At 46.4% G+C, this 72,089-nt stretch overlaps 1 protein-coding gene and 2 long non-coding RNA genes across 3 annotated transcripts; all 3 read left to right on the top strand.

Moving 5' to 3' along the window:
• The first annotated feature begins 29,085 nt into the window (after window positions 1-29,085).
• LOC135919159 (neuropeptide-like protein 31) lies at window positions 29,086-32,298 on the top strand. The gene is made up of 2 exons (XM_065452879.2): window positions 29,086-29,116; window positions 31,947-32,298. Exon 2 carries the CDS (start codon window positions 31,955-31,957, stop codon window positions 32,183-32,185), a length of 231 nt encoding a protein of 76 aa, XP_065308951.2. The 5' UTR covers window positions 29,086-29,116; window positions 31,947-31,954; the 3' UTR covers window positions 32,186-32,298.
• Window positions 32,299-49,562: 17,264 nt separating this feature from the next.
• On the top strand, window positions 49,563-52,114 carry LOC135919143 (uncharacterized). Its single transcript, XR_011512532.1, has 2 exons — window positions 49,563-49,697; window positions 51,743-52,114. It is a non-coding gene; the product is annotated as an uncharacterized lncRNA (long non-coding RNA).
• A 14,606-nt stretch (window positions 52,115-66,720) lies between these two features.
• Window positions 66,721-68,532, top strand: LOC135919136 (uncharacterized). Its single transcript, XR_010569891.2, has 2 exons — window positions 66,721-66,931; window positions 68,169-68,532. It is a non-coding gene; the product is annotated as an uncharacterized lncRNA (long non-coding RNA).
• Window positions 68,533-72,089: the final 3,557 nt, after the last annotated feature.

Below are 72,089 nucleotides of genomic sequence, written 5' to 3'. Positions count from 1 at the left end.
CAGTAGTTAAGATAAGAACTAAACAGCGATTTGTATATCAATAAGCTCACCGAGTTGGGGATAAGGTACCGGATACGGCTTAATGTTCTAGTTATCCGGCTTAACTTCATTTGATTATTGACGTGGTCATCCCATTGCAAAGAACTGGAGAAATGTACCCCAAGTATTTTCACTGACTTCACGATTTCTATATATGAGCCTCTAAATACAAGGTTATTCTGGAAAGTCATTTGTTGACCTTTCGAATGAAAAACTAAGGCTTTTGTTTTAGTTGCATTTATTTTTAACTTATTGTTACTTGTCCAGTTGTCTAAATTCTGTAAGACGTCATTAGCTTTACTAGACAGAATAACATCTGATGCTGAGGTGACAAATATACTTGTGTCATCTCCGTAGATAATAAAATTAACTTCTGGGGAGATATGCACTATGTCATTATTATATAAAGCGAGCAATAAAAGGTCAAGAATGCTCCCTTGTGGTACACCTGAAATTATCTTCTTATCTGATAATAAATAATTTATAGAAACAAGTGGACATCTATGCGCCAGATAGCTTTTAAGTAACACGAGTGGGAGCCCACGGATGCGATAATGGTTTAGTTTTTCAAATGAAATGTCGGGGCGAGTGTAATCAAATTGCTTGCGTAAAATCCACAAAAATTCCGATAACATTACTTTAATGTTGAAACTGTTCTAGGTTTTTTTTTCTTTTTGATCCAGTAAGGCAAGTTCTGTAGACTAATGTTTTGGAAGCCATATTGCGATTTTGTTAGGAAATATTTGCTGCAAAAACAGGATAAGTGACTAAAAATTATTTTTTCTAAACCTTTAGAAAATACGAGGAGAACAAATATCGCTCGATAATTTGCAACGTTATGCTTGTTCCCCTTTTTGTAGAGAGCTATTACGCGTGCCGTTTGTATTTTCGAAGGAAAAACCCCTGTCGAAATACAGAGATTAAATATGTGCGTTAGTGCTGGGCTGATCTGATCAATAACATACTTCAGTGGTTTTATTTTCATGCGATAGGCGTTGCAGCTGCGAGTGTTCTTTAAGCCGAGGAATACTGTGCGGACTTCTGGTTCAATAGTACCTGCTAAGAAAAACGTGTTTGTAGTTTCTGGACCCGAGTTCGGCAACCAGCGGATGATCTGTCGTTAAAGTTTCTGTGAACGAAGTTATCATTAAGAAAATTGGCCATAGCCTTTCTACTGACCAAGTTTCCATCATGGAGCACCTCCCTAATTTGTTCTGTTCTCGAATTGCGGCCCGTCAAAGAGTTTATTTTATTCCATAAAACATCGCGATCTGCTACTTTTGAGCACAAAGTAAATGCTTGTATATGATACAGCTCCTTTGATTTCTTCATTTCTGTGCTTAAGGCATTTCAGTACTGCTTGAAAGCAATTATGTCCACCTCATCGCGCGTACGCATGAATTTCCGAAATAATCTATCTTTTTGTACATTTTACATATGAGTTGGCGCATCATCCAATGTTTCCGGCAATCTTTACGTTTATTCATTTGTTTATAAGGGAGGTGCTTTCTGTATATACAAATAAAGGATTCTAAAAAAGCGTCATGGCTGCATTCGCATCATTTGAGTGAAAAACATTGCCCCAATGCAACGTACCAATCTCTGAACGGAAGGCATCTACAGCAGCTGGCGAAACATGCTGATAGCTATAAGGAATGTCATTCTGAATAAACGTAGGTGCACCTGTTTTTACAGAACAACATAACGCCATGTGATCACTAATAGGATACGTAAGGACAGCGCAGGTCACACACGACAGATCACAGTTTGGCAAAAATCTCTATGGTGGTCTCCGAAGACAAAGTAATTCTAGTGCTTCTATATATCATGTTTTCTCAACCGTTTCATGCAATAATAATTTCAAAGTCACACGTTTTCGGGCCATCATGCCCCATGTCAGTATTGAAATAACCCACATTAAGAAAACATTTAGAAATGCAAAAAAGATCAAGTTACCATCAGGTGGCCGGTAACGCACAGCAACTATGATATCTTGAAACTCAACAAATAATACCTCGTAATTAGCTGTAAGTAAACTGAACTTTTCGAGCAATACGGCTTATTAAGAATGTTCAAGAAACATAGTGACACGACCCTCTCGACGACTTGGCCTAAAGACGAAGAACGTTTTCATATGAGTTAGCTCAAATATCCGATTGCCAGGTTTCTGTTAGCATAACTGCATCAAAGCAACCTTTCATTTGGTTAAACACACACCCGAGTTTGTTTACTTTGTTTCCAATTGATTGTACCCTTAAATGGAAGCATTGGAGAAATCCTCTTTGTACACTTTCAAACCGCTTCACTAACTCACGAAGGGCGATATATCTGAGATCCGCCATTTTATAGGGCTGTAAAATAACAAAAAACTAAAACAAACATATCAATTGCTCAACGCTTACAGGTCATCCTCACACCTGATGACCTGCGCACGTTCTCCACTCTTCCAGCATTTGACTGAATGGACACAATTTCCCGACTCTGCTAATGCCTGCACATGCGCATGGTACTCACTCAGCCCATTACTAAGGAGCTCCCAGTCATTCGAACGCTTTCGAAAAACGCAAGAACATAATGTTAAATATTCCTCTTCTGCTTGTAACGAAATGAATGGCTTGCTTTGTTGACATGCAGCACGTGTATAAGAACACATGCATGCCTACGCTATGCGTGCATAGCCATTAGGAGTAATTTCAATGCTGATTTCACGGAGAAACGACTGCTACAATATTGAGTGTTTTTTTAGTGTAATACGAATAGTTGATATTTGTTTACGAATTAGCTATTGTACAGACAGTTTCCTAGAAGAAGCAAAATCAAATACCACAGATTAGTGTTTAGCTTACGAAAAAAGAACAAAATAAGCATAACAGCAGCTTTGAAATCTTTCCTGAGTAAGCGTTTTCTATTCTTCTTTAGAATCACGCATGCAAGAACGGGGGTGACTCGGACTAAGTTGTCCTTGAATATAACTTGCCTTCGCTTATGCAACTTTTTCTTCAACGCAGAGCGTCTGCGAAAGGGCTTAAATGATTAGCCAGTCTTGTCTAACGGATTAAAATAAAGTCAATAAAAACAATTCGAAAATTGTCAGGCAACTGCAAACCCCAACAGCACGTGTCCCACAGTTTTCTTATAGAAGCTATTTCCACATTGGTACACACGACACTAGGAAGCTATGTGAGACGCCATTGTATATGGCAATTGTGTTGGCATGTGCCACATGGTGGTGCAAGGAGCATAAGGACGTCTTTGCGAGCATGAAAGCCAGGTTGACAAGCGGAAGTGCTAGGCACGCCAGAAACGCGCTGGCGTGCGTTGCGTAACTTTTCGTTCGTACGTTCGAACAACCGGATTGATACAGAGTCTCTTCACTTTTTATTTTTCGTTGAAAGATTACGTAACGACGTGCCTCTCGCTCTAAATAGAACACAAAGAGATGTTCCTGTTCTCCGCGACTGGAATAACAGGCGGCGCGCAATCTTTCGCAATAAAACTTCCGCGCACCTTGTCTTTTTCGACGCGCATCCGAAGGCGGAGGTGTCAACAAAGGCGCGGCTTCCATCCTGCGGACGCCCGCACCGCTTTCAAGAACGAGAATGGCAGCGAAACGGCAAGGAAAATAGTGTAACGGAAAGCCAGAACAACACCGCAGCAAGCAGGATGTGCGCAGAATAAGCGTCCTTGTGACGCGAGAGTAAGTCACCGTGAAGTGGCCGTCGGCAGCAATTACCACCCTTCGACTTCATCAGCCGAGGTGGCAGAACACGCCCCAAGACACACAAAAAAGAACAAGAACGGCACCCCCTCGACTCCTTCATCGTTCACGTTGTCGAGAACTGGCGGATTTATATTATGTCCTTCCTGTTGCGACCGCTAGTGTTATAGCATGTTATAGAACTCAGATCGTCTAAACCTTTCGAGCCTTTCACCGACATGTATGTTATAGCGGAGAGTCATTACTCGCTAATATGTGCAAAAGGGTAGAAATGGGACGTCCGCTCCTGTGTTCCGACTCAAGAAACGTAAGGAAAAAAAAAAGAAATGCTAGTAGGGGACCGTTCGGACCTGCGTCAGAGTGCCTTGCGCAAGTTGTTCGGGAAAGCGTGGCATTAAGTACAAGTTTGAAATATATTAAAGGCTATCTTGTGTTCCAAGAAGTTTTAGAAGTCGTTTCAGCACCTCCTCCAGTTCTTTCATGCTTAAACAGAAGGCGGGTTGCTCGCAATATAGGCGGCGTCGTAGGAATCGTAGCGATCTTAAGAAAGCTCACAGGGCCAGCAGCTTGTTCGGCTGGGAACGAAGGTGGTACACGTGGCACTATATTCCAGAGAACATTTTTGCACGTACAACGCCAATTGAGTATTCCGAGAAGTTTGATAACATTGTTACGATGGGGTGCGTTTATTTTAAAGATGAATTGGTGAAAAGGGGCCGCGCCGACACCGAGCCGCTGCAAAGACAAGCGCACTTCGTCCTCCTCTTCCGTTCTCCCTGCAGCTTTAATGTAACACTGCTCCCTTCACAGACGAAGCCCGCTGGGCGAGTAACTGCTACGTCCGCTCGGAGTCACGGGGATGACAGCGTTTAGGTGGGCTACGTAAACAAGCTTCGTCTTCTTAGACCGGTAGCCATCGAATAGGCCACATCACTTACGCGATTGGTGATGACGAAATTCCTGGTGTAATGAGGCAGAAACTTCTGGCACAGGTCGCGCTTGCGAAGTGGTGTCGAAAGCCATACCATGTCCCTTTTGTCGTACGACACATTCTTATGTCGTGAATCGTAGCTGATCTTGGAGTGGTCCCGGGATGCCAACGTACGGAGCTGAACTATGCGGCGTGCTTCCTCAGCGCGGTAGAAAGTCTGGGCAATATAAAAGTCCGCATGAAGATTAAAAGGCAGAATGGTGCCAAGAAAGCTCCGGGGTGGTGTGACATAAGAAGATAGAGAGGACTGTAGCCAGTAGTTTCTAGCTTTGGAGTGTTGTAGGCGTGCGTGATAAAAGTTAAGAATGTCATCCTAATTTTTATGCCTGGAATCGACGTACATCGAAAGCATGTTGGTCAAAGTTCTGTTAGTGCGCTCAATGAGGCCATTTGTCTGTGGGCGGTACGGGGTCGCCTGGCGTAAATGGCAAGCACAGAGACGCAACAGCACTTCGACGGTTGCATGAATACTTACGGTGGTATGATATAAATGTTATAAATACGTATAAGGTTCCTCACAAAGGCTGGCCAAAGTTTCGATAGGAGAACTCATCTTCGTCAAAGGCGATCTCGTCATCGATCGCGTAACGGAACGATAAGGTCGCCTTTGACGAAGATAGGTCCTACTATGGAAACGTTTGCCAGCCTTTACGGGGCACTTGATCCCTGTTCAGAGCCTTATACCACAGTGTGCTACTCATCTATGAGCCCCATTATTGATTACGGTGGTATGAGCCAATGATGATGATAGTTTTTTGTTTCACAGAGAACAAAAATGCATGGAACCCTGGTCATATGCAGCGTTGCGGTAAAAAAAAATCTAAGACGATTACGATGCAAATTTGAACGCAGCTCTATGCGTGCTTTCATTTCGCGACATATTGGCTGGCGCGGACAGTCTGCCTCATTGGGCGCGTTGCAAACGGAGCGAAGTGTGGTGCGATTGCCTCGCTAATCTGGAGATCGCGATAGGCAGTGCGCGGGTGCCACGTGGACTCGATTCACTGCAGCCGTTGCCAACAGACCTCCCAGACGACGCGCGCTGCTCGTGCGCCATCTCGTAGCCATCGGCACCGCATTACGCTTTTCTTCACATGCTTTCACCGTGTTCTCATCTTTTGTTTTTCGCCACATGGTTGAGTGAGTGAGTGAGTGAGGAAACTTTTATTGTAGGTCCGGCGAGGACGCGAACTCGTCATGCACCCGGCTAGTCCCACGTCGGGACCGGCAGGTCTACCCCACCGGCCCGGTCGCGGGCATGCCGGACAGCCAGGATTTGCTTTTCTAGAGCGGGGCTACGCAGAAGCGCGTCCCACTCCTCCTTGATGAACTTGGGGTATGTCGACCCGCACTCCCACAGCATGTGCGCTAGAGTGGAGGTCTGCCCGCAGGAGGGGCTTGCGTCGTCGCGATACACGTCCGGGTAAGCCTCGTGGAGAACGGACAGACACGGATACGGATACGGACTGGTCTGCAGATGCCTAAGAGAAACGGCTTGCGCCCTATTCAACCTGGGGTGAGGGGGTGGGAAGACCCTTCTAGACATGTAGAAGAATTTAATAATCTCGTTGTGAGTAGCGGGAGCATCTCCGTGGCCGTAGGGAGGAGGGGAGTCGGTGCTCCTTGCAGTGGAAGCGCGGTCGGTGAGGTCACGTGCAGCCTCGTGAGCAGACTCATTCAGGTTCAGGGTAGCACCCTCGACCAGCCCTACGTGAGCTGGAAACCAGTGGATTGAATGATGCGTGAGAGCATATCGACTCGAGTTGCTAAGAAGACGAGCAGCTTGCTTGGCGATGCAGCCCTTCTGAAAAGCCCTAACTGCCGTTTTGGAATCGCTATATATCTCGGACCCATGACCGTCTAGCAGGGCGAGGGCGATGGCGGCTTGCTCGGCGACTCCGGGGTCTGAAGTGCGAATGGAGGCGCAATTAGAAATCTTGCCGCTGGAGTCGACCACAGCGATGGCAAAGGTCTTCCCAACGCTGTACTCCGCGGCGTCGACGAATCTTGCTCTAATGTCTCGTTGCTTGATCTGTTTGAGGATGGCTGCTGCTCTGGCCTTGCGTCTGCCCTCGTTATGGACGGGATGGACGTTTCGGGGCACAGGGGCCACTTCGAACTTGTCTTGAATGCACCTAGGGATCGGGGTACTGACCATCGGGAATCCCGCAGGTTGGTAACCCAGCTCTTCGAGGATGTGTTTACCTGCCGCTGTGGTACTCAGGCGAGTGAGTTGCGCACGTTCTTGGGCTTCGGCAATCTCCTCGGCAGTGTTATGCACCCCCAGCTTGAGGAGATCCTCGGTATGGGTCCTGATGGGTAGCCCGAGAGCCCTCTTGACCACTTTGCGGATGAGAGCATTGAGCTTGTCTCGCTCCGCTCTGAGCCAGTTGTGCATAGAAATTGTGTACGTAAAGTGACATAGCACGAAGGCATTGATAAGCCTGAGGAGATTGTTTTCCTTCATTCCTCGGTGCCGGTTTGCTATTCTGCGAACGAGGCGGAAAGCGTTGTCTGTCTTTGCGATGATCTTGCGGAGAGCCGTTCCGTTCTCGCCGTTGAATTCTACAAACATGCCTAGGACCCGAATAACGTCGACCCTGGGTATCACCCCCCCCCCCCCCCCCCCGTCACAAGTACGAAAACTGATGCTGCTTTCGGAAACTGGCTTCCAATCTTTGGGTCTGCCTCCCTCCTCTTTTCTGTAAAGCAGAAGCTCTGACTTGGCATCGAAGTCCGGTGGGGCGGAGATACTCCTCGATCACGTCCATCGCCTCCTGCATGGATTCTTCGACTCTGCCCTCGCAGCCGCCGGAGCACCATAAGGTGATGTCGTCGGCGTATATGGTGTGCTTGACGCCCTCTACGCGTGCCAACCTCTCGGAAAGACCAATCATACAGATGTTGAACAGGGTGGGTGAGATGACGGCGCCCTGAGGAGTGCCCCGCCTTCGCGTCTTTCGTCCCCCGCGGCGCTCCCCGTTCGCTCCTTCATCCTTCGCTGCACTCGTTTGCTCGATTACTGCGACGCCGACATTCACCGCAGGAACGGGCACCTAAGAGCTGCGCTCTAAAATAGAAGGCCAACATGGGTGAGAAATAACTCTAATGAGAATTTCGGAACATGGATACGAACAAGTGCGGCAAAAAAAATTGAAAGTCATTTACCTCGGTGAAGTTGGATGATTAACGAAGCTGTATGACACATGACACATAGGTGACATAGGATTTTGAACAAAGGAACGAACATATTTATTGTCCTAATCAGTGGTCATTGTGACGATAGGTATGCGCACACATCCTCGCACCACCTCTCTCATTAAATGCGTCCGTCACATAAGACGATGAGTGGCTCATACTTCCTTAAGCACTGGTTCACACCACCGTAAATAAAAAAAAATGAACGCGGCCTCCCAATTACGACGACTGAAGGGAAATGAAATTCTACGCTGGAATTATGAGCGGCAATGGAGCCAGCTGTCGAAGAAGACGATGGAACGCGCGAGCATAAGCACGAGCGCGTTCGAGTGGTTGCGGCGAGAGGCGCCAACGAGCTAGTTCGCAGGTTGTTCGCGGACGACGGAAATGCCCTAGCCAGGTACAGCTGCGCTGTAAAAATTCCTGCAGAACCCACCTCGCAATGACTGTTAAGGATAACGCAGTGAGCATTCAAGCAATGTAGCCACAGACCGTATCGCTAAATATACGTTTATTTATAGGCTGTAGTAGTCATTCAGAGATTGCGCTGCTTGGGGTACATGCGCATCAACTGTTCTCAAGTATCGGCCCAGGTTACTATGATGTCCGCTTGCAAAGGTAGGTATGAAGGCATTACGACGATTATAAGATGATTACACAGTGAAGAGGATAAAATGACGATGAAGGAATGGCTTCCATGGAACGATGAAGACAATATGACGAAGATGGCTGGACAACGACTGTATCGCGAAGATTGTACGACGACCAACGCGTGACAATGGCGACATTGCTACAAAGGTATGATGACGACTCTGTGATGATGACGGCGGGACGACGACGGCATAAAAAGATTCGGATGACGAAGTTACAATAACGATGATGGAACGACTATGAACCCATAAAGAAGACGCCGTGGCGAAGACAGTATCACAACGACCATATAGCGACGATGGCGCGACGAAGGCGGCATAGCGAGAATCGCATGCCGAAGCTGGAGTGGCGACGATGGAACGATCTCGAGGACATCACAACGACAGTATGACAAGAAATGCATGACGACTGTGTGACGTGAAGGCATCACGAGCAACGAATGACAACGCTGCAGTGACAACGATGTAATGACCACGATGCCATCATACAATACGACAAAGAATGCATGATGGCTGTATGACGACGATGCTATGACGACGACGGAAGGACGAGAGTTGGATGACGAAGCTTAAATAACGACGATTCAAGGATCATGACAGCGTCAGAACCATAAGCACGCAAATTGTGGCCGAACTTTTGGACAACTTGCTTCACTGGGTCGGCGTGAAAAGCGGAATGCCGACGTGTGATGAAGATGAGATGAGGAAGCTGGAATGACAACGAAATAATCACCACGGCATCACGATGACTGCACGGCAACGAATGGACGTCGACTGTATGCTGCGGATGGCGTCATGATGACAGCATGATGAGAGTTCGATAACGTGGTAGAATGCTACGATGCAACGACCACCGCGACATCAGAAAGGTGAGCACGTACGTATAGTGGCCCAAGTTATTATACAACTTGATCGACTTTGTCGGCGTAAAAGGCATGATGATAGATCGGAGGGCTAATCAGGAAGTCTTCGTTTCAGTTTTCTTAGCCAGGTCACGGCTGTGGGGCTAGCATCAACAGAAAATCAACATATCCATTCCCAACGGTGGACGTTTCTCGAACCGGCCCTGCCTTATCTACTAGTGGTTCCGCAGCACGGTCCTGCTGCTGCTTGTTGAAGACGGCGACTATGCTTCACACGTCCAAGGCGTACGAGAAAGTGCGATTCCTTTTCTGTGGATCAAGCGACGTACGCCCATCGAAATCCACAGGGAAACGCAGCACACGTATGGGGAAAGGGGTCTCACTTTGAGAAATGCGAGGTCGTGGTGTTGTGAGTTCGCAGAAGGCCGTGAAGGCTTGCATGGCAATGAGCAATCAAGGAGGTCGCGTGCGTCGCTGACTGACAACCGCTCCGTCCATTTCAGTGGCGGGGTCCGGACCACCCACGATACACACCTGGCTTTGCCCTTGGTGATTTTCACGTTTTCGGTCCGCTGCAGAAGTTCCTGGTAGGACAGCGATTCACATGCAATAGTGGTTCCATAGTTAGCCGGACGAATTCTACTACACCGGCATCTCAAATTTAGTGCTGTGGTGGGAAAAATGTCTAAACCGGTGTGGGGACTACTTAATAATGATGTTTGGGGTTTTACGTGCCAAAACCACTTTCTGATTATGAGGCACGCCGTAGTGGAGGACTCCGGAAATTTTGACCACCTGGGGTTCTTTAACATGCACCTAAATCTAAGCACACGGGTATTTTCGCATTTCGCCCCTATCGAAATGCGGCCGCCGTGGCCGGGATTCGATCCCGCGACCTCGTGCTCAGCAGCCCAACACCATAGCCACTGAGCAACCATGACGGGCGTGGCGACTACTTAGAAAAATAGTGTAAGCTACGCAGTATGTACGTAGTGTAAGCCAGCGAATACACGCAAAGTGCCCAGAGCGGCCAGTTGCGCGACAATTTTGCGTGCATTTGCGGGCTTCTTTCACGCTCGTAAAAACACTCTTATGTAGCACGTATTGAGCAGCATAAGCTGTATGGGGAGTTTTCATGTCGCTCTTAAATATTCCATTGACACTTTTCATGTACTTATAATATTTGAGAAACTGATTAATTAACGAAGTATATTTATTATTATTAGGCGCAATGATTTTATTGGATCGGATTAGAGCCAACTTTACTTGTGCCTGCAGTTGGGCGCTCGCGCGCCCCGACGAGGGCTTACGTCATCTACGAAGTCGCCGTTACTCGGCGCGGGTCTCCGCTCGCCGTTGCCCGCGCACTGGGTCCCTGCCTTTCGAGCGCCCCAAGGACCTGCTGGACGGCCCAGAGCTGTTCGTCTTGGTCGTAGCTCTTCGCGGCTGCCTCGAGTCGCGGTGGGATCGTTCCTGAACTATCTTCTTCTGAATTTTTAATGCAGTCCAACAATATGTGCGTGTAATCTGCCGACTCCCTCCGGCAGACTCTGCACTTATCGGTTGGGTATGTCTCGCGGTACATGCGATGCATCAGTCCCGGGCTCCGTAGCAATCCGCTCTGGAGCTGTCTAAGTAGTACCGCCTCCGCTCGACTCAGGCTCGGGTGCGGGTGTGAGAGTGTCCTGCGAGCCAGGTGGTAGGCCTTCGTGATGTCGTTGTAGTCCGTCATGCAGTTCCAGGTTCCGAACCACGTCGGACGGTGTGTAGCCGGGGTGCGGTTGGTTAGCGCTAGCGCCGCTGCGTGTGCCATCTCATTGCGTTCCGACGCGTCGCCCGCGTGCGCCGGGAACCACTTGAGTCTTATGCCCCAACCACTGCCATGCGCCAGAAAGCTTCGGCGCGCGCCGAAGAGTCAACTGCGTCAAAGCGTCCGTCGGGAACACGGCGAAGCGGAACGTCGCGCAGCGATTATGTCTACTGCCGATGCTAAACGTTTCCCGACGCGGGCAAAGCTGCGCCGGCGTGCACCAGTGAGAGGCTGCGACTTGTCGCAGGCGTCAACCAATCGGAGGCTGCGGAGCCTCCGGCTGCTAGGCCTATGGTGGCCGCCCGTACGAAGGCGCCGGCACCAACGATCGTCCGAGTTCCTTGGGCGTACGACGCGCGCGACAGTGTTCCTGAAAGACAGTGTTGTAATAGTATGCCGACGACGACACGACCGACGACCGTAGGTTGTGGCAGTGCCACGTGGATCCGAAGCGACTTCGAGCGACGCCGACTAATCCAACCTGCCCACTGGGTTCCGCGGGCTCAAAGCGATGGTCTGCTAAAACAGCCAACCGAATCACGTTTACGGCAACGTCTGTGCTTGTTGTAAGTGTATTTTGTTGTGCTCAAAACGAATGGAAACATGTTTACGAGTTCCCAAGTCTGGATAATCAGCACTCGCCTTTTGCCGATGTTTACGTTACGCGTAGGCCTAGCTGGTCCATCGATTTCGTAACTGGCGAGTAAACGAGGCCAGCTGAAACTCTGTCGAAGGAAGTGAATTTCCAGGTCCGTTTGGTGCTGCAGTGATTTAAAATATGGCACTCCTGACTTCGTGTGATGTGTGATGTGGTGAAGGAACCATGTGGCAGTTGGGTTGGTCAACCGCGGCGTGTTTCGTCTGGTGTCGGTTGACTCAAGTTTTACGGGCAAGCTCTGCGCTGTTTCCAGTGGTAAAGATAACTTCCAAAAGCGAAATACACTAGTAGCCGAACCATTGGAAGTACTTACATAATCAGCCATGCCGCCTGTTTCAGCTGACACTGCGCTCTTCTATTCGGCATGTGAATCCAGTTCAGTACAAGTTCACTGTACTCATTCACTCACTTCTTTCAAGTGCCTCAGTCTTTTGGGCTAGTTGGAGTTAATTCGCTCGTGCAGCAAACAAGAACACTGACGCACTGAAGCATACGTGACAACGCAGTCATGCTTGAGTCATTGTGTCCTTATAGTTGAGCACTGCAAAAAGAAATAATCTGTTTGCAACGTGTGCCCTGTGCGCAGTGCATAGCAGGACCTGCATCATGCAAGACCTATGCATGTAGCAGCGTATACCACGATTGCTTCGATGCCCGCTTCAGAAGCAGCAAGTGCTGAGTCAATGAAACTGTAATTGATTTTTTATCCCACTTTTTGCTTATGGAAAGTGCAGATGGCGTGACTGCATTGTGGGGAAGGTGAAAAGGTGTCATCAGTGTTTTGTGCAGTCAGTATGCTTAAACTGCTGGAATCCCTTCAGCTTCTACTAAAATGTTTCTTGCTGCGATACTATAAATGGTAGTCAGGACAAAGATCTACTCAAAACCAAGTTACTAATGCATCTGCGCAGAATGAGTTTGATTAACAAGTTAACACTTCCACAGCAACAATATGCCGATGCACAGGATATGTGCTTACAATAAATACATTCTGTAAAGGTGAACGACTGGGCCTACAATATCAAACTTTGTAGTAGCACCGTAAAAAGTGCTGCCATGCGTATCAGCCACAACGAAACTGCTGCACATCCAACCTTCTTCCTTGGAGGCACCTCTATAAAGACTGTTCGGGCCCTTCCCATTGTGGATGGAACATTTAGCTCTTCTCTCAACTTTTCCGCATATGTCACCAGCACTGTATGTAAGCACCGGCCCATTCTTGGGTTTGTGTCCCGTGTCTCCCTTCCCTGATGACCAAAGGTTTTCCGAGCACTCTACACTTCTATCATTCTGTCACGACTTGAGTACTGCTCATCAGTTTAGTTCCCGTACCAAACTCGCGACGCTAACGAACTTAAGCTTGTTCAGCGCCGGACAATACGCACCCTTTACTCCCGTCTTTTCGGTTGTCACAAGCTCATGCCAGCCTTCGAGGATTGCCTCAAACCCCTCAAGTAGCACACCCTGCCATACCAGCGCTACATTGCACTAGTCTATACTGCAGGGTGCTTGACGACTCTCTGGACAACACTAATATTTCTTCAGTTCGTCTGAACAAGTGGTCAGCACAGCCTGAGCCCTCATCGCGCCTCTATGGCCCGACACCACAACTCCATGATTATATCTTGCATGCAGAGCTTTCTCTCCACCCCCCTGGCGATTTGGATTCTCCTACCTTGGAACCAGACTGAATTGGCACTCCTGTGTGTTGTGCACCTGTCGAATGTGTTCGTGTGTGCCCTGCTGTGTTATTGAGCAAGTGTGTGTGCACGTGGAGGGGAAGGAAGTATCTTGTGCATCCTGCAAATTCCTGCTCTAGATGGCTGGTTATCAGATGCTCTAACATACAGGCATCAGCCTTCTTTTTAGTCTAGCGTGCCAAGTTACCACTAAGATTATTATTATTATTATTATTATTATTATTATTATTATTATTATTATTATTATTATTATTATTATTAGAATCATCACTTTGACCACATTGATTGTGTTGAAGCGAGCGTGACACATAATTCAAAATATTTCTGAAGCTTTGCGGGCTCTCTCTTTTAAAAAAAGTGCCAAAGATGTACGTCTTCTTCATGAACGTAATGGTGTTGTCTCGAACACTGCTGATGCCTTTGCAGAACATTTCTGTTCGCTATATCGTGTGAAATATGCTTCAAGTAACCTTCCTTCTCAGTCTGGCACAGTGGGATGCTAACAGTCAATGAAAACCTTGTTTCCAAGTATATGAAATGCCTTAAACTTTGCCTTAAACATTCCCTTTCTTGTGGTGTTGATGGTATTTCCTCCACAGAGCTTAACCCTTTGAGACGCGGTCTACACAATTGGGCACAGCAGGAGCGTGCATCAATAGCAAAAGCACTGATGAAAGCAATGGTATTTAAAATGTGTTTAATACATGTTGAAACACTTATTATTGGAACTGTGCTGCAATTTTGAATAACGTGCAGAATGTTTTAACAAAATGAGTGGAAGGTAGACGTCTGGGTGTTGTTACTCTGTGTCAGTATTGTTGTAGCTTCGACGGGGCGGCCGGACGAAAGGTTTACGGCACGAGGCCTAAACGGCAGGGGCGCGCAGCGCCGCAAGAAAGAGCCGGACTGCTTCTGTAGGGGACCAGAAAAAGAATCTGCTTTATTTCTCCGAGGGGAAGCAGGAGACAACTTGCAGCGTTTGGCGCTGAGTGGCGCCCTGACGTAAACGACCCAAAACCGAAACCAGAAGCTAACGCAGGATACCACAAGTATGTTATATGTAGCGGGTTCACTTCCTTCATTGTTTTTTACAATGTCGTGCACCAGGCATAATTTTCAATTGGCTGGATAAGTGCTTTTCAAGCTTTTCAAAAGACGAAATAGTACATGTTCTCATATATTGTGTTCCTGTAATGAGTTTTCGCATGGAGCCGAAATTTTGTAAACTTGACAAAACTCGTTAAACAATTGAAAATTCTTAATATTTGCTGCAGCTGTACACTTTCTGCGATTCTGAGGATGCAGGAGATGTGGTGAAAGCAACTTTCAATCAACGGGATAAAGTGGTGTCTGAAAGGGTTAAGACGTATGGAAGCATACTTATTCCTCGTTCTCACAAGCATCTTCAATAGTTCCCTAAAGTCTAGTACCTTTTCTAGCACTCGGAAGGTAGCATGAACATTGCTAATGCACAAATCAGGTGCTAGGCGTGCAGTTACTAACTGCCGACCTATATCTATCCTCTTCTGTGCGTCAGGTGTTTGAATAGATATTTGATTCCTCGCTTTTTGTTAGTGCTAAGAGCATTTTAATAAATGAACAGCATGACTTTGTGTGCCGACAACTTAAAACTATTTCAGACAGTCAACAGTGTTCACCACTGCATCGACTTCAAAAAAGACATTTTTTCACTCTCAAACTGGTGCAGAAACTATAAGTACTCTTAAATGCTTCCAACACTATGGCATTAGGTTATATGCACAAAACGCACCATGTGAAATTTTGATACACCCTACGTGATGCTCTACTTCTTAGGGTCGATGAACTGAAAGATCTTGGTGTGTACTTCGACAAAATGCTAAGCTTTTCTTCACATAGATAATTACACAAGATGACCTTCACGCTCTTGGAATTGCATGATTTCCACTCACCTGTTGTGTTTCTGAAATTCTGCTGTGTGCCTCCAAATACTAGAGTATGCGCCTCTGTAAGAGGGGGGTGCAATGAGCAAATCTAATTCTGACCTCATTGAACGCATCCAGAATAAATTGATATCTATCTTAAAGCACCACTTTTGCCATTCTGGCGACCACAGTTGAGCCTTCTCAAATATACTTCAACTCGCACCTCTAGATTCAAGTCTTAATTAATCACACCTTTGTTCCTGTATAAGGTGGCCCATGACATTATATATTCCTTAAAGCTTCTTGATCATACGCATTTGTTTGTGCCGCAACAGTATACCATATCATGAGAAGCCAACAAACACTGACACCAAGGACAACATAGGGAAATCACTTGTGCTGAATAAATGAAATAAAAAATTAAATTATGGGGTTTTACGTGCCAAAACCACTTTCTGATTATGAGGCACGCCGTAGTGAAGGACTCCGGAAATTTCGACCACCTGGGGTTCTTTAACGTGCACCTAAATCTAAGTACACGGGTGTTTTCGCCCCCATCGAAATGCAGCCGCCGTGGCCGGGATTCGATCCCGCGACCTCGTGCTCAGCAGCCTAACACCATAGCCACTGAGCAAACGCGGCGGGTTGAATAAATGAAATAAAGAAACGATATATTATTGGAAATAAAGTGGATGAAAAAAACAACTTGCCGCAGGTGGGAGCCGAACCCACAACCTTCGCACTTCGCGTGCGATGCTTTACCAATTGAGCTACCGCAGCGGTGTTTCCCCATCCACTCTCTTGGGTATTTAAGTGTACTAGTAGAAACCTGTGAGTGTTAGCCAGCGCCACCACTCACAGACCTTCGCGGCGGACGTGGAACGGCGTTTTTGCCGCAGGCGTCACGAGAACGTGATCTTTTTATGGGTGAAGGCAACTGGTCAATAAACCCACATATGCTACCTGAAGGCATCAATGTTGCCGGATTCGAGACTGTTAGGCCGCTCATCTCTCGAACAGGCAGAATGGACGGTGTAGGGCTGCATGATTGTTTTGTATATACTTTTGCAGTGCCGCGAGTTGCCCATGCGTTTTGTGAATGGGGAAGCGTCCACCCCCCAGCGCGTCGGGCAGCAACCGTTTCTGTCCTTGAGGGGTCGGACGGCCCGCGTGGTGTCGGGTGACGCGCCGAGGCGCGCGCCGGGGGGGGGGGGCGCGGTTCGGAGGCGGAAAACGGATTCGGAGAACATGCTCTTACGCGCGCTGTGTTGACATTCCGCCGATGGTTATAATAGGGCCACGCGGACAAACCTCGAGTGGGACGGTGGTATATGCGACGTTGTGGCGCCAGCTCTTGAGTCCCCTGCTGGTTAAAGACGCAGCTGCTAGCAATGTTGACCACGTGTTGCGCGTACGGAGCGGGGGGTTCACGCCCCTACGCATTCGGGCGGCAGCCACGTGCATCTTGTTTTGAGCGCTGGGGAGAGCCCGCTTGGTGTCGTGTTACAACTTGCAGTGCGCGCCGTGGAGAGGGGCGCGGTGCGCATGCGGAGGCTGCGTTCGGATAACGTCGTTTTAAGAGCACCGATGTCCGGATGCCGCCAGTGGTCATTATTTTTCTACGAGGAAAACCTTGAGGGCGACTGCGGTACGCGGTGTTGGGACACCAGCGCCCGAGCCCCCTGCTGGCTAGAAACGCCGCTGAGGTGCGAGATGGCCTCAATAAATCGTGCGTGCCTGGCATGTTTGCCGACGCCGTCACTGACCACGTGTAAATAGGAGAGGGAAACGAAGCTGTGGGAAGAGGGAAAACAGGGTTGTTTTCCAATACATTTACTTTTGAGAGTAAGCCCATCCCTTTGGGTGGTGGCTTAAAAAACTGCCAACTCTCATTGGCAACTGCTTGCGTGGGATGGACTAACGACCCTACCGCCCTTTTTCTTTGTCTCTTTCGCCTATAACAATCGAGACGAGGTGCTTGTTCCTCAGTCTAGGCTGTAATCACTAAACCTTATAGAACAGTAAGACTCCGTACGATGCAACGCTAGTCTGGGCCGTAACCACTTAGTGGTAGAACAGTGAGACTCGGTTGGTCGTATGTAATGCAGTTGTCCTAGGCTCTAACTTAAGAAAAGTAGAAGAGTAAGGCGCTGTTTACTTGCGTGTTTTGTATCAGTGTTCTTTTGCTAACTCTGTATTTGACTGTGTAAATATTTCCGTTGCAATATATCTTCAAGTTTTGTTACCTCCAACCTGCCTCCTGCTTCATCAACGCCGATAATCACCTTGAAGAGACTTCGGTCGACTTCAAGGAAAAGAACACAAAACTTAACTGAGACCCTCGTTAAGTAATAAACGAGAAGAAAGGGGGTTAACCGAGGGGCCCGATTTTTATTAGTCATATCATGAGAAGCCAACCAACACTGACACCAAGGACAACATAGGGGAAATCACTTGTGCTGAATAAATGAAATAAAGAAACGATAGATTAGTGGAAATGGAAGTGGATGAAAAAACAACTTGCCGCAGGTGGGAGCTGGCTAACACTCCCAGGGTACTACTAGTACACATAAATACCCAAGAAAGTGAATGGGGAAACGCCGCCGCTGTAGCTGAATTGGTAGAACATCGCACGCGAAATGCGATGGTTGTGGGTTCGGCTCCCACCTGCGGCAAGTTGTTTTTTCATCTACTTCCATTTCCACTAATCTATCGTTTCTTTATTTCATTTATTCAGCACAAGTGATTTCCCCTATGTTGTCCTTGGTGTCAGTGTTGGTTGGCTTCTCATGATTTTTAAGTATGTACTAGTATACTATTTCAGTGCAGTAGCTTTTGTGCAATTAAAAAAAGGGCATGAGTTAAGAAGAGAGAGAGAAAATGATAAATGAAAGGAAGGGAGGTTAACCACGACGAGCGCGATTGGCTACCCTACAGTGGGGAAAGGGAAAGGGGGACGGAAAGATTAAAAGGAGAGAAAGTCCACTGGGGTATCAGTCGGTCACTCAGTTTGGATCACAGACGCTGACTCAATCCGATATCTTTCAAATATCGCAGCAGCGCTTTTGTGGCCTTTTGTAGCTGCGATCTGCGAGGCCGTGGTCCCAAGATCTTGTTCAAGGTGAACGGCTTTCCATCTAGCTGATTGAGAGCTGTGCAGAGGTCTTGCCTTTCATCTTCAAAAGATGGGCAGTAGCACAGTAGGTGTTCTATGGTTTCCTCGACACCGCAGGCATTGCACTCGGCGCTATCAGCCATTCCAATCAAAAATGCATATGCATTGGTGAATGCGACGTCCAAACGTAAGCGGCACATCACTGTTTCCTCATTTCGCGGAAGACCTGGTAACAGCCGCAGTTGCATAGAGGGATTGAGGGAATGCAATCGATGAATTCAGGTGTTTGCCACTTTTCCAATGTCAAAAAAGTGCGCTAGCTTGCCTAAGTGTTGGGCTGCGTCGGTCCACGATAAAGGTATAGAAACAAGGGTTGCTCCTTCGTGGGCTTTCCTAGCAGTTTCGTCAGTGAGGTCGGGCCCGGAGATACCGCAATGACCAGGCAGCCACTAAAACACGACGTAGTCTCCTTTCATGATCATGTGATGGTGCGTTTCTCGTATCTACGACACGAGTTGTTCACATGACCCGCGACGAAGAGATGACAGAAGACATTGTAAGGCCGCCTTTGAATCGCAGAATATTGCCCACCGATTAGCCGGTTGGTTATTAATGTAATCAACGGCACCTCGGAGGGCAACAACCTCCGAACCGATCGATGTTGTCAAGTGAGAAATCTAGTATTGGATGCTTAGTGATCGTGATGGTATAACCACTGCGCTGGTGGAGCTGGCCTGAGTAGAAGAGCCATCCGTATATATGAGGACTCGATCAAAGTAGAAAGTGCGCAAACAATCCAGAGCTGCTTGCTTCAAGGCCAAGGTAGACAGGTCGGTCTTCTTTCTTATCCCTGGAACCGTAAGACACACTTGAGGTTGTTTTATACACCAGAAAGCAGAGGTTGAACATGCTGAGGGTGTGAAGCCCGATGGCAAGGAGGCACGATGAATGCTGACCTTGTTGGAGAAGGACGCCTGTGGTCGTCATTCCGGCATGAATTAAGAAAGTGCGATAATATGGTATGTGCCTGATCATATGCATTGTGCTATTAATTTCTTCTGAGTTTTAATAATGGCTGGCTACTGTATGCAGTGTTGTGCAATAAAATAATATGCCACAGCAATTATTGCGTGCTTTGCAGAACAAATTCAATATATCTTTCTCAGTCAAAACATCATAGCAGGCTGAAAACAATAAACTGCAATTTTTCTTTTTGTGGTGACGAAGTGTGTAAATTGTGAAAATAACCTGTTTATATATTTCTTATGCTATGCAAATGAGCTGCTCCCATACATTCGAATAAGTGCTCCAATAGTACGACTTGGCAAAGGGCAACGAAAGACTCCTATTAAAACCCTCTAATTCTCAAGCTTGTATTATTTGACGGTATGTCATTTCATTAATGTAAAGAAAGGCAAACTTGATATGTGGAAACCAGTTACAATAGAACATGGCCCTTACACCGTGAAAATGTTTTGTAGCAATACACTCAATGTGAAGGCCTCCGGATGCGGTGTTGATGCATCAAAACAACCTAGAATAATAGAGGTGTTCCATAGGCTAGATTTGGCAGAATCAAGAATGGAGGGGGAGACAAGATACGAATTACATACATTTTAGCTATTCTAGTTTTTTTTTGTGAGTGCTACAGGTGTTTCAATTCTGTTGTGCTGATTTTCTCAGAACCCACTTTTTCACGTTTCTCTCATGTACCAACAAGCATAATTATATTGACACAGATGCTTTATCTGTATCCGGTTACCGTATTTCACCGGCTAAAAGATGTTAAACGTTATCGCTCGGTGCAGGATGCGCCTGAACGTATCGGAAGTTTCGCGAATGTTATCGATGGTTCTGTCTGTTGTCGACGAACCTTGCTAATCTGATTGCATACGCGACACGAATTGTGTTGTAGTTTCTGGAAGGCGCGCGGGCACCAGCGAATAGGCTGTAACTTTCGACGACTGACGTATGCTAACCGACGCGCTTGACCCGCCGATGAGATTTTCTGCGATTGCCGACATTGCTCGCCGCTATCGTTGCGATTGAGCCGGCACTATTTATTTACCGTCACTACTACGTGGCAATATTTCCAACACAGATTTTTTGCAGTTATACATTGCACGCCTAATTCTTACATAGTTGGCTGTGCAATAAGCTACCAGAAAATGAAATGGTACAACAGTTTTTGATATATGGCATCGTCGTGCAGGTGTTTGCAAAGCGATCTTGCAGACAGACGACGCGCGAGCGCTGATGTCGATATTTTGTACACTGTTGTTATTTCAAAAATAAAAACAAACTGTTGCGGCAGGTGTATATTCATTATTCAAACGTGTTTTTTATATCTAAAAGCACATACAGATCACTAACTTATTGTTTCAAGCTTAGTTTACAGCCGGCTATTTTAGACCAGACTTTGACGGATGAAGACAGAATAGTCCAGCAACAGTGAGCCGCAGCCGAGGAGCGAGCTTCGGCGCGCGTCGGATTTTGTCTCCAGTTGGTCTGCAGTGGTTGCGCGCCCTTTCCCTCTAGCCGAAGCGAAGCGACGCGTTCGCTTGCCAGCGCGCGCCGAAGCTTTCGGCATGTGCCAGTGGTTGGGGCATTACTTTTATGTCTTGCGGTTTGGCCGCTTGCAGTACGCGCTCGGCCTCCCTGCAGATTTGGCCTTTGGCGAAGCATCGCACCGCCTGTCTCGAGTCACTGAGCACGGTGGGGCAGCCTGCGTCGGCGATGGCCAGGGCGATGGCCACCTCCTCCGCTTGTTCCGCTCCGTCACTTCACACGCTCGCTGCCGCCCTCGTGGCGCCGGTTGACGCCTCTATGACGACCACTGCGAAGGCGTTCAAAGCGACGACGAACAACATTACCTGTTTCTTGTGTGCGTACGTGACATTTGCATGTTTTTAAATTCTGGCTAAAGTTAGCTGGGGCACCCTGTAGATTATACCTGCATGCAAGTGACGATGCTTCCATGCCTAATAAATGCTGTAAATTATTAGAGGAGTTTTTTTATGAGTCATTAGCACTGCCTACTGGACAGAGAAGCACTACTGAGACACATATGATTCATGTACATTTCACACGTCATTGATAAAAGACTCTGCTGACGCCGTCACAGCAGTGTGCAAGTTTTTTTCCAAGATGAAAAGAGCACACTGTCATAATATATGGTACGCGGGAGTGCAAACATAAACATACGAAGACAGTGCGCCGTGCGGGGGCGAAGAGGACAGTGAATCTCGGCAAATACCCGCAAGAGAGTCATCATCATCATCGACGCCGACTTGGGAGCGTCGGCAGTGGCGCCTCAAAAAGCGTGGCGCGAGAGTGTGGCCCGTGGCCCGTGGCGTGAGCAGTCCGCGAGGTTCGGCGGTCGAAGGAAAGCAGCTTCCTCGCTGGGCGTCTGGCCCATAGGAGCTATCGCCGACCGCGCCAATACGCCACACCTGAAGCAACACTGTCGCCCGCTAGGAGATTACCTCGCCCCGCTCTTCCGCTGTGCACTGGTCCAGGAGGGCTGGCGGTCCGGAACCAGGGCATTCGAGCGTTCGGGTGAGCGGCCACAGGGCTACCCCGCCAGCTGTGGACGCGACCCGGTGACTGCGGCCGGCTACCTGAGCCCCGCAAGGCTGTCTGACCCGGCCGTCCAACCCGGCTGTCCGACCCAGCCGACCGTCCCGGCCGTCCTACACGGCTATCCAACCCGCCGGCCGACACTGTTGTCCGACCCCGCTGGCCGGCATCGGTTCAACGAGATCTCAGACACGGCGACACACGCTTCCGCCGGAACTGTAGGCCAATCGTAATCCACCGATACATATATTGCATGTCGCCTATGAGGCATTTTGGGACATTGTCACGTGTATGTGCCGTTATCTGTGTCGTGTACGTCAATACCAGTCTGATGTGTGTTTTTGCTTTCGCGGGCTGCTTCTCCCTTTTTCTGGAGTGATCCGGCCCAATAACATCACAAACTGGCGAGCCTGCCAGGATTCACTCGTAAATACAGTGAAAGGGGGCAGTTTCGCTTGAGCGCAGACACACATTAGTAGACGGCACCATGGATTTAGAGAAAATCATGGCGATTGGACTCCAAATAGGATTGTCAGGCGCAGAACTTCGCAGATGGATTGAGGCCGAACAGGCAAAACAAAGGGACGAGAGAGCTGCGGAGCGAGAGGCAATCAAGGAAGCTGACGAGAGGCAGCGCGAGATCCTCCAGCTCAAGCTGCAGCTTCAGGAAGGAGCTCGTAATATGCCGGCAGCGGCTTCTGAAATTTTGACTGCACCCAGCACCTCCTCGTCATCCCTCAACCCACAGAAGTTACTTCCTTTGTTCGACGAGAAACGCGATGACTTACACGCGTATATACAGCGATTTGAGCGCGTAGCAACAGGACAGGACTGGCCACAAGAAAAATGGGCTCTTGCTTTGAGCATGTGTCTGACTGGGGAAGCGTTAACTGTGATCGGTCGGATGACTGCCACGGATTCATTAGATTACCCGAAGGTAAAGAAAGCTTTGCTACAAAGGTTTCAATTCACGGCTCAAGGCTACCAAGAAAAGTTTCGTAAAGCACGAGCAGTAGAGGGCGAAACTGGAAGACAGTTAGCAGCAAGAATTTCAGCCTATTTTGACCATTGGATTGAGATGGCTAATGTGCCTAAAACATATGAAGGTCTACGAGATCACATGATCTCTGAACAGTTTCTGCGTTGTTGTGAGCCAAAGCTAGTCATTTTCTTGAAGGAGCGAGAGTGCAAATCCCTTGACGAATTTGCTAGCTTGACGGATCGCTTTCTTGAAGCGCAGAACTGGACAAACCTAGGAAAGGGTCCCGATAACGCAAAGGATTTTGATGGAAAAAACATTGAAGCTCCCAGGAAACCGCAACTTATGTGCACCCTTTGTCATCGGTTTGGACATTTGGCTCCTGACTGCCGTGCCCCACCTAAGCGTATGCTGAAGTGTGAGTTGTGCGACAGAACGGGACATACAGCTGAAAATTGCCGAACTCGGTACGGGGACAGCAAACCAAGTTCTGCGTGTGCATTCACCAAATCTCGACCAGTCCCGGACTCGTCCAGTGAAAGAATCAAAGCATCCAGGAAAGAAGATTCGCCAATCAAGTGACAGCGAGGGCAAGAACCCTGGGACTGCTGTAACTTTCCTCGTCGACGGGATGCCAGTGGTGGAAGGCCGGCTGCTGGGAAGAAGTGTTCGTGTATTACGAGACACAGGTTGTAATACTGCAATTGTCAGACGGGAACTCGTTCCAAAGGTATATATGACGGGAAGAAAGAGGAACGTTGTTCTTCTGGATGGCTCAACAAGCTACCTGCCTGAAGCTGTCGTGCCAGTGAACACGCCGTATTTTACAGGCAAGTTAACAGTGGCATGTATGGACGAGCCCCTCTATGACCTTGTTCTGGGAAATCTTACAGGCATCAGAGGACCATACGATCCGGACTCTGACTGGAAGCATCCCACTGCTCCCAACGCTGAGTCGTCGCCGATAGAAATGAAGCTGAATAAGGCGCCTAGGAAGCCTCAGCATGTATCGAGCGTGGCTGAAGCCAGAACTGAAGAACAAGGCAAGGTTCGTCCCTTGTGCGTTCCGTCAATCGTCTTACGTAACGTGACAAAAGGACAACTCACTGAAGAACAGCGGAAAGACCCGACGCTGAAACATATTTTTGCGAAAGTAAGCAAGTCGTTTAACTTGGGAAAGGGCCACAGCTACGAGTTCGTGGAAGAAAAAGGATTGTTGTATCGCGTTTACCACCGGGCCACTGGCAGAACCTTTAAGCAGGTGGTCATACCAAAAACATTTAGATCTGGCATATTAGAAGGGGCACATGGAAACATCATAGAAGGGCATAAAGGTATCAGGAGAACAACCAATCGTATCCTACAAGAATATTATTGGCCAGATGTACACAGAGACGTAAAACGCTTTGTGAAGTCGTGCGACAAGTGCCAAAGGACAACAGCTAAAGGGAAAGTACAGGCCGCTCCACTTCCTCGTCAATGTGTGCTTGTGTGTGCGTGCAAGAATGCGACAAGTTCGTTCGGTCCTGAAGTTTTAAAAACGCCGACACAAAGGCCGCCGAAGTTGAAAAAGCACCGGAGACCAGGCCAGCGAAACCAAGCCCACAGAGGAGCATGCCAAGAACGTCAGCAACAGAGTGTTGCGTTGGAGTCTCCTTTTGCAGGAGTCTTCTTTTACTATTAACTATATAAAAGATTGTGACAATGCCGGAGCTGACTACTTGAGTCGAGTCACACGTGGTCACCTGTTCGTATATCAAAATGTGAATAGACAATGCGACCACTCAAGCGCTTAGTGTTTATTTGAAAACGTACAGACTTGTGTGTTAGTACTTTAGCTGGGCGCAACGCCCTGTGAACAGTGTGTTGTGTGCTCATATGAACAATCGGACAAACGTGCATGACAATTTTCCTTTTTCGTTTTTTTTCATCCCGCGTCCATGTGTTAGAATAGTTGTAAACAACTTTCTCGAAAAGGGGAATATTGTCATAATATATGGTACGCGGGAGTGCAAACATAAACATACGAAGACAGTGCGCCGTGCGGGGGCGAAGAGGACAGTGAATCTCGGCAAATACCCGCAAGAGAGTCATCATCATCATCGACGCCGACTTGGGAGCGTCGGCAGTGGCGCCTCAAAAAGCGTGGCGCGAGAGTGTGGCCCGTGGCCCGTGGCGTGAGCAGTCCGCGAGGTTCGGCGGTCGAAGGAAAGCAGCTTCCTCGCTGGGCGTCTGGCCCATAGGAGCTATCGCCGACCGCGCCAATACGCCAGACCTGAAGCAACACTGTCGCCCGCTAGGAGATTACCTCGCCCCGCTCTTCCGCTGGGCACTGGTCCAGGAGGGCTGGCGGTCCGGAACCAGGGCACTCGAGCGTTCGGGTGAGCGGCCACAGGGCTACCCCGCCAGCTGTGGACGCGACCCGGTGACTGCGGCCGGCTACCTGAGCCCCGCAAGGCGGTCCGACCCGGCCGTCCAACCCGGCTGTCCGACCCAGCCGACCGTCCCGGCCGTCCAACCCGACTGTCCAACCCAGCCGACCGTCCCGGCCGTCCTACACGGCTATCCAACCCGCCGGCCGACACTGTTGTCCGACCCCGCTGGCCGGCATCGGTTCAACGAGATCTCAGACACGGCGACACACGCTTCCGCCGGAACTGTAGGCCAATCGTAATCCACCGATACATATATTGCATGTCGCCTATGAGGCATTTTGGGACATTGTCACGTGTATGTGCCGTTATCTGTGTCGTGTACGTCAATACCAGTCTGATGTGTGTTTTTGCTTTCGCGGGCTGCTTCTCCCTTTTTCTGGAGTGATCCGGCCCAATAACATCACACACACCAACCAATTTGAAGCCAGATAGAACAAACAGCAATATATTCATTCTCTAGACATGCTATCCATACCATTAGAAAAAAAATGTTAGTTGGCTATCTCCTATTTTAGAAGTGTGATAAGTTTTGTCCTGTGTATATACTGAGGTATATTGTTCTTGTGCACGATGTGCACATTGAAAATTTAAAAAGAAATGTTGAAAGGGGAAAATACGGATGGCGTAGCCACCGCTGGTGCTTCTAGTGAACGTGTCCTCCTATTGTCAGGATTTGACGAATTAAAGCGAAAGTATGAATTTAAAGCTGTGCGCGTAGCACCGACAATGATGTAGTAAGCTTTTAGCCACAGTAAAATTTTAAGTGTAAAGGTAAAGGCAACTCAAAAGAAACTTCAAGTGATGTGAGTAACGAAACTCCGGTAATCACACTTTATGGAGGAGGAGGCGGGGTAGGCTTCGACATCACTCGGGAGGGGGAGGGGCTGCCTCCCCCCCCTAGTAAACTGCGGAAGGGCTTGGGACCCCTCCGCGAAAGCCGCTACGGAGCCCTCCCCCTTTCTCCCTCTCGTCGGCGCTTTTGAATCCAAGGGCTGATAACTAGAAAGGAAGGAATCTGTCCTTGAAGGTATTAGCGCCTGCAAAGAAATGCTTTAATTAGAGCCTGTGGCATCTTTTAATGTTGGAGCAGGTGAGGGCATACAGTTTTCTTGAGGACGAGCGCTCATAAGAAGCCCATGCTCAGTCTTTTTGTTGGAGAGTAACAACTATAATTAAAGAGATCCTTCGCATGTGCGCAATTATTTTGACGCAGAGCTCGAAACAAATGCGCGAACTAGGACCCCATATAGAGAGCTGATAAACAGAAAATAACCCCCCGCTGTGCAGCTCGACTGTGCGTCGTCTTTCTCTGATTGCTCCATAGTGCGTGTGTACAGAAAGATCTACTACTTAAAATGGACGCCATGGGACGTAAACATGTTATTGCACATGCGTTGCTTTCTGCGTGTTATCTTATTCGCAGTACACTATGGGTGATGGATTTATACCGCTTGTCTTAGCATGTAGCTCTCTAGGATCTTGCGCTAATTGATGACGAACGTGAACAGAGTGCGGTATTGCTCGACAGCGCTGGCCTATTCAGGGTTACAAAAAAAAGAAAAAAAAATGGAAAGGAACGCGATATGTACGAACGCACTGGCTAAACATTCGTGTCCTCACTAAACGTGCATAAGCCTTATGCCGCGGGTCACGTTTCGCGCACATTCAACATTCATGCACCGCAGCCCCAACTCGTAAACATGTCAGATGAAGCGTCGTTTTTTCTTTAGCATACTGATTAAATGCGTGCCGGCTGCAGTAGTTGGCGAGCCTATCGATCTATGTCGAAAGAAATGGAGGGCAGTTTGACGATGTTGTTGGCGAGATTCACCTCAGATGACTTGAAAAACATTACCAATCTTCGCAGCCTATTGACACTGTGCATATTTTGCCCTGAGCAATGCTCAAGTGCTCGTCGTGGTTGTTTTAGCAAACTGCTTTTCTGAGACGATGCAGAAATAAATTACGAATTGTTTTTAATAAGAGACATAACAGCATCTTTATCCAATACCCCCCCCCTCTCTCTCTCTCTTTCTTGGCATTGTCTGAAATGCTCGCAGAGCACCACTCGGTTGCCAAACAATGCTTAGATAGCATACATTTCCACAGTGGGACATTCTTGGTCTTAGTCCGGTTATGGCGCTTTCATTCTTTTTCTAACACGAACACTTTATAAAGTAGTTGTGATAATGACACTTTCGTGATTATTCTTGGTAATGATTCCCTAATACATTTAAAATAAATGTCAAGTACCCTACTGGAGGCTGTCGTACCAAGCATGGTTTTCTCAACATAAAGAAAATTTTGGAACACAAAAAAATTATGAATTCTGATAACTGTGCTTGTTCTGGCAGAATAAGTGCGGCTTTTATTTATTTGTTTATTTGAAACACTTTGAAAGTAAAAAAAAAGCTACTTCACAGGGGAGTCTAACACAAGGTAGTTGTGTATCGAAACATGTTGCATTGCGTAACAGGTAAGACCACAAGCATAAATATTAAATATAAACAAATGCAATATTTATGCAGTAATTGACGACGTAGAAAGACAGTAGTACTAGACGAAAAAATAGTGTTTTAGCATACCATGTCCGACAATGCAAGCACTGTTTCTATCAAACAATACACATTATGCAATGTAGAGTTGTACAGGTACCGGCAGCAGCAGAGCGTGCGAAGTAGAATAAACCTCTGCTACAGCATTAGTCTCCCCGCTACAGCGATAACATTTTTTTTAACATTGATAGTAACGCAGACATGATAGCGCAGATCTCGATAAGGGAAGAACAGTGGTCTGAGTTACAACTGAAATTTCCGGTGCGTTTTCCAAGAAAGAAGACTTAATTTTCAAAGGCTTCGACCTTTAGAATACAGCAACAGAAGAGCAGCGTCGAAGCTTCCGTCGCGTATGCTGAACACACGCACAAAAGCGTATAGTATGGGAAGAAGTAAAGAGCGAGGTATAGACAGAGATACTGAAATCACATATACATGCAGGACAGCACTCTACACCACGGGTGCGCCCCTCGCCCCGCCCTCCAGTTTTCTTTTTGCGCATATTGTCATTGACATTTTAGCATACTGGGCTATGCACCCTCACTTATGGCAAGCACAGTCCAGGTAAAATAGCCAGTCGCACGGACACACACGAAAGAAGGTCAGCAGGCTCTTGCCTTTAGTGCTTGGAAGAACGGACGTGATGCCATCCCCCTTCTCACGATAACGATCTTGTGCAGAAAAGAGAGGTGGTTGCACGCACTCTCATCTAGCAGTCAATCTTCGGCCTCACCGCTTGGTTACTGTGAGCTCTGAAAGCGACAGTGACCTGGAAAGGGTTTTCCCGTCACGTGGCCTTGAGACTGACACGAGGGTAGACAGCCTCACGTGTCTGGTGGGGAGCCGTATAAAAGCGAGGCTTCGAGGACACCGAAACCATCAGAACACCTTCGTTGCAACATCAGCAGCTTCGAAGTCTCAGGTGAGATTGACTGGCAGGGCTCAATATTACCGAAGCAGGTGCTTCTACGTGGTATGACCGCACGCCTACGTATTCTGTATTTTTGTACCTAACCGGGCCAAATGAGTTTGGGTGAATGGGGCGGAGAGGGGTTCACACATATTATCACAATGATTTCATTTTCGTTGTTAGTGTCAAATTTCAATGCGGCCGCCGCATCTGAGCAACAGTGTTTACCTGAATTCATTCGAAAACCTAATCTGAGACGCATCGTGGACACCATGACTGTTAAATGAGGAATTGCGAAGGCAGAACCTAATTTCGCTTCTTTTTGGGGTCTGTAAAAGTTTAATGATTTTTTGGCTTAAGACAAACATGTCCTTGTAGCAGCAAAACAAACTTTCTTTTTGCAAGAATCGATAGACGTTTGAGAAATTAACGCTATAGCACGTCGAACAACTGCTCCTTCCGCCCCACTTGGCACTGGACAAAAGGGTAAAACGTCCGAGCGCAAATTCATGTTTGAGGATTGAGTTCCTGAAACACGAACTGGGTCAAACTAGGTCCTTTCGACGCCCTGCGCGTGACACTGTTGGATTCGCACGGCGCTAGTGATGAGGGGAGGACCGTTTCTTATGAAAAAGAAAATGGTCATCCGCCCGACAGTACAGTAAGCAGCTATAAAGCTACGATTCTTCAATAGAGAGAGCATAAGGAGGCAGTGAATTTCAAAATGCTGCTAGATGTTTAAGCGCCACGCAGAGATGGTTTCCGAATGAAGAAGGAACACCAAACTGAAAGAAAGGCGACGACTTTAGGTGCACGTCGGGGCACCCGAATGCGCACCTTATTGGAAGCGTGCAACTTCGCGTTCTTAGCGAGAAGAAATCACAACGTTGTGAATTGGCGCTATGCGTTTCTGTGCTCATTTCATTTCCTTCCTGTTGTTGTGAAGGCTCATCTTTATAACTGCAGGTTGAGCCTACACATTACGGGATGCGGGTTCACATGGCAGCACCGAGTCGATTGTAACCGCAGTATCAGCTTGTGCTGAATGAAACAGTTTAACACCAAGTTAGTCGCCCACAGTGGTACGCGTAGCACACTTGCAGTTCAAGCTCCTTGTCTATGTTGTTGCATTATGGGGTGACCAAATTGACAAAGCTTTTCGGCTCACTGCCAACGGGTGGCCGCCTTCGCCAATATGCCCGGCATCCCGACTGGTTGGAATTTTTTCTTACGATCAACTCTGGCTGAGAGCTTTTGGCGAGTGTGAGCCCTGCCCTTTTTTGAGATCTCACATTTCCTAAACATGTGGCACTGCCTGTATCTATTTCAAACTCTTGCGGTGCAGAATACCACTGATTAGAGAATAATTACTTGAGGTAGAAGACAAGATTGCCAATTTCACGGTCGGCACGTGTTCACCATGTCATTAGCTTACTTGCTTATGTATTAGCTTATCTGTGTATGTAGACACGTAACTTATTTCGTGTCTTCGCTAGTAGTTACGAAAATATTTGAATTTAAATCTTTTTGAAGCCAACTATAAGTAAAACACTAGGTGTTTCAGCTTTTCCTGTGGGACACGCGGCAGAGATCGGGAAAAAATAGAACCTTGTCTGGTTTCGTGCTCAAAATGTCACATAACTAAGCCAAACGTCAAGCTTCGCTTAGTGCCATAGCAACCACGAAGCGATAGTATCGTGCTGCGTGTTTACAAGTAGGTGCTGCTGAAACCATCAATATATTTTTTTATTGCCAAATGTTTAAGATAGAGCTTGCAGATACAATCATGAATGGAATGAGAAAGCGTGTTCTGTATAATCGTGAAAAGCTGCAAGGTAGCGCCTTTTGGGAATTTGATTCTGGGGGCTCGTTATGTTTTTCCTGCTTGTCGAAAAGACAGATGGCCTATGAGACGACTCTCCTTTGCAGAAACGAACCAGATGACGACTAAAACACGGCATGGCACATTACACTTACGCGCGCTCCCACTTGGTTGATTTCATGTACGAACAGAATGTTAATTTCCTTTATTTGATTGCACGAGCTTCGAAAATTAGTTCGCAAAGGAGAAGTGATTTTCTCGTTTCTTCTCTACGTACCTCTTCTAACAGCGCGGCCGCCTTTTTAATTTTGTCTGTAATGAGAATCAGTGAACAACTCGGAGCTCTTTTTACGTTCAACATGCTAACGACGCAACACGGGGACAACAGAGAAGTGTTTGTAATCTGTGGTATACCATTTATATTCATAATGGCAAGCTTTTATTAAAACTTTAGGAGAAAGCAAAGCAGTTTATTATGTTATTCCGTGTCTTTTTCTCAGAAGCATGGGTGCCTCGCAAAGTTGCGGCAGAGATTTTTAATATAGTATTTCGGACCTGGGATCTTGGCGGGCATGTACAGCCGGTAACAAAAGCTCACGGCATGTGAATTCCAATAAAAAAATGTGAATTTAAGCTTTGTGGATGCTTGAAACTTATAATTAAATGGGCCATTGAAAGAGTCGCAAGAACGACTGCACATTGCAGCTTAGAATTGAACACTATACGTCCAGACTTCGCAGGTATGCAGCTTAAGTGCAACTGCCATGTCCAACAACGATTTTTGGCAGACTAAACCTTGCAATGTTTCCTATATGCTTCCCACTGATACATTAGCCTACTCCTACGCCAATGTCCTTAACACGTCTGTAGCATTAGCCAGAACAAAACAGGTGATTCTAAATTACCCCCCTCCTTCCCCCACACCCACTGTGCATTGGCTTGTGCGAAAGATTGAGGTGAAGCTTCTTTATGATATACAGTCACACTGTGTTCAGGCATACGTGTTCTTTTCCAATTCAGCAGCAGTCATGATCGCCGCAAGCACCAAGTCCATCCTCCTCGCCCTCGTCTTGCTGGCCACCTTGTGCAGCCTGGCAGCCGCCCTGTTCGGCTACGGCGGTTACGGTGGCTACGGACGCGGCTACGGCTACGGACGCTACGGAGGCTACGGCCGCGGCTACGGTGGTTACGGGGGCTACGGCCGTGGCTACTATGGTGGCTACGGAGGCTACGGTCGCGGATATGGCTTCTACGGTTAAAGAAGCACCTCTTAACGCCGACTGCCTCCAACGAGACTACGAACCGACGCGCCCGCAACTGGAATACATCTACGAGTAACGCCCTGGAATGAAATATTACATAGAATAAATTGATTTCATAATGCTTATCAACGACTGAGGAGACCTTTTTCTCTGCTGATGCGTAGTGCCTACGTAGAGCTATCGGTGGAACATATTCCTTCCAGACATCATTATCTTACGTGGCGTGAAATTATTTCTGTTCTCAGGGCAGCAAAAATGGCAAACCCGCAAGCTAGACATTCTGGTGCTTTGAAACAAAAAGGTACAAACACGCATTTTTAGAGAAATCAGTTTATTGCTAGTGCTAATTGAATAGCTCGTAAGTGTGCGGGGAAAAGCGCGCCGCGAAGAGTGCATTAAAAAGCTGCAATGAGCTTCAAGAGAAAAGCGCAAGGAAAGACTTCGTGTCCGAGGAACACACACGTGTTTAAAAAATAAATATCATTACGAGTTGTGATACAACGTTGTTGGTACAAAAAAGGTCGCTGTGTACGATGTGCACGTAATAAAAGGAACTACGCGCGAGTCATGGAAAATTATCGAAAACTCTTTAGCAGCAAATAACAAACACCTATTATTAAACGAGGAGAATGGAAACAGAGCGGCTGTATCTTTTGTTCTTCACGACATTTTTCTTTATTAGTTCCGTGCCTAATCTCCTAAGTTCACGCACGTCCAAAACAGGATGTTCCACATCCGCCTGCCACGACGCTGAGTTGCGCTGGTTAACACTTCCAGTGTGTCATCTAGTAGATAAAGATACCGAAGACAGTGGACGGATTGATGACCGTCACCGTAGGACAAGTGGTAGTGCAACGCACGCGTAAAGCGAAAGTTGTAGTTTTGTCTTTCACCGGCGACAAGTGAGTTTCATTTCCGATTTCATTTCCGACAGTTTCATTTCCTCCTTTTCCTGATTATTTTCTGCATTTAAATTGCAACCATATCTAATTACCCAATGCATTTCTTGGTTCCGCTGTCTGTTGGCTTTTGTGGTCGTGACAAGCAGCTATTGTGACGTATGTAACAAAAGCTGTAAAACATGTAAAAGTACGGCAGCAATTGAAAGTTGTGATGGTGACGAGGGTATGATTACAATGTAAACAATACGACAGAATGACGACGATTGAACGAACATGATGATGACGCAATTGCGACAATAAAATAATGAAGAAGGAATGACGACGGTGACCGCATGACGACAATGGGATGGCAATTGTGAAATAGCGACGATGGGATGACAACCAAGGAATGATATCAACGGAATAAAGAAGGCGGTGAAATGACGATGACGGAATGATGACGACGGCGTGTCTATGCTGGAGCTCACGTCCACGTACAGCAACTGCCTCCCACACCCCGTGCCGCCTTGGTTCACACTATACCTGTTGTTGGTTTGCACTGCCTATGACCGGCCTCGATCAGCCGTGCTAAGCATCACCACTGTAATATTTCTGCCAACATATTAGCCGAGATATGGACTGACGCTGCCATAGGAAGAAGCAGCAACAACCATGCCAAGCGGGGGAGGGTCGGCAAAGAAAGCTTCACTTTGTTCTATCTCGCAGTGGGAATAGTGAGAGGAACGAGGACTTGAAAAAAACTGAACTAAATAGAGGCAAGAGCACGCGACCTCTACCGAAATTCTCTATAGAATAAAACTGAACGCAGCCAAACTATGTTATGCAGCAGAATAATACCTACCGGATATAACCATATTTCGTTTTTGTGAAGTGAAATAGACCGTTTGCTTACGCAGGGAGCTGGGAAAATTTAAATGCAAGATACTTTTATAGTATCGAGAGAATCATTTTAACGCGATAGGGTTAAGGAGCCCCTGTCGGAGAAAATGCGTCGTCGGCTTCCCTCGTCGGCGTAGCACTTCGAGAAAGAGAACGTTGAACCACATTCCGAACCACGCATACCCAACCACGTCTCTACCACCAATGTTGCTCACACCTTCTGTTTCATTCTATATAACGTTATTCCTCGAAATTTTGAGAATTGCAGTCCACAAACTAACGTCATGGAAGAAACATCGACAGCGCATGTCTTTTATGTTAGCTCTTCTAAGACTGAAATAATAAAACTGCGAAACAATAACAGGAGATTGCCGACGCAAGAGGCCACGTTTCTACTGGAAAGCTTGCCTTCTTGCATAGCGTTCGCAGCCAGCGTTTCCCGGTACACGTTGCGGTTACATAAGCTGCAGTTGCCGGGAAATATGAAAAGCAGCAAAGGGTCTTTAAACCCTATGAGGTTTCACTCTTAAAGGCGAAGCTCAAGCGTCCTCTTAATTTTTTCGCTTTCATTCCGGCAGAAAGGGGAGCACTGAAATCAGGGAGCAACTGCACTCTGAAAACGGTAGTTCTGCATAGGCAAGCCGCCCGTGTTGCTACACACACACACACGCATGCACACGCACGCACACACACTCAATAGGTAACCAAGAGCCACATCTATTCCTGTGTGTTGTTTCAATCCTGTGCTTTGTTTTTCTGATTTTTACATTTCTGTTGATTTGATTGAGTTATGGTTATTTTGTAGCGCCTGGATTTCGCACGCACTTAGGTATGTGGCGACGCGGTGTGCTGTAAAACTGGTTTCAAGGCACCTGAGAAGATTTTAAAACCATGTTCGCTGAGTAGTGGGAACAAAGAAAGAAGTCAGCACTCGTGAGAAAAATACTTTTTGAAGTTGACCATAAAAAGCTATACCTAGCTTGCCGAGTTGTTGCCCAGTACCAACAGCCGAAATATACCGATAGCCCTGCGTTAGCCAAAGTTGTATTGAGTGAACAAAGACTTAAGGAACAGGAGCAGCTTTTGCTGGGCTCTGCCTACTCATACAATGCTAATCGATTGTTGGAAATGCGGCTGGGCACCAAATTTTAATTACGCCCAAAATAATCGAAATGTTCTGCACATAAAGGCTAAACAAGGCATGCGTTAACCCTACAGGTGTCACGTTCATAAACATATATAAAGATAATAGGCTCCTGTGACCTTGCAAAATCCAACCAGATTTCCAGCGCAGCTGTTTCTTTCCAACAATTGCGTCGATAGTTTTGTTTGAACGTAATTAAACTCCTAACTCTTCCTAGTTGCCAGCATATGACGCTTTAGAGCCACTCCTAAAATTTCTTTTTAACACACTTGTCGTGAACATCAGCCATAATGTTGTCTTTATTTTCACCAATCTTGATATCGATTGCTGTTAGAGTCCCTCCAGTACAGGCATCGAAATATGACGCATTATTTAAAACACGCTTATAACACTCTGGAGAGAAAGCATAATTAAATAACCGCAAAGGCCGTGAATAGCTCACACACGTTGAACTTTGCCGACGCATCACCCATAGTCTTCCCCATGTTTTTACGAGATATAAACAAGATAATTCATTTACCACCAAGAGCACTGCGGCCGTCCCGTACAAGCCCCAATTACAGAGAAAATCAAGGGTTCAAGAATTTTCTGTAAAGCTCCTAATTAGACCAATAAAGCTGAAATTCCATATACAGCACGTTTAGCAAACAAGTCGTTTTCCCCTAATTTGAACTCGGTGTATAGTATAAAGATGGACACTAGAGAGTGTCCACGCGTTTTCTGGACACTAGAGAGTGTCTCACAGGAGGAAGAACGCTCGAAGTGAATAACATGGTATACCACAATTAGGGCAAGTCTGCTTGTCTACATGTTGGCTTACACGGCATTCCTTGCTCCACCACAGTTAATCACTTCAGCAAACTGGGAAACGGAGCGAATAATTGGCATTCGCACTTTTCAGTACTTGATTATTTTTTTACGGGGGGGTTTAATTTATTCATACGCACTTGATGTCGCATACACAATAAATTCTGCCTATTTTCCGTAAATTTGACTTCGGTGGCTGTTACAATTTTCGTAGGACAGAAGGGTATATTTTGCGCCTTTCGTAAAACAAAACACTCCCCAGCACTTGAATACGTAATTTCCTGCAGCAGTCCTTGCTACCTACTTATTTTGAACATTCTCTATACATTACCCATACCCTGTCTTGTATTTTCGCTTAATATAAACACCTTTATTATGTAGCGGAACGGCTCTTTTATGAACTGTTAATTATTTTTAAAGCGGCGCCTTTGTGCCTACGCTTTCGTTTTGTTTTGGTACGCTTGTCGTCTGTCTGCTGACAATTTCCCACGCGCACAGCCTGCCCAATCAGATAGGAGGCTGCCTATATTTATTTCATTTTATTTGCAGGGTCAATAGTTCACAGAAAAGCAAATATGCTTTTGAGTGAATGCTTACATAAATCCATGACTAAGCACCGTAAGCACTGGTCTAAAATATTGAGGCGAAGCTGGCACCAAATTAAGACTGCCACGTTCTTTATACCAAGCGTTGCTCTTGGTATAAAGTGGTTGTCAGAGCTCATGCCCGACCTTGACGCATGGATCTTTAGATGAATGTTTGTAAAGCATATCTTCGCCGAGAAAACGGCATTTGGCAGCAGCAATTGGAAGGACGCAGTCCACGGACGAGAATAGATCCGCTTTACCTGACGCTCAGAAGTCTGTTCGCACAAATAGCAAAATTGCAGGTTGCAGTTCATCGCTAGTGTACTCAATAGTGCTGACCACTTTATCTCATTTGGCGTTTAGAGTTCGCTGGTGATCTGTTTGTTTTGTTTATTTGGAGGTATAAATAACATCACAATTTTCTTGCAAGGGCTTTTCTATCTCTACCATCGACGGCAAAGCGCGTGCATGAGGCAAAAACTTTGCATTCCACTGTATGATTAACAAAAACGAGGCTTTATCGTAACTCCCGCTCAAGACGTCTCGTAGACCACTTAATGCTATTCATGGCAGCTACCATGAAATGAAAAGCTAGTAAAGGTAGTTCTTGAATCAAGGAATCGTAAGGGAAAAAAACTGCTTCGCAATGTGGCTGCACGGTTAACCGTCTTAAAACATAGGGTTAGTTGCCACTGTGTGCAAGAAATCCTCAGAACTCGGCAATTCGTGTTTCTCTCGCTGGCGTCCGTCCAGCACAAATATAGAGCCTAACAACCGGCATGTCGTAACCTGGCGTTCAACGGCCGAAGCAGAAATGATGCCATCGCCGTCATGCGATCGTTGTCACCGTTGTCATCGTCTTGTTACTCTCGTTACACACATGCTCGCGCCACACACACAAGTGCTTGCCTAGGTCATCTGGTGACATACCTGGTAACGCTTTGCGGAACTCTAAATTCTGCTCGATAGCCAGCTACTCACAAAATACATCTCACAACATCAATTACTAAGGGCTGTGTCTTCTGCATATTATTTTTTCATAATGATGGGAACCAAGCATCCTCCTTCAGCAGTCGAAATGTGGTGAAGTCAGAGTGGTCCCAAAGCCAGGCAAACCTCCCACCATTCGACGCCTCCAACCCATCTCGCTTACCCAGCGCACTGGAAAACTCTTCTAACATTCCCACAAGCGGCTCCCACCACACCCCGTAGAGCCCCATTACCTGCCACACACGGCGTATCGCTTCCGACCACCACCTCTCAACCTAGTAAATAATAATTCAACTGAAGGAGACAATCATTGAACATCTCGGCAGCCACACTAAAAGCGTCATCCTCGCCCCAGATGTGAAAGGAGTTTTGACTATGTCTCACATGCGACCATGCTACACTGGATCCATTCCACTACCTGATGCCCACGCTCAAACAACTGCATTGAAGGCGTCCTCACACACCGAAACACGACCGTCCGCTAACAGGAATGGAAAAATGGACCCTTCTCCACGTTTTCGAAATGCACACCACAAGGACCGCTTAATTATCCGCTCATCTTCAACATCGCTAGGTCCGAAATGCCGGGCATTAGTGACGCTATACAAGGTGTCCCAGCTAACTTTCGCCAGAGATTAAAAGTATGTGAATGCCACGTAGCTGGACAGAATCAAGGTAATATTGTTTGCTGTCGCTTGGACATGCTCAAATTATTATTTCATTTCTTTTCATTCTGCTAGGATCAATTTAGAAAAATCAGAAAAGACACAGAAGGACCAGATAGAAAGGGTAACACCAGGCTACCAGAGTGGGTGGCTCAGCTTAGGGACGAATTGATTGCATCAACTAAGGCTATCGAGACAGAGGAAGAGGTCGAAGAAATTGACTGTAGATTGGCGCATTTCATCGAAGCCAAGCAATTCATTTTGCAAAGATGGAAATCACAACGCTTAAACAGAAGACTTAGGAAATGAATTGCTCAGCTCAATAGAGATATCAAGGATCAACCACAATATTTGCAGAAACAAAAATGAGATGAGGTGCATAAATCATAGGTAGAAGGATAAAACGTGGAAGCGATTGGAGTCTGCTCAGGCATCTGGTCAATGAAAAAGGCACTGAATCGAATAGACGTGCGGCATTGGCGAAGCTGGTACACCAGGAAAGTCAGACTGCAAGCGCAGAGAGCATAATGGAGCCATTGGCAGGTAAATACATGCCCTTCAGGAAGGAGGATCAGTATGTAAGTTATCCCGATTACTGTAGGGTACAATTAGACCTAATGGATCAGGAATTCACGGAAAGTGAGGTACGCACGGTACTGCATGATTTGAATAGTAGATCAACAGCGGGCCCGGATCATATCTCCAACAGATTGCTTAAGGATTTGGACGACGAATGAATAAAATATCTGACCACATACATTATTGAATAGTCGATCGGTTGAGGGAGCTACAAGAAAATTTAGAGAACAGCGAAGACGTGCGCTTAGTACAGCACTGCAGTTCCTGCAAGATGTGTTCGCCGCTTTTCGAGAGTGTGAAGTTATCAGGTAGGGGCAAAGAGCAGACCGCACGAGAGCTACTGGAAGCCTTCCATGTAAAGAAAAAGGGCAGCGGCATCATTAGTGATGCGTCACGTGTGTTGTATAGTTCGGAATGTAATATTTTTTTCAGCAAGAAGATAAGATGTACTTTGTGGTGTGTTGTGGTGGCACGCTATAAAGAGAAAGGGCAGTGATTGCACTAGTGATGCGTCAATTGTGTTATACAGTTGAGATAAGATGTGCTTTGTGGGGTGCTGTGGTGGCGCGCTTTCTTTGCCTCCGAACGCGCATGCACGACGAAGCCTTTATATTGAAATTCATATAGTTTCGAGTGGCCAGTCGCGCGGCAATTTTGCGTGCATTTGTGGGCTTCTTTCACCTTGCCCACAACACATAATAGGAGTAAATCAGTTGTGATTGCAGCGATTGCCCGTGTCTGTCTGTGTTCCTTTCTCCTTTTTAGTGTGTTTTTTGGCGCTGCTGTTATGCCTGCCACCTGAATAAATTTCATCATACCATACCATACCTTTCCGCCTAATGAGATAGTTAGTGTTAATTAATGACCTTCTCATATATCATAATTAGATGAAAAGGGTCATTGAGAGAATTGTAGGGCGACGTGAAAAGCTTCCAATGCGGCTTTGTGTTGCTCAATACGTGCCATATGAAAGTGTTTTTCCGAGCGTGGAAAAAGCCCGCGAATGCACGCGAAGAGTTTGGAGTGGCCAGTCGCGCGGCAATTTGGCGTGTATTGGTGGGCTTCCATCACCTTGCCCACAACACATAGCAGCAGAAGCCGAAGCAAGGGAACCCCTTCACAACTAGAGCTGGTGGGAGCAGGGCAACTGCACAGTAAACGAACTGTATATGGTGGACGATGCTCTCCATCATTAAATGCACACTAGAAAACGCGGAAGGGCGGATGGTGTTCCCTTGAGCTCCAACCAGTGTTGGTCCATCGTAAGGTGCCGTAACCTTCCTGATACACTTGCAGTGGTCAGCATTAGTAACAGATAGAATCGCACCGGTGTACAAAAAAGCTTGAACTTGCACACCTTCAACGAGCAGAGGCATAATTTTAGAAGGGTGCGCCGGAAACATTCTAGCCATATCGTTGAATGCAGCTTTTCCTCCGAAAATTGCATTACTTAATTTTGCAACCGATGGCCAGTGGTGAACGAAGCAGGCCGAACAAGTGTCGAGGAGTGGTGCAAGGGCGAAGGTGAGTGGCGTCTGGTGCAGCACCATGGTACTGTTCCTATTCGGTGTTTCGGTCTTTGTGGGCGGAGATTTGGAACGGCGCCTAAGGGAAGCGTAACGCCGGCTTTGATAAGAGAGCTCACCAGAATACGCACCGCGTTGACATATGTCGTACCCGCGACGCTCCTTTGTTGGTGCTTTGTTGGCGCAAAAACGTGGCATATGGCCGTGATAACCACAGTAATAGCAGATAGTATGAGACGGATGGTAAAGCGGGCAGTAGGAAGCTCTCGCTGCGCTGGGAGAGAATCATCGAGAGTTTACTTCGCAAGGGCGGGACGAAACACCGCTGTGCCACAAAGTGTCGAAGATGTTGCTTGAAGTTGGTCCAATCGGAGAAATCAAGCTCATGGCTGAAAAGCCCGGTCTTCGTTACACCCGCCAGAAAAAACGAAACATATGGTCGAGCTTGAGGAGATCATCCCATTGATTAGCAGAGCTTACGCACTCGTAATTATTCAGCCAGTCCTCAATGTGTTCGCCACAAATACCAGTGAACAGACGAGGATCACGCTGGTGGCCGTTGATGATTAGAGAAAGTGCGGCTTGCGGGGTCGCGATAGTTACGGTAGAACTGCCAGCTGCTCAGCCTGTGACATGCCGGTGGATAGGGAGCACAAGCGGCGACCTGAACGTAGCTGCAGAGAGAAGATCAGGTGTGCAAAGATTGGGGGACCAAGAAGTACCTCTACCACTTGTGACGCGACAGTAAGGGCTGACCTTTAATGAGCCCGAGAGACGTGGCGATGGATGGACCCTCGGGACAGTCCACACTGACGATGCGCCACCACTCGCGATGAAGATAAAAGGCCCACACACATGATGATGGTAATGTACATATGATACAGTGCTATATATATATATATATATATATATATATATATATATATATATATATATATATATATATATATAGACAACGCATCTGCGACGGATAGTTTTGACCGCGGCTGTCACATTATAGAAGTCTGATGCTGTAATCACATAGCCACGGCCGCATTGCTAAAACGGCAAAACGCGCAGTAAAGAGACCCTTATGGACTCAGCTTGACGCTTGACGCGTTAGCCACCTAGCATAGCAACATTTACAGCAAATCAGCACGTGGATCTTCTGGCTGACCGCGTAGAAGTTAAGGATGCGCTGTGCGTCACTTATCGTACTCTGACGCTGTGTGTCGCCCTTCTACAAGATCGATCATGGCGTCTCTACTGTCATCCTACCCCTTTAATTTTCAATGTATCTTCCGCATTCTCCATAAGATTCACCGTGGTGGCTGAGCGACGCGTCCGTCACTCAGATCTGTGCCTCGTCTCTCATCATAATGCGTCATTTTCTCTTCCTGGTTCACGAAAACTTTGCTTGCCAATTGCGACAGTGCGTGGCATCTGCATAGTTTTTTTATTATTTGCTTTGAAAACACATATGCAATTGCCATAGATAAAGAAAAAGCAAGGACCACGCTGGCAAGTGCCAGTGAAGGGCCCCAATGCCTGCTTGCCTTGCAGAAAAAAGTGGGAAGAATCACAGAAACGCAATGTAGGATGAAGGGATCGAAGGAGTCCCAAAAGAAAGAACAAGATGACAAATCTCACTAACTAAACTGAAACGACCAGAAAGAATAGTGTAGGGAATCAGCAACTCAAGAAGTCACTGCACGTCGTGCTACGAAATGAATTTTAAATAAAACAATATCTGCGGTTTCGTCACTCACATTCAAAGAAAAAAATATATGCCGCAAACGGGAAGCCATATCCGTACTTTAAAAAAACAATTGAGAAGCTCAAACACTGGGGTACCTGGTGTACAGGGGTACGGGCATTCACTGAGGCTCATACACGGCACGCCAAGAGGCTGATAGTTGCTCAGTAGCGACGCACGCTGTGCAAGGAAGCCAAGAAAACAGAATATCAGGTTCTCAAGTATCTCAGAACAAGCACGCGATGTACCATTTACGCATCCTCGCCGTAGAACGTTCAAAAAGAATGGCATGGCCAACCCTTAGCTAAACGAGCAGGCGGTGCATTCAGGACTCGTAATGCACACACTTGCCGAAGAATAAGTAGGATTGAAACAGATGCAGCGCTTTCATGCTGTTCGATTCCGCATCCTAGTATTCTGCACGATCACATTCTTGAGAAGAGATAGCGGTTCCCACTGTACATGTTTAATGGCAGGGCCCCAACAGATGCGATGGTCGATACTTACACACGTGTTACGTGGTGGTCGCAGCCAGTATATATGAGCATCTCGCCTAGGTACAGTCAGATCGCGGTTCAACGAGCGCGTTGTCCAGGATGTCATGCAAATTGTAGCCTGCATAGCAGCTAATATCTGCAGGACAACTTCGCCCAAATACTCTGAAGTCAAATTCACAGCCATCTGCAAGCTTGCACGAAGGCACGGATCACAAGCTGCTAAGGCCCTCTGATCCGCAGAGCAATATCTTCCGCATACGCAGTCATGCCCAGTAGGAAGGAAGGAAAAAGTGAAGAAGGAGAGCAGGGAGGTTAACCAGTTTAGCTTAACCTACCCTACACATGGGAGCGGGACGGGGGGGGGGATGAAAGATGGGGAGAAGAGACAGAAAGCACATAATACGGCACACACATGGCGTCCGTTCTAACGCACCTTGACAATTGACCATTGTCAGTGGCAACCATTTTCCCATATCGCCGACGGAAGACGTCACAGCTGAAGGCGACGAAGGGACTACTTCGGTTTATGAAGGAGGCGGGCTTGGACAAGCGGCTGTGACAGTGATGTCACGTACCGCGCAAGAGTCACGCCCAGTAGGAAGTCACAGTCCTATGGCGAGCAGCTTGGAGGCGCCGGCAGAGCGTAGGTAAACAGAAGCGGCAATAAAACGCTGCCCTGCAGGACACCGCGCAACACTGCGCGGGATTCACTCGTTCTTGCAACTGCACAGTTTCATTTGGCCCTCCGGTAAAATCGAACAATGAAAGCATTCAGAGGGACGAGTTCGTGCTGTGAAGTTCTTTACGACAGAATAATTTTGCAATTCATGTAAGAATTCATTCGCAAACAGCGAACAGTTGAACATTGAGAGAGACTGAAGCTTGTCGAAAGAGATCACGGTGCATGGCAATACGCAATACAAAGTCCAATGTAACTGCCTTGGATGATTAATCAAGGAGGCAGACATAACTTGCTGCAGAAATAACCGGAAACATTTAGCCAAACAGCAATCTTCTGATACATCATTTACCAATCACTTTAGGTAACATGCTACGAATGGATAATTGAAGGTGGTTAATTCTCAAGGCCGAACCTCTTGCAGGAAAATATGCATCTAGCCGTACTTCTCAGATTATCACAATAAACTTGAGGCACAATGCATTGTAGTTCCAGATATTCTATCAGAAAGAGTCCCGCCTCCATGAGCAGTGCAGCACAAATATATAGCCCAATTAGTAAATCGGTATCTCAAAGCTGTTTTTGCCTTCTCTATATACTCATGTACTCCGTAGATCCCGCTCGCAGATTCCAGTATGCGTTTTAAAGAACGTAGTTAAAAATCCGGTACCTGAATGTTGTTGTCAGCGTGCAGGTTATGTCTGCCGCTGCAGTAAGCGAGCTCAAGGTGTAAAATTATGTTTGCTGCCTAAGGTGAATGTTTGAGATGCTGTGACACTGAAATATCTTGCACAGAAGGAGACAAGCCACTTCTGCTGACATCACTACCGTTTGAAGTTCGAAAGCATGTTTTCATATGTGCGGTAAACGACGTACTGCAAGATTTGTTACTCTATGTTCTCATGCGAAAAAAAAAAGCGCTCTAGTAGAAACCAGTTTTCCTGGTCGATACTACAAGAAAGATGGGATGTGAAATCTCGTCAATATCTGTTGAAATGTTCTTTTACCTGTCCTTACTTGCTCTGATTCGCATGTTCAACATCTAGTTTTTTGATGCGAGGAGGAGGAGGGAAGAGAAAAGCAGAAGGCAGGGATGTTAACCAGAATAACGTCCGGTTGGCTACCCTACACCGGGGGAATGGGAAAGGGGAAACAAGGATCACAGGGAGAGAGAGGAGGGAAGGAAAGAAGGAAATTGCGGCGAGTTCGCTGACGCGTGTGGTCTTACAAAAATTGCATTAGAAGTCACAGATGCTCGCACAAACCCGTCGTCCTTAAGAAATACAAAAGCGCCTTCACCGCTTTATGGGCCGACGGGTGATGGGGGCGGTGTTCCAGCAGCACTTGCAGAGAAAGTGGGCGATTGTCCAGTTTTTTGGAAAGCTTTGACAAGTTCTTGTCTCTCTGGGGCATATCTTGGACAGTGGCACAGCAGGTGGTCGATGTTTTCTTCGGTGCCATAGACCTCGCATGCTGTGCTGTCAGTCATTCCAATTAATGTAGAGTATGCCTTTGTGAAGGCCACTCCTAACCAAAGGCTGCAGAAAAGCGCAGCTTCACGTCGAGGAAGTCCGAGTGGCGGTCGGAGTTGCAGGGAGGGGTTTAGTCGATGCACTCGCGTAAGTCGTAAGTTTGGCGAGTTCCATTCGGTCACTGTGAGACTGCGTGCCACGTGTCTAAGCTGCCTTGCAGCGTCAGTCCTTGAAAGCGTAATTGGAACGCTGGGCTCTTCTTGATGTGCTTTGCGAGCAGCGTTATCGGCAGATTCATTTTCATTGATGCCACAGTGACCAGGTACCCATTGAAAAACGACCTGGTGACCTTATTGTTGGACAACATGGTAAAGTTTCACGACTTCCTGTGTCAACTGGTCATGACATCCGTGTCGGAGAACTGACTGTGTGCACTGTAATGCCGGTTTTGAATCGCAGAACACAGCCCATTTTCTAGGTCTTGCAGAATCAATGAATTCCAGTGCTCGACGCAGGGCCGTTAATTCTGCCGCCGTTGATTGATGCGACCGTATCAAATAGCGATTGAGGGGAAAAGCCGATGTCTGTGGCGTCGAAAGGACACCTAAATTTTCCATTGGCTGCGACGCCGCATCACGTGCGCAACTCGACGGGGCAGAGAGAACGAAAGGGAACAAGGGGCCGCGCTGGCGCGCCAGGTGTTTGTGAGGGGAGAGGGCAACACCGCGAAGCCACGTCACCTACGCTCTCGGAATCCACGGTTATTCGCGCGTTCCTCGCCCGCGCAAGCTCTCGCCTGCGTTCTAATGGCGCCTTGGTGATCAGTTTGAAGAAAAAATTGCGTAAAAAACGAAATATATTCGAACGGAAAGACATCGGTAGTAAATTTGAAACCTATACTACCGCACGCTCAGGAGCATGCTACTTATGGGTTTATTGCAGAATATATAATTTTGTCGTGCCGTCAAATTTTAGCATCAGCCGAGAAGTCTATATTAATTGTCATGTAAGTCATGACTCAGTAGCACAGGATTACTTGGGTGTTGGTATAGTTTATCGGAGACTGCCACTGGGCTTAACCAGTGCCTCCTGGATAGCAGACCTGTGCACTTTGCTTTATGCATCATGCTACTTGGACCAAAAGTTTCATTGCGAGCCCGGTGGGACGAAAAGCTTACGTCAAAATCACCCCGCCTTATACTTGGGAGCATCGCCGTTGGATCTATGGCAGTCCGCCAAGGTAGCATGATGCCACGGATCCAAGTGCACCGGTATTGTGCTATTAGGAGGCGTTGGCCAAACCTCTCAAAGCGCTTTCCCGTGTGGAGTTCGTAACTCGAAGGACTGCTCAGCGGCGTTGAATTGGACATTTTTAGGCTTTCGCATTCCCAACTCATGAGAAGTGGTTACGTGTCCTCAGGTATTCTTTTTTATAACTATCGATAATAATATCAAATTCATTATCACTAAACTTGTTTCGTACAGCTGTGAAGGACTCTAATTTCCAGGACGTATCATTGTTTAATTCACCCTCTGCGTTTGGTCTACGTGGTTCGCTAAGGAGGTTTTACCTGCGCCATAGGTTTACAGTCATGGCCTGCGGCATCTATGGTCATCATAGTTGCTTCCAACTTCCCACTTTTCACTCGCATCATTTCTGCATACTTGCTGTGTGTAAACCAATTGAACAAATTAAGGTGTGGTGTTCTGAGTCAATGTTATGAAACAAAAGTGAAATCCCAGCATGATTCTCGGCCCTTACATCGGTAAGCTCTGTCAAACAAGTCTACCAGAAGTATTGTGTGTTCCGCTTCTAGTAGCGATGACATTAGACTGAATTGTTAATTCTGGTGTTGAACGTGACGCATACGTAGCTTCTCTTGCCTTCGCCAAAGTGCGCTCCTTTTCTTTTTCTTCGCGCAGTAATTTTGCGTGGTTCCTGCGAGCGTGTTATATCAGCAGCGTGCACGGAGATATTGAGGTTTAATAACGGGTCAGGCGAAGAGAAGGCCATAGGAAAGACCACCGGCGGCAAGCATGCCCAATAAAACTGACCGCTATCGTGCCTGGTTGTTAAGCCAGTTCTTGCAGTCTCCGAATGACGATACCAACACCCAGCAAATCATGTGCTTCTGGGTCATGGCTGTGAGAGAGAGAAATTTATTTACAGAAAGGCAGAGAGGTCGGCCTGAGCTATAACTTGCTCTGGCCTGCTACTCTACACTGGGGAAAAGGGACGGGGAGGGAAAGGGCTGATTAATGATGATGGTATAAGGAAGAGATGCGTATATACAGTCACAGCGTTGTGGCATCTCTAAAGCCGTGCGTCCAGCCAGTGGCTTGAAGAAAAGCTATAGCGGCACTTGTTACCAGGGCTGCGCAGTTTGCATTAGGCCAAGGACCTAAAAGAAACTCGTCTGATAGCGGTCTCTTATGGATCGCTGCAATGGAAGAGACAAGCTGCTGTGGTTCTTGCGCGTGCGCGGGACATATGCAAAATATATGTTCAAATGTTTCTGGCAGCTCACAGTATTCACAGTTTGGGCTAGTATCACTGGCACCAATCGTATGTATATAACGGTTGATGAATGCGACACCAAGGCGAATTCGGTGCACCATGCTCGTGTGGCTTCTTTTGAACTTGTGAGGCATACGAAATTTCATTTCTTGGTCCCATTTGTGTAATCGCTTGTGTCGTTGATCTGGTTGGGTCTAGTGTTCCAACGCACGGTTGCGTATTACGCGACGAAGTAGGTCGTTTGTGTCTGTTCGTGAGAACGGAATGCGTACTTCACAAGCATTACCTAAAGCAGTTTTCGCTCCAGCGTCTGCCTTTTCATTCCCGATCACGCCACAGTGTGAAGGTATCCACTAAAAGGGGACATTGTGGCCATTTCTAATTGCGTGTTCGAGACGCCCTGTAATTTCTATAGTCATGGAATAATACGGGCCCCGTCGGAGGACACAGTCAATTGTTTGAAGAGCTGGCTTGCAATCGCAGAATATCGTCCATGCATGAGGAGGCTCCTCAGAGAGAAATCGAAGTGCCTCCCGGATAGCAACACGTTCTGCGGCAGTTGATGTTGAGCTATGGTCTAGTTTAAACCGCCGAGCGATGATCATATGTGGAATGACGAAGGCTGCAGGGGAGGCATATGGTGTGACAGAGCCATCGGTATACACGTGTATGGTATCTCCGTATTCTGCAGAAATGTGCAACAGGGTGAGTTGCCTGAGGTCAATAGACGCAATGGATGACTGTTTAGTAATTCCAGAGATCTGCAATGTAACGACAGGTTCAGGCAGAACCCACGGGGGTATTCTCGGAATACAGGCGGGAGAAAAGTTTGACGGCAGAACACTCTGATGGAGCGATATAGTCCTTGAAAAGCTGGAACGTGGGTGGGTGGCAGGGAGTGATGACAGAGGATGGTGCATGTGTGTGCCACTAGAATTCTCGGCAGACACCGCAATTAGGCGGCATGGCAAAATCATATATTGTTCAATAGTATACGCCAAAGTGCTTGGAGGTCAAAGCCTGAACGCTCAAGAGACATTCATTTCATTACATGACATTTTCATTACAATGCATTGTTACTTCTTATAACTCGCTTTCGCCCACCAAAGGTCGTAAGTAGGAGTGCCTGCAATAACTCTATCCTAATTAATTTTGCCTTCCTTTAGGCATGATGAGAGGCATCGGAGCCATTTGTGGAAGAAGTCGACGAGGAACGCGCGAGCAGTGGCACGAGCGCGTGTCTGCGCGAGGCGAGCTCACATGACTCTCAGTATCACGCGCCGTGTTTTCAAGACACCGTCTGATAAGGCATTTGGGAATTCACCTTAATAAATCCATTGTGGCGTGCTTTGCACCGTGGAATACAAACATTTAGAGAAGTTTCTCTATTTCGAACCCGCACTCCTTCTTGCTTCGTCAATATTGTCTGGCAGTGAGCGCAGCAGGAGAAACATTTTCTGTGACGTGCGCTGGTGTCTGTTATATATGTTTGATTAATATGCACTTAAACTTAGGGCATACTTGACTGATCGTCTCAGAGCATGCTGGTGTTGCTACGAAAGTCACGTATAGACAGATTTAACAATCTATGACAGGAGCTCGGGGGCAAACTACCGATTACCTGTGCTCGTAACCGCCATAGGAACCCGCGTACGCTCGCAAAAAAGATTCATTTTTGTCTCACACAAGTATTTGAGCGTCTCTATATAGTGTACTATCTTATAACTCTCGATAATAATATCGAATTCATTATCACTAAGCTTGTTTCGTACAGCTGTGAAGGACTCTAATTTGCAGGACGTATCATTTTTTAAATTTACCCTGCGCGTCTGGTCTACGTCGTTCGCTAAGGAGGTTTTGCCTGCGCCATAGTTTTACAGTCACGGCCTCCGGCATCTATGGTCATCATAGTTGCTTCCATCTTCCCACTTCCCAGGCAAAACAAATATGACGCAGGTTTCAGATTTCACGTGAAGTTCGTTGTGGTGGATGTAGTAAATAAAATAGCTTTCTAAAATGGTTCTCAGTACTTATGTACAATCAAAGATAAGCTTTAATAATTTAAGCCTAAATTCCACCTAATAGACAACCTCGATTCGCATTTTGTCTTGCGAGCAGACGCCAACAATTCACGTCTCGGCTGATGATAACACTCTCCAAAAAAGAAAGAAAGAGAGCAAAACAAGTTCTCGTAACTTCGAAATGCTCAGTGGAAATCCTGAAGAAATCAATTTTCCAACCTCAAGGAGTCAGGCGTGTAAGTAGGAGCGCCAATCTATATGCTTTCTTGCCGTGGAAACTTGTTGTGGGTGGCCACGGGGATACTGCGGGCGCAGCGCCGTTCCCTCGGGCCTCTTCCCGGTAGCGCCTTCTTATCGTTGCGATGCACGCAGGAACGGAAAGACCTGCGGTGGCACGCATCCGGCGTTGCTACAAATAAAAGCAGGAGGTCCCCAACCAGGAGCATCACAGAGAGACAGTGACCGTCCCTGCGCTGACCAACCGGACCGTGAAGCCTAAGACCGAAAGGTAAGCTTTAGAAATTCTGTACACTCAGGCAGCTAACACTTCTGGCATTCCCTATTGCATTCCTTTTGGCAAAACAATCCGAAAAAAGTTATCGTGCGAAGTTTCTTGGTTGTGAAAGCGCTTGGTCTAACGGTACAAATTATGCTTGATACTGAAAGTAAATTTCAGCTCATGTTCATGCATTTTTAACTTGCTTACTGTATATGTGAGCGCCATTAAATACCACATATTAAGCGCAGCATGAACCCTAAAAAACAGTGCACCAATCAATGGCAACTCAAGAAGAATCGTAGATGCGCTGGAGTTATTGCTTTTGAAACAATGATTTCTCTAACTTTTACTTTACGACCGCTATTCTTCTTGTAATGACAGCTTTATAGTCGTGTTCATTGCATAAATAAAATATGTGTTTTCTACTTCCATAGTACTTGCACTACATTCAAATTTTCTTTTTTTTGTAATCATCTGGAGTCTTTTCATTTTTTTATTATACATGTCCCTAAGATTATTTATGAAGTGTTGTCACCGGTCTCCATGGCAGTGATGCAAAAAATAAACGATATCTCCTTTGGTTTTCTTCAGACAACATTCTAGTTCTTAATGTGGGGCGGGTTTAGGGGGAATTTGTTAGCACTTTAACGTTCGCAGAGGGCGTTCTCCTGTTTAACAGCGCTGGATATGGTTAACATCAAATCATGAAAAACTCTAACAGGCCCCGCAGCCCTAAAATACACTACATAACTATTACGCTGGAAACTGAAGCCGCGTTTTGCAGCTCAGTGTGTAAAGAAGAGCTTCTGACTTGAAATCAACCTTCTCGAGCAGTATAATGGAGTAGTTTTGTCTTTCACACGCAGTAAGCCCATATCAGGGATTTGAAAGTTGCTGAACAATAGGAATGGATTCAAGCGGATTGTGCAGGCTATCGGAAGTTGTCAACGGATGCTCACTTGCACAATTGTAAATAAATGCAGACAAACTTTATACAGGGTGTTTTCTTTAGCTGCAGCACATTTTTTGAAGATTGCATATGGCAGACATCACATTAACATTGATCTAAATTAGTCGATGAGGCGGCCATTAGTTCTACCAGAAATCAAATTCTACGAAATGCATTGGCGTTTCAGTTACCTTTGTGCTTCAATGTACAAAACAACGTTTCGTTAAAAAGTAACTAGAACGCCAGTGCATTTAATCGGACGCATTAAGGAGTAATATCTTGGAACTGGCCCACGGAATTCGTTCCAAGTGGACACGCCGTGCGAACTCAGCGGCTATAAATTGTAGATTTAAATACGTGGTGTGAAGTAATCAATTAAAAAGTTAACAAAGCCTAAAACGATAATTATTGAATGGAGCATTTTTATCTATCGTAGAAGCAATGACAGTCTTATCGAGTAATTTAGAGCGAGGGTTAGAATTGTACTATCTGCCGTTGGCGACCTTTAAACAGATTTGGTGCAGCTAAAAAGCATCCATTAAATTATGTACACTCTAAAAGGAGTTAAGGGAAGCACAACGAGTGCTGAAAACCAACATGAAAAGTGCTAATCTAAGAAATAAAAAGAGTTGAGTGTGGCTTCAGGCGGGAGTGGGTGCAGGTGAAGAATAGGCTAGGTTTTAGTGATAGAAAGAACTGGAGCTGTGTAGGAAATTTACCGCTTAGAAGAGGTGGCCTGTGATCTGTAGGAAAACGTAATTTGTGTTAGTAGTAAGTGACACACAGTTTACGGTGGTAGGGAAAAAAAGAGGAGTGTTTAAGATTGGGAATTGGCAGTTATATGAGAAAGGTGAGGCTAGCTCTGGAACCGGGTAAATTGATGTATGTAGGAAGTATACGACTTATTTATTTATTTATTTATTTATTCATTAACTTATTATTTATTTATTTATTTATTTATTTATTACAATTTACGATACGCCACAGGCTTCTCTACAGCTTTAGAAGCGGAAATGTATGAAGATTGACGAGTTCTTAAGGGAGACATTAAAGCGTTTTGAGGAAGGATTTGCAGTGTACTTAGAGCCTATCGATGTTTTTTCAGTGCCACCATGATCGCCCTGAACAGCAAGTCCCTGTTGGTGGCCGTCGTTGTGCTAGCCGCCATGTGCAGCCTCGCTGCCGCCCAGTTGGGATACGGCGGCGGATTCAACCGCGGCTACGGCGGTGGCTTCAACCGCGGATACGGAGGAGGCTACGGCGGTGGCTTTAACCGCGGATACGGAGGAGGCTACGGCGGAGGCTTCAACCGCGGATACGGAGGAGGCTATGGCGGAGGCTATGGCCGTTAATTCGGGAAGGAAGCGAGAACACGAACGCATGGTTTGCGCACCTGACAGAAGTTGGGCCACGCGGGAAGGACCAACGACGCACGTCTGCAATATTGGAGAAGCAATAAACTTGTTTGCCAATGCTGTTTGAGAGGATAAGAATGTCTTCCTGTCCAAGTTTGTAACCAAAAGTTTTTCAATTATATATTGATGCCTACTGCAACAAAGAAAAAAAAAGTCTTTCAGATCGAATAACGGAACTCTGTCATCTATAGAATCGGAGCGATTGATATAACTAGATGAAATGGTATTTAGGTACGCTGAACATATCAAAAAGGAGTATTGAGAAAGAGAGAGAGAGAGGTCATAAGGGAAAGCCGGAGAAGTTAACTAGGCTGAGCCAGATAGGCTGCCCTGCACTAGCCAAGGGAATTGAAAGAGGAGAAGGAAGAAAGAAGTTCACAGTGTCCACTACTACACCCAGTGTCCACTGTTACACACACAACCGTTCATCGCTGAATCACTCCCGTGCGGTCACGAAGGAGTATCGATATTTTCATACGACAGAATGACAATAAAGCAAGCACAATATAGAGCGGTAGGATAGCGCCCAATATCTTCATTAAAAATCAACTGCTAAACCGTACCTACTATAGAGAATCAAATTGAAATGAGTATAGCGATATAGTGAAACAAGCGCAAATACGGTGATGCGGTAAATTTTAATTGTGGGATTTTACGTGCCAAAACCACTTTCTGATTATGAGGCACGTCATATAGGAGGACGCCGGAAATTTCGACCACCCGGGGTTCTTTAACGTGCACCTAAATCTAAGTACACGGGTGTTTTCGTATTTCGTCCCCATCGAAATGAGGCCGCCGTGGCCGGGATTAGAGCCCGCGACCACGCGCTTAGCAGGGCAACGCCGCCGATACTACTACTGATGTCATATGGAGCTCTTTCGATGGCGACCTGGCTCGATACAGATCAAATTTCGCCATCGCGATTGGCTCCCTTCCTTGATCTGCGCAAATGAACCAGCAGTGCCGATTGAGACATTCGAAAGTGCCCCGCATGACACCGGTATAAGCAACCGTGACTGTCATTGCTGGGGTCGTCGAAAAGAGTTTTAACGCTGTACTACAAGAATAATCTTGTAAAGCATCAATAAGGATGCTTTATTATCGCCATTGAAGCCCGTGCGTGCTTGTAATAAATGTTAGCTGTTTACTCCTGATAGAGGACTTGCAGATCGTTCTGAAATGATTAGCCGAATAATGGCCGTCAGCTTCAAATGTGCACCTGCTGCGCCATTCGTAACCTGAATCTCGTTGCTGTGCATTTCGAAATTTAAAGGTGACTGAAACTGAATGGCAGTGTTTCAGCGAGTTCAAAACTAAAGTCGTCATTAGTGGGCATGATTATTCTCGCCTTTTTCAATCTACACAGTTTTTAGCTGCTGGTTTCATTACTGTACACCGGCTTGTGAAGCCAGGCCAATGAGTCATGTTACTGCGGACAACGACACCCTCAAAGAGAAACAAAACAAGTCCTGCTTGCCTCAAACATCCTTGTCCAAGACAAAAAAGGGAAATTTTCCAACTGCAAGGAGGGAAATACGTGCGGAAGCGCCAACCCTTCCCTGCTTGTCTTGGAAATTTCTTGTGGGTCTCAGCGGTAATAGTGTCGTATCAAAACCATTCCTCATGTGTGCGTGTGTTTCGGTTGAGCGCTCTTTTTGGTATACGACAGACGCAAAAACGAGAAACACCCGACGCAGCGCGCATCTGGAGCTGCTAGGAATTAAAAGAAGGTTTGTGCGGTAACCAGTGGCGATGATTGTCAATCAAATAGCCGAACACTTAAAGAAAGCTATTCGCTCTATTCAAGCATTGGTACGCTTGGAGCTTTACGTTTGTTACAGTGATGATAATGAAGAGTTTCAGTTTGTCCGGTATTTCGGTAAATATCAGCGGACTGGGCGTTTTACCGGAGGTGTGAAGGCGTAAACGTGAGTGGCCTGCACGCTACAGCGAGGTGATGGCGCAGAGCTCAACAAAATAAGCACAGCCAATATTGCAGCAACCAATTGTGCCTTACTTTGCTGCTGGTGTAAGCTTTCGGTAGTAATGCAATTACGTCGCTACCAAAAATTTACACCAGCAGCAAAGTGTAACACAGTTAATTACTGCAATATCAGCTTTTTGTCTGCTTGAGCTCCGCGCCACCAGGTGACTGCACCACGCAGCACGTTCACGTTGGCGACTTCGCTCATCCGGTAAAACGCCGAGCCCGCTTGTGTTTACCCAAATACTGGACACGCTAGAGCTCCCTAGTGTCACCTATGTAGCGACAAAAAGAAACCACAGTAGCAAAACACAAGTCAAGAAACTAAGTGCTTATTGGGCAAATCTGTGCCCAGCAAGAGAAGTATAGCAAAGTGATCGATGTGGTGCGGCACTCCTCGATAGTCTAAATCTCATCTACTGGTCAAGCGCGTCGGCTTTATACATTACTCGTAGTAGAATCCAGCTGATTATTGGTGCTCGAATTGCTTTCAGAATCGAAGGTGAACGTTCGGGAGATATCTAGCTAGTCGGAGACAACTTGAATGAAAGAGACGAAAAATTCCAACCAAATTTTATTCTAAAACCAGGCGTTTCGAAGCGCGACCTGCTGCTTCTTTAGGAGTGAGATGGCGTGACACGTAGCAGTGCTTGTATGAACGCTCGTCAAGCGTCTGCGCGCCTGTTGTAGTGCAAGAAAACGCATGTAATATTGCTACGCTTCACGTCATCTCACTCCTCAAGAAGGAGCCGGTCGTGCTCCGCAGCGCCTGTTTTTAGAATAAAATTTTATTGGAGTTTCCCTTTTCTTTCATTCACCTTCCATAATACACAACACAATTCATGTCGTGCAGACAATCTGATCACACAAAGTGCGGCGAGACGACGGATAGACCCAACCATAACAGTCGATTGAGTTTCAAATTGTGAAGGCGCGTCTTGCGCTCAGCGATAACTTAAAGCTGTTAGCGGGTGAAATGCGCTCCCCGAAAAATGGCTCAACAAGTACATGTTTCAATATTTGCGCATATGTTTCTGCTTCGGTTGCATGATCCCCGCGGAGAGCCGGTCATTGACGAGCCCTCCTGTAGCGGCAGTGCAGCTGGACAGCACGCGGGTCTACAAGCACCATAATACTTGGCATTCGGCCACTAATGCACCCCGCAACTCGGTTGTGCAAATGCACCCGTTATATGTGTCCGCGCCTTTGGGTCAGCCGTGAAAGTGCAAGCTCCGACCATCGACTAGCGACCACGAAAACGAGGGAAAGAGCTTGCGGAAGCTACACGCTTTAAAACACGATGTCCCGAGTGTTGAGCTATCACTGCGCTCAACAGCCATACATTGAAGCATACAACACCAAAGTAAAGGTTTACGAAATCTTAGAAACTAGGGCCATTTCTCGCAAACTTCGTTGAAAAGTGCGCTTCGCCATTGGCGGCCCCCGTCCTATATATAATACTACTTCCACGATCAGGATACCGTTGCTGAAATTTTCTTCTTACGAATAATTTTAACGCACGAGCTTATCCTGAATACGAGCCCTGGACTACTGTCTACGCAAATGGCGTTTCCCCTCTGGACTCAATTGTTCTCCTTATTCTTAAGAAATGAAGAACATTACACGCTATGATTGTACGCAATGCCTTGAGCACTGCATTATTTATTGCAGTGATCGCGCGGCTTCTGTGTCGTCTTCCGACGAGAATATATTGTTCGATGTATTCGAATTACGTTTACACTTGGGCACAGTCTAAATAACTTATTCATAACAAATATTGTAGGACGGATGAAACTGAATCCGCCATATTCCTGTGTATCAAGGTTCGAGTGTTTCTGCTTAATTGCTTAGCATTCTGCATGTTATGTCAAGCTGTCCAAATGATTTCCAAATGTGGCGTGATGGTCATGTTTTACACATAGTAGAGGCCGACCGCTTTCTTCGTACTGCTTTCGAAACTCGGCTATTATGGCGGCAGCACATGGAAATGTTACAAAAGAAAGTTAATAGTGTCTATCTTTTGCATGTGCACCTTGCGCCATGCTAGCAGAGTGGCTGGCGAGAATACGGGGGCCGGTAACGTAATCCACACCTCGTAAGTTTATGGGACCACCGATTCTTACAAAGTAAAAAGTTTGCTCATAGAGCTTTTTAGGGTTGTGCGGCGATGACCTGCAAGCCAGACACCGCTATACAGAAGTTGTATAACCTGTTCAGTTGGGGAACTAACATTTTTCGATACATTTGCTAAACCATACTTATTCAAAAGTTAATAGAAAAATACTTCAATTGCGCAAGTTGACTTAAAGCAGCATTACATTTCATTTATCCGCAGGAATTCTAATTTTTTGTTACTTTAGCTGGGACATCCTTTATGCGGATCATAGGCTGGGGGAGTACGCAATCAGTGCGAATATTAATGGGCAAGCCGAAGCCGTGATTCTGCTTGCCATGAACAACACTGCATGAACACCACATGATAAAATAAGTGTTTGTAGGCGTCATTAACGCTGTATTCCGCATGTCCACTGGAATATTTGCCGAGAATTCGTGGACTTCGTAGCCTCCTAATATGTATGAACGTCTCACCATGAGGCATCGGATTCTGGATCTGGTGCCGAATCCACCAATCTCTTCGTCCGCAAGTACTGTTTGCCATTGGTGGGCCATTTTGGATAATAAGGCGTCCAGCACCTAGATCCGCTGGAATTTTTTTTAGAAACAGTTCCACCGTAGGATATTCTTGCGAATATGGGCCCTGCTTCGGTACATTCATCTCCTGCTTGCAAGGTCGAGGAGCGTGTCTGAACATGCAGAGATCGACGACTATCGACTGGCGAACGTGATCACGAAGTAGCAGGTTACAAAAGAAGAAATGATCTCGAACACTGTGAACTAACGTGTGCGAAAAAATGGCTCAAGCCATCGTGCTTTCGCCGGAACATTATATTGGGAGCAGCGCACGATGGTAACAAATGGTCAAGCGATGTTATGCATGCTTGAAGAGGCGTGTCATTTAAGCGAGGATGCAAAAGAAGTGGGAAAGTTTCGTCACGTCTCCGTTTTCTAAACGGTGGAGGAGACATAGGCTCCTATGGAGCACAGCTAAACGTCGTAGCTGTACAGGTCGATGCGTGGGCACACGGGTGGGCACACGTAAACAAACTCTATATTGGAAATTACCAATATGGAAAAGGTAGCCTTATATACAGGTCCGTTTAGGCAGTGAAATTAACTGCTTCATTCAAGACGGAAACCACCTATGACATTTCATGCTGCATTCGAATCTTACCTATTCAATTGCTTTCCAAGAAATCCGTAGAAATGTCATGTCGTCACATATACAATTGCCATGTGAGGCGCCATATAACATTCATCTGCTGCTGTAAACGGTTGATGTATTATCTAACGTGCACTATGCATGCAATAAATCCAATGGTTCTTTTTTAAGTACACGAGCATCATCTGTGGCAGTGAAAAAGGACAGTTTTCAAAAGTTATTGCGCACCCGGCAAACAACTATCATAAGTTTCAGCAAACAAATAGACGGTTGTCATGGTGTGGTTCTATTACATCTGCATTTGTGCTTCAAGACATGCACTAAAGCGCCGCGATGGCTTGCATTGTAGAATGCCACCTTTGCTCTTGAACTGTTGGAGTCTACGACGACTCTAATCAGACACGAACGAGATATTGTTCCACGTTCTTGCGAACGTCTCTGCGCACCTCATTTCCTAATTATTGCGCAATAGAGGCCGACGAGATGCCACGCTTCTATGAAAACACCCTTTCGCGCTTCGCCAGTGATACAAGTAACACTCGGCTTACGCTATCACTGGCCTGGGCACATAGCGAGATGCGGGGGATATGAATAGAACTGAAGTGAATGCAAGGCCCCCTCATGCTATACCGGCCGGCTACTAGAACTAGTGTGAGACTTAAGCACGCATATTTGGTATCACTGAGGAAGATATATGTTAAGGGCGGCGCCTCCCATGCAGTCTCCTATACATGTAATGCGATTCTTGCCATGCGATGTGTCAGAACAAGAATCCCTAACTCTGCTGAAGCCGTTTAAATTTATGCTAAATACCTTTACTTAACACGGTTTCTTAACATCACCAGTATGCGCACAAATAATACTGGGATCGTGCAAAACTTCATCTGGGTTCGTGCTCTCGTCTTTATGTGGCAATCTATTAAATATCGCGCGCAGACAGACTCGAATGTGGACGTCGACGCGAGCATGTGGTACGAGCCAAGCGCTGGACAGGCATGCGCGGTAGCGTGTTTTAATAGTTGGTCCTGTAAATTTGGATAAGGGACTTATTGTACAATGCTCAAGTTGAAGGCACAGAGTAGAACGGGAGTGCGGGGAAAACTTCCAATATTGCGTTAAAAATTTGGGTTCTGTATTGAGCCGCAATATGCACCTTAATCACAAACTCCGCTATCAACGTGCCCGGCCCAGGCGTAAGACACTGGACGTGCAACGAAGATGGTAGCATGGATATTTTTTTTTATTATCAGCTGCACAAGATGCTGAAATAAGTAAAGACGAACGGCTACAGCATTAGAAGAGGCTTACTAAAAACAACAAAATGATTCTGTTCTGCACGATTTCCTTATAGAAGTAATACATTACGGCCAGCCTAGTATCGTGGCACAAATAGCGCATGCCTAGCGGGAAGTCCTGGCAATGACTCATGCGTGGCTCTGGTCCATGAAATGCGGTTATTGCCTCACGAGACGTCATCACTGTCGTCCTCACGCATCATTGTCGTCGCTCTCTATGAGAAGGAGGAGGAGGAGGAAAAGGAAGGAAGGAAAGGAGGGGAGGTCAGACAGACGCACGTCATGTTTAATATCCTACTATGAGAAGGGACTCACAAGCTCCTTTGGGCTCTCCCATTGCATCCGAAATATGGTTGGCAACTTGGCATACAAACAATAAGGACATAGTCGTTCACTGAAAGGTACCTTTCGGTTGTTACTCCAGCTCACATCCGTGAGGCCATTCGCAGCCATTCGCAGAATAGAAACGGGCAAATTTCACAAGCGCGAAGGCACATCATTTGCTCACAGTGACTATTAGGTGATTATTCAAGACAGAGCGTGCTCGCACACACGCCGGTGGCATGCGAAAGACTGAGAACCATGGCCACGCCGTGGAGGGCATATGAGCCAGCAGCAATTGCAACATAAGCTCATTTTTTGTGTTTGCCTGGAGAGTAGGAAAATCGTTCTGCACTTCCTACAGGGGTACTGAGGCAAAAGCATCAAATTACCCATTGAACGAAATAGCCGGCGTCTGTAGCAGCGAAATGGCACCTAAATTTCCCGTTCAATGTGATGCCGCGTCACGTTCGCGCCCGGACGGAACAAAGCCGGCGACAGGGTGCACCTACTGGCGCGCCAGGTGTTGCGCGAAGGGAGAGGGCATCGCCATGGCGCCATGACACCCTTCCTCTCACTTACGGAATCCTGTGTTGTCCACGCATTCAGAACAAGCTCTCGTCTGCGTTCAAACTTCGCTTCGGTAATCGCCATGCAAAAAATGTATAAAAAACAACAGAATAAATGCGAAAAAAAATACACTGACAGTAGCTATCTTCGAACCTAGGACCTCAAGCTTATAAGCAGGGTGTCTTACGCACCGGGCTAAACCAGTGCCTCCTACATTACCGGCCTGTGCACACTGCTTTATCACACCGTGGTACTTGGACCAAATTGGTGACATCAAAATGAGCACGGCTTTCTATGAAGCGTCCCCATTATATTCTATGGCGGTTCGGAAAGGTACCACGGCATCAGGGTTCGAAGTGCACCGGCGCCATGTCATCTAGGAAGCGTTGTCCAAGCGTTTCAACACCCCCGCTTGTCCGCGAACAGCTCATAACTCGGCTGACACCTCATCGGCGTTGAATTGGACATTAATGTTTTCGCATTCACAACTGATAGGAAGTGCTTAGGTTTCCTCGGATTTTTTCATTTAACATCGATGAGTTGAGAAATGGCTGGAACTGTGCAGGAATATGTGTGTGCTCCCGGATGAAAATGCACCGAGAATTTGTAATTTGAGGACTTGTCGTGACTTATTGTTGGCGCTGGCTGAAGTATCATATGACGTGTACCTGGGGATCTTAGTTGATAAATATAATCAGGACAATTTATCGCATTCAAATGACTTAGAGGAAATATAGATGAACAACTCAGTCTGTTAAGTTTTTTATGTTCTGCTGTACACTTAGTTGCTGCCCAGCCGTCCTCGGGAGAAGCAGAGACGTCAGTTTGGAAAAGCTGTAGGCGCAGAAGCCTTTCATGCAGCGCATCCTTTGGTTGATGCTAAAGCGGCACACAATTGTTCAAAAACCGCGAATTGAACTTTGTGACCGAAGCGCGAATCAATGCGGGCACTCGCTTCCATGAACGACTGAAGGCGTCGTCGCGCGTAGGTCAATCAATCTGTTGGTTACCGTCTAACAGGAACTAGAAATAGGACTGCATAAGCAGAACACAAATGAATTATCTTTTACTGCTCTGATCAAGTGATTCACCTTTGCGTTGAATAGAACTCGCGATATATTTTCTTCATTTACGACTACATATGCCGCCATCCCGTAACCCGCCACTCTCTTGTGAAACGTGAAATATTTCTAATGCGAAATGTTTCACGTTAACACACGTCGAGCATAAGCACGCTGAACACGTAAATACTCGTTTCGCTCGCGTCAGTGCTTATTCTGTGTGTGTTGCGGTGCAGCGAGCCTGTTTCGACACAGTCGGCGCCGATCAGAGTGCTTCTCATTGCTGTAACAACTGCCGCATCTGCTTCCATAGCGCTGATGCGCGCTTTCCCAGCAAAGGAAAAAAAAAAACGGATCCATTCGGTGCTTTTCGACCTTATACATATGACGATGTTTACTTATCGTAAATATAGCAATTCCGTCTACCTTGGTCCCAGCATAGGTCTTCGGTTCCGAGCACTCGTTCGAACAGCACGATTAACTAAATGGCAACTTGCCAGAACTATAACGCGCCACCCCGAGCTAGTTATTCGTGGCCTAGCGTCCAAGAGTGCAGTCGTTGACGCATGAATTGTACTACGCATCGCGCGACCTTGGAAACCACTTTAAGGCATGTCTTGCTCTTCTTTGCCTCTGACCACTGTTAGGGCTGCGTGCAGGCGCCGGCCTCGCTGTCCGTGGACACGCGTGCGAACGCTTTCGTTCACCGTCTTCAGTGTGGCCACCCGAGGGGTCTTGATGCCTTTACTCGGGCTCAGCACGTGATGTTTTTTGTTAGACATACATCGAATATCCAAGTAGCTACACACGCGTCAAGGTAGTTATCCCGACGCTGCGGTTGCATGGACTGCGGTGCACCTTGAATTCTACGCAGGCTTAGTTGGGACTGGCGAACGTGAGACACGTGGCTTTGCACAGGCGGGCAAGCGACTGCGGTATTAAGAGAGAGAGAAAAAAATAAGGCAGAGGAATGAGAGAGAGGTTAACCGAGAATATACCCGGTTTTTTTTATTTATTTATTCGGTATAGCTACATCGCCTGTACGGCATTATCGTAGGGGGGTTAAAATACATGTGGTCAAAATGGAAACATATTCCGCAACATCAAAAGAATACACCAGTAAATACAACGTTGTCTAAGCACTGAAATGCGCAAAAGCGGAAGACAAACTAACAAAGTACAAAACAGTACGTTAACAAAGTAACAAAGTAACTAACAAAAAAAGTTGCGCATGTGCAGAGATGAATAACAAAACAATCGAAGAATATCGCTCTCAATAGCATTTTCAAAACTAGAAGCTGCCATCACTTCATTAGGGAGCTCATTCCAATAGTTAACCGTGTTAGGAAAAAATGAATACCTAAACAAATTGGTGCGGCACTGATAAGCTCTAATTTTGTTAGCTTGGTCTCTCCCAGATGAAACAGAATGCGGCTCCTTGACGAACAGTGTTTTGTCGATACCAGTTTTACTTTTATATATATTACAAAGGAATTTCAATCGTAGGATTTTCCTGCGTGAAGAAAGAGTTTTCCAACCCAACCCTTCCCGCATTCCGGATCCTCTGATAGTAAAATTATAATTTCCTGTTACAAAGCATGCTGCTTGCTTCTGGATGCGTTCTATTTTTTCCGTGAGGCTTTTAGTGTATGGATCCCGGATAACGCATGCATATTCTAGAATCGGCCTGACGTTTGTTAAATACAAGGTTGCCTTCAGTGACGTAGGAGAATGCTTAAAATTTCGTCGGAAAAAGTGAAGAAGACAGTAAGCTTTCGCGCTAATTGAGCTAACATGATTAGTCCAGTCAAGCGTTTCAGAAAACGTAACTCCAAGGAACTTAACATCCTTGGCAGTACTGAGTGCAATATTACTTACGCAATAGTAACTGGGGATTTTTTCTTTTTCTTTGTAAACGGCACATGGTAGCATTTACCAGTATTCAGAGTCATCTGCCACCGCTTGCACCAGATAGATACTTTTTCAAGGTCGTCCTGTAAGACAGACATATCGGCATAACATTTCACTGTACGATACGTGACGCAGTCGTCGGCATACAGTCTAATTGTTGATTTAAGGCCTACGACTATATCACTAATTTTTTTCATTTCATTATTAATTTCCCGGTACACGGTTGGCCACCGTGTACCGGGAAATAAATAATGGGGTGCGAAAGATGCGAGAAAAAAAGAAGAAACTAAGAGGGAAAAAACCACAGGTGCAATACACAACCATTTCTCTGGGTGCTGTCATACAATCTGTCAATGCGTTACATAGTCATATACACTGTGAACGTCCCAATAATACATTCTACCTCACACAGTGCACAGTAACAAATCGTCATACACGCTGGTGTCCTTTAAATAACGCACCAGTGCCTTCGTAGCGACTAGTGAAGATGTTAGTGTTAGCCAACAAAAAAACTTTTTGCCACGAGTAGGCACTTCTTCAGTTGATCTAGCATGCCTACTAGGCCAGCCCTTGCGGGTTCAAACGCGGACACTTGTAAGCAAGGTGTGACATCCCTTCCACTGGAGCCGCAGAAGCCATCACGCAGGCTTTTGGCCATTGCGCTCAGAAATTAATGCGCATTTGAAAACGCTACTCAAAGTTAGAGGCGCATCATAACGCTACAAATACGTCGGATAAAATACGGAGCTGTAAGATAAAGTCTAGGTTATGAAGGCGTGGACTTTGAAGTCGGATGAAACTGAAACATTTTGTGCCTACCCTACTTGGTTGCGGGTGGCCGCTGTCTGCTGCTTGGGTGCTCGGTATCATGGTTGATATATTTGTGGGTATATATTGTGTATATTGCAGAGAGCAAGCGGAGATGGATGCAATTCAAATTAACATTCGGGTAAACAAATGGAGCTGGACAGCACATGTAATGCGTAGGGCAGGTAGCTGTTGGACAACTAGAGTTACAGATGGGTTCGAATGGAAGGGAAGCGTGGTCGAGGACTGCAGAAAATTATGTGAGGTGTTGAAGTTAGCAAACTTGTTGACGTAAGTTGGTTACAGCCAGCGGAAGACACGCGTAATTGTAAATTTCTCGAAGGAGCCTTCGTCCTGTAATGGACATAAAAAATAGGCAGCTGCTGATGGTGGTGGTGGTGGTAATGATGATGATGATGATGTTGATGATTGTGCTGCTGCTGCTGATGATGATACGAGTGCATATATGCGCGCCAAATGCAAGCACAAGCAAACGGGCTTATATAGGGTGATCATTTTTAAGGTTTATGGAATATTTTAAAAATAGCCAGTTGCTGATAATATATGTGTAGTCCTTAATTGAGCTGCATCATTGAGTGTGCCGGACATTACTTGCACGAAAAACCGAAACACATATTCAGCTAATTAACGAAAATGTACTAATTACCTTTTGAATTAATCAGTATGCCGCAGATATTGCGATGTACGAATTACCGCCGGTGAGTTTACAAGGCGTATCTACTTGGAATGAATTTCCAGAATGACGCCAGTTTGGAAATATGGGCCTCTAAGCTTGTCGTAAAAATGTACTATTGTTCCACTTACTTTTTTCACTAAACGCTCTTTTATGCATTGAAGTCTAAATGTAATTGGAATGCCCATGTGTTTTGTTCTAGAATTCGGGGAAATAATACCTCGAAACTGGTGTTTTTCTGGAAATTCATTTGAAGTAGATACGTCTTGCGAAATCACCGGCCACATTTCGTAAATTTCAATATAGGCCGTAAAGCAATAAGAAGTTAATTAGCGTATTTTTATTTAGTTGAATACGTGTTTCCATTTCTCCTGCTACTAATGTCCGCCTATTCGAATAATCCAGCTCAAGGACAAGAATTAGGCTATCTGCCGAAGGCAATATTCAAAAATTCCATAAAGCTTAAAATTTGTCACCCTGTATAACCCATGAATTATTACCAACAGCGTAGCATCAGCTAGCCCTCGTCTGTTCAGAGTCACAAAATAAATAACATACATAAAACCTTAGCATATAACTTCGGCTTGTAGGTATATTGAAAGCAGACAAACATAATAAAGGAGATCTGATTAAATTCAACAAATACTTCATTCAATAGATTTCTCTTTTGTTTAAAAACTTGGCAGGTGTCATTGGTTGCGTGTCCACTCTTGCTCTACCCTCCAGAACGAGCACGTGTCACTCCGACAAGAGGCACAAAATCTTTCATTGTAGCTAGACATGGGGTGCACTTTTGTGTGGATACTATACTGTCGCCAGCATTATTTTTCCTCTACAAGCATCAAACATCGCCTTCATCCTCGTGACATCGCATGCTCAGACGCCTGATTTGGTGTTTGCGATTAGGCGTAGGTTGCGCGAAACATTGCATCGGATCACACGTTACGCAGGACGAAAGCAAGCGCAACTACACGCATCGCCGTTGTTGCATTACGTCTAATTATTCGCTTCAACAAAGGCTCACTTCACATAGATCCCAGCATGTGTGCTGGATAGGCATAATTTCTCTCCCAAGGCCCACGCACTCGCTCTGTGGAAAATTGTGTATTGTTAGAAGAGAAAGAAGAATATACGTATTCGTAAAACGTCTTTCTTCAATTGGCTATGGTAAAATCCAATGCCCTGAAGAAAACTGAGCCGTCGCGCACCAACAGAACGGAAGGTTTCAAAAAATAAAGCTTGCTGCTGTTAATAGGGTAGATGAAAAACACAAAACAAATGAAATGTTCGGTAATGCTGATTGGGCATGCAAGCAATCTTGACAGAGAGAGTGGATTCTTTCCGAAGAGCGGAGTTAAATTAAAAAACAGGAATGTTATACTGGACAGCCAGTCATTTTCTTCACGTTGAATTGAGTGGAATGTTCTTTCGATTAGCTAGACAATTCGGGAAAGCAAATCTTGGCCACACTTTTCTCAAATTTATTTGCTGCATCGTTATTAAGTTCTAAAATTTTCGGTGAGAAAAGAGACTTGCCATTTGCGCTTAGTTTATAATAGTTGCTTGGCTGTACGCTGGTGTTTTTTTATACCTAAGCCATATTCGGAAATATTTCGAACGGCTCTGTTGCATTCGTTAGCGAAGTCACTATAACTTTGTTTTCTGTCGTGGCAGATTTATGGCTGTCCACAATAACCTCTATTACACAAGCACTGCTACACTAGGACTAAATGTCTTATACGTTCAAGCTTCTTCGATAACCTCATTCTTACGCTCTTAAACTATGCACAAAGCCAAAACTGTCATATCGCCAACAAAGGTTGGTCGCGTTCGAAATGTGTAGCCTGAATGACGCTTCTGTGGCGTGTTAGAGATCATAGGATGTTTTGAAGCAGCAAACACAATTTAAATTTTAATTGCTCTCTTGCAACATTTGGACTAAAAAAATGCCTCAAATATGTCGCTCTTAAGACTCTTGGTTACACTTATTTCAAAGGGCATAGCCTACCTCGGTATCTATAGTATTCAGTATAAGTGACGAACATATGAGTGCTGTGCCTGAGTGTAACGGTTTTCCGTTCATTGCTTGTAAATTTGCTGCTTTTAGTTTGGATGCGTGCCCCGATGTAGCGGCACAATGCTAGGTATACGAAACAATATTTGCATACAGGTAACCCCGACTTCTTTTTTATTCACTGCCGGCACATTCGCATGTGACGCCGAAACAAAGTAGGAAAATCGCCACGCGCGAGTGAGTATGCGCAATGCCTGAGTGCGCCTTCTTTCGTAAACAACCTAGAATTGTCCGCTGCTGATTAGTACGTTCATTCACAATGGGTTGAAAAACACGATACGCTACGAAGTAAAAACCCTACTATTCCTGCCACCGCAGTTTGTCGCCATAAAGTGTCAAATTACATCTATAGGTGGTGCTGGCTCTCTTTCTTCCTTTTCTACGCTGCGTCGTACTTCTGTTAACAGTTTCACTCCAAGAACACAACAACGGTGTGTGTTCGTGTGTGGGGGGGGGGGGAGGAGAGGGGGTGCGTGTGATCGAGCCAGCCACGTGCGGAAGCAGAGAACAAAGGGACCGCAGCGCTTAAAAAAAAGGGGGGGGGGGGTTCCCCGTACACATCCCACATCTTGCGAGATCGGATATCGTGTTTGGTCGCTCTCCCCGAAACTACGAGGAGGATGCGCCTTCCCTCCTCCTCGTCGTCCACAGCGTGTGGACGATGTGCGTGCCCTCCCTTCTGGGTGCTCGCTGACTGACGGCCCTGCAAACTCACAGGGCCGGGCTTTCCCGGCAGTGACGCTGTCCTTGAGACGGCGGCGCGCAAACGGACGCGGCCGACACGTGTCCAGGTGCGCGGCTCCTATAAAACAGCGCGCACCGTCCGTTCGACACCATCGCAGGCCGCAGATCCCAGCCTGAACACCACCCCCTGAGCAACAGGTGAGTGTTTGTATAGAGATTGGAAAGTGCTACCCTTTGGGACTCCGTTCGGCTGCTACAGTAGCTCGAGAACCCAATAGGCCGACGTTCAACATTGCGTTATGTACCTGCTCCGCCTTTTAGGGAATTTCAATCTAATCTGTAGCTTTGTGGCCGTCTTGGTGCTTATAGCAACCGATGACACCTCCTTGTATGAGAATTTGTCACGTCACTTTCGTCTGCTATCTCTTGCCTACCGCTTCATTTTTTAGCGTCGCGACGTGTTTGTTTCTCGATGTTGTACTGAGATTTCATGCGAGAGCAATACTGCGTTTCAAATTTTTTTTTCCGCCGCTACTTTCATACGGACGCCCACACTAACGAATGTACTTCTCTAAACACATTTGCAAGGAATGCTCTGACTTTTCGAAGCAACAGAAGTTTTGTGTACGTTCGGTGCACATGTGACGCTTGTCAGACGCATTTCATTTTCGTCAGAGGCATTCGCAAAGAGTTAAGAGCCAAGAGAATCACTATCCAACTGTCTAATTCTCAAATAGGTGCATCCAGCGCTAAGTAGTAGGGCCTCTTTATGGTGTGAACACATATGATTACTCTTATCAACTTTATTTAGTCCTTTCACTGCATGAAGATATATGACATTGGAACCTTTCGTCACGTAGCACTATTATACTCTTCTCAGCCGTTATATTGTGTTTTAGCCTTCGCCTCATTTCTCAACACGGTGTAACTGCACAATTCCTAGCGCTTCCTCTAATTGCGGTTCAATTAATTCGTATTAGCTGCAACGTTGTCTCTAAAAAACTGTTACCTAAAACATTGTCAAATCTACATCTTCAACGTGTTTGAAGTGTAGCGCACTTCTGAAGTGGGATCGGTTCCTACTTTTCCTGCGTCTAACTTAGGCAATACAAGCGAACTAAACTGTTAGTCTCAAGAAGACGTTGACCGATAAACAAAGAAGTACTTTTATTACAACTGTCCAGAAGAGCGGGTGCCAACCCAAGGTGGTGTTGAGCTAAGCCGGTTGGACAATGACAAATGGCTCTTTGGAACGCACGATTTTGTAATATTGGCCCGAGACTGTTTTTGGAAGTTTCTAATATTTCTAGACTTTAGCAATGTTTTGCTATGTGCTTAGACAAATGTGTCCCATCGTTCAATACCGACCAAGTAGAACCATGGCTTTCTTTCATGTGCAGTAACAGGCCGTTCGCTGTTTTCTTCATAATTTCAGAAGCAGCCATGATTGCCGTCAGCAGCAAGTCCCTCCTTGTCGCCCTCGTGGTGCTGGCCGCCCTGTGCAGCCTGGCAGCCGCTCAGTTCGGCTACGGCGGTTACGGCCGCGGCTATGGTGGTTACGGCCGCGGATACGGCGGCTATGGTGGTGGCTATGGTCGTGGATATGGCGGCGGCTATGGGGGCTACGGCCGGGGCTATGGTGGCTACGGCCGTGGTTTCTACGGCTAAGCTGCACCTCCCCAAACGACAACCGCCTGCTGCAGTACGAACAACCACGCCGGTCCTGAAAATGCCAACAAATGACGATTTAGTTACCCGTTCATACGTCCTTCATCTAATAAATTAATTCGCTATCACAACTGGATGTCTCGAACATGTTCTTTCTTGCTTTGTTACCATATGTGTTAATTCTTTCGCTTGTTTATCTCCTAGTTAAACGCGCACGCAAAATGCAAAAGTTTGTGCATGAGTTCGTTTCGCGGGTATAGTTAATCATGTACCAAGTCACTTATCACCTAGCCTTTTTGGATGCCAAATCTTGTTCGTACACCTTTATTAAGGACTAGTTGAGCATTTGGGATACCATTGAGCACCTAAGCAAGATAGCGCCTTACTTGGCTTTGCCGAAGTGGCACCCACCTGGCTTCCCCGAATTGAAGAGACATGAGACATATTCCGCGAGGATCCACATCGGTGATCCACATCAGCGCCTTGGCAATCTGGCGTGCGCTGATTGGCTGGTTGAGCAAGATCGAATGAGCTGATTGGCAGGTTGAGCAGTACGTCGTCCGATTTTGCTCGACCACTCAATCAGTCAATCAGCGAGCGCCTGTCGGCGATATTATCGCCGAGGCGACACTGTCGCTCAACGTGACTTGTCGCAGATACTTCCCCAGTACTGTGTTTGTCGCATCCTCTTCTTCATCGCGCACCACCATCAGTCGTCATCGCACCGCCCATCTCGCGCAACTCGAGCCGCAGAACGCGCTCTCGATCTGGGCGGGGCTGGTCGCCACAGCCACCACTCCGCCTTCACAAATAAATGAATGGGCATGACGGCGTGCCTCATAGGTCATCGTTGCGTCGTCTTTCTGATGTCGCTTATCAGTAGACGTCGCACTTACCAGTGCATGCTCATTCTTTGTGGGAATAACCGATAACAGGGCATGCGAAGCCTGTGGTGGCGAAGTTTTGAACACTTCCTGTGCTTTGGCCTGTCCTTTGAAAATCAAATGCTTGACCTCTGTAGAGCTCTAAACCAGCTAGACATGATATCTTTCTCATTGGAAGACATTTTGGGACCATGGCCTAGCATATCAACGTTGCATAAGGCAAGAATATAGTGTTGTTGCGATTTCGGATGGCTACTGGACTGAGCAGCCGTCCTTTTTTCAAGGTAGGGAACTTTCACTAAGTCGGCAGCATCAACACAGGAGTTTCTCTCACCCTCCTAATATTTTTTTCTCTTTTGCCCATCTCCTAGTACAGGGTAGCCACACGGGCCAATTTCTGGTTCCCCTCACACCAATTCATTATCCTTTTCTCTCTCTCTCTCTTGCTATATTTGCTTCGATTTATATCATTTTCATCGTTTATATATAGGCCGCGACATTGTTGGCCGTAAGATGGGAGTTTTAGATTAACAAAGAAAAATTCTGTAGATCGTAAACATCTTGAAGTGTCACCGCCGCAGGATTTACTTAATCTAAATTAAGTGAGTCTTTTTAGGCGCTCTAAGCTGCTCCTTCTGGCGGCGATGGCCATGTAGATACATTGCCGGTGGCGTCAGAAACCGGTGTAGACGGGAGTGTCTTCTGTACCGCATAGATAATCCGGCTACACAGAGCTACTCACACGGCATGTGAATGTTTGTTACATTTCGAGGCTTCACATCATTTGCCGAGTTCGACACTAGTGGTGTTGGGTGACTGCGCTAACTCTGAGTGAGCATACCCTTGACGGAAGCAATCTGGCGAACGGTCGGCATACACAGTCTCGCCAGTATATCAAGCTGCCACGTATGCTACGCCCACAAATACGATGGCAACATCGAACGGGCACTCCCCGTTTAACGAACTTTCTGGCCAACCACGCGGACAAGAGCTCCGATTCCTCCTCAAAGCGTTCACACTCTTTTATGATGCCCTGTACTTTTTCCGTTTCACAATTTTTGCACATGAGCAGGTTTAAAGCATCATTATCGATCCCCTTCAGTACATGCCCAATCTTTTCGGACTCATCCATATCACTGTCGGCCTTGCGGTACAGAGCCAGCATGTCCTGGATGTGAAAGACGTATGATTCTGTGGACCTGTGGGCGTGGGTCTCTAGTTCTTTTTGTTTGCACGTGTCTCAGTCGTTAACCTCTTCCTCGTGGTAGGCATACCACACCTTCACCGTGCCTTGTAAGCAGAAGGCCAAATTAGCCAACATAATCATTGGATCCCATTTGTTGCGGGCACTTATACGCTCGTACGTGGCGATCCAGTCTTCCACGCCGAGGTTATTGGTGCCACAGAACGTTCCTGGATCCCACGGCTGACGCAGCACAACCGTTGGGTTTGTAGGCGTTGATGTGGACGACTTCATGTCGGGTCCTATTTGGTCCGTCATGTTGTGCATTCCGAGGCGGCGACCACAGCCGAGCTTCATTGTTGTTTCTCGTGGTATACCCCGCACCTCTCACCAATTTGTTACATTGCAGACGTCACATGTAAAGATGTATTTAGAATATATACAACAGACACAACAATACATAAACAAGATAGCTGTCGAGAGCGATTCCACATCTACATGTCAAATCGTTGTTTTATGACTAGAGTCAGTGTTGGTGGCAGCGTACCATTATTACGCAATTGTACAACTTATACAATGAGTTTTGACGCTATTGGAGATCATGACGCTCTGAAATAAACGATCTTTCACGTGGCTGGGAGCGTACTCAAAAGGCTGTGTCGATGCGATCAATCGGCACTGAGAGTTTTCTGTGACCATTGTGACGTTTGGCAGGTCGCATCACAATTTCATTTGCTTCATTTTCAGTGAAGCGGTGTTTGCGTTCCACGTCAAGCCAACCAGTGGTATGCCCTTCAATGCACCTAGAGTTGAACAAGCGTCAGAAGGCACTAGAACAGATGACATGATGAGCCGGTCGCGGATTGGTATATCGCTAGCTGCAATATGTGAGAGATTGTACCCGAACGTTCATGATATATAAATATGAATAATTCTAAAGATTTTGGGATTACAAAGTTCGTTTTTACTTCGTAGTGCGGTAATTTTATTTACTATGAACACGCTGAGATGCAGTGTTGCATTGCAAAAAAAGGTAGCGTCATAACCTCTTTACCTGCCCTAATAGCCATTTATTTGATCACGTGAGTGCTCTTTGATGTTTTCTCCAAGAAGCAAACGCTAGTTGGAGGGGATTTTTTTTTACTGATGCCTGAGACTAGGTGCGATTGTAAATTTTATTTTGCAGCATTATATTGTCATACTTCTTTCATATGATGTCACATTGAAAGCATTTTAGAATTTTTTGCATAAAGTGCGATAATTTTCAGCTGCAATACTTTCTCTGTCTTTTTTTATTCTTGCTATAGTGCATGCTAAAAACAATTTGAAATAATTACAAAATACATTTTTGAGAAAAGAAAGCGCCCACTGTTGACAAAACGAATTTTTTTACGAGCTTCAGGTTAATGTGGGCATAAATGCCCCCCAGATAAAGATATGTCAGATAGCTCCATATAGGATCCGACCTATTAAGTTCTTATTAAGAAAAGTTCATTCAAATAAATTTTATTTGAAGCAAGGAAAAAATTCTTTGAAGTCACCATCTAATACCACCAGTAGGCACAGTGTACGTTCCACCGCTCTCCTCGTCGTCTGCTCGTCGTCGTCCGCTTTTCTCGCC

This window comes from Dermacentor albipictus, chromosome 3 (genome assembly GCF_038994185.2).
Source record: "Dermacentor albipictus isolate Rhodes 1998 colony chromosome 3, USDA_Dalb.pri_finalv2, whole genome shotgun sequence".
Classification (NCBI taxonomy): Eukaryota; Metazoa; Arthropoda; class Arachnida; order Ixodida; family Ixodidae; genus Dermacentor; species Dermacentor albipictus.
This window is presented reverse-complemented; position numbering and strand designations above follow the sequence as displayed.

Coding starts and splice junctions, on each gene's coding strand:
- LOC135919159 (XM_065452879.2), top strand. CDS start 31,955: ATGATCGCCGCAAGCACCAAGTCCATCCTCCTCGCCCTCGTCTTGCTG.